The 72089-nt window shown below is 41.1% G+C and overlaps 1 protein-coding gene across 1 annotated transcript; it reads right to left on the bottom strand.

The window, feature by feature from the left end:
• Positions 1 to 15304: 15304 nt before the first annotated feature.
• RASGEF1B (RasGEF domain family member 1B) lies at positions 15305 to 47534 on the bottom strand. The gene is made up of 14 exons (XM_027652897.1): positions 47405 to 47534; positions 33839 to 34021; positions 31890 to 32012; positions 28762 to 28899; positions 25883 to 26095; positions 25709 to 25783; positions 24322 to 24417; positions 23652 to 23754; positions 22846 to 22925; positions 21478 to 21573; positions 19569 to 19664; positions 18215 to 18338; positions 17498 to 17570; positions 15305 to 16321 (listed from the first exon to the last, which is right to left on the bottom strand). Exons 2-14 carry the CDS (start codon positions 34013 to 34015, stop codon positions 16297 to 16299), a joined length of 1419 nt encoding a protein of 472 aa, XP_027508698.1. The 5' UTR covers positions 34016 to 34021; positions 47405 to 47534; the 3' UTR covers positions 15305 to 16296.
• Positions 47535 to 72089: the final 24555 nt, after the last annotated feature.

The raw sequence follows: 72089 nt of genomic DNA, 5'->3' as shown, positions 1-72089 counted from the left end.
GGCTTGGATACCCCCTCGTGTGTACTGGCAGAGATCCAGCTACAGCGGCTGCATGAGAGAAGAGAACCTGCTGCCTTAGAGACACTGCTGCTCTGAGAGTGGAAAGGATCTCTTCCTTCTTCCCTCCTGGACTTTTATTTGGAAGGGAGAAGAGATTTGATCCATTGTAAATACTGTTTTGTCATGGTAGAGATAGTTGAGATTGTGTGTGTAATGTATTGTAATATTTATTTGGTGCAGTCATTGTAATATATATTACCTTCTCCCCATTTTGAGTCTTGTGTGGTGTCTGGAAAACCCGTCTCACACTGGGTTGAGATGGGGGTTGGGGGGGCTTGGACTAGGGAATTGGATTTTAGGGCTCTCAAACTATGACACAAGGAAAAAAAAAGGTGTTTTTTTTGCTAAAATGTATAAATAATTAAAGGTTTTGATAGTTGTCATGATGGCTTTGTGGATTTGCCAGCCAGCACCCCTTTCTGTGCAGAACTGTAAGTAAATCAAATACCTTGACTCTGTGTGTGGATTTTTCTCTTGCACACTGGGTGGGAGAACCTGTTTAGGAACAACATCCTTGGCGAGAGGTGGTGTTGCAGTCCTGGCTTGAGGCTGGGATCACGACAGTGATTGTTCAGAAGACAGCAGATAATAAGAGAGATCCTGCTTTTCTTTCTGTCACCAGTTGCCAGAAAAATCCTCTTCCTTAGCCTTGTAGGAAAGACAGCTTCTCATCCTGCTAAAATGATCACTGGGCAGAGTTCACCACATTTTGCTGCTTCTCTTAATCACTGGTCAACAGATTGAATGATGCTAGAATGTCTTGAGCAGTCTCTTTAGACAGCTACAATAAAGATTATGGCATACAAAAGAGGGACTGTATGAGGGAAATGGCATTGCTTCTTAATTCTCAAACAGAAACCAGTCATTTGATTACATGAAATAATGGGTATTTATTTGCCATCTGTGCCCCAAATAATAAAGAAACCTTTGAACATTGCCTTAGGCAGTGCCAGTTCACTCACCAGGCTAGCTTCTACTTGGCCATAGCTTCCTCCAGCCAAGAATACTCTAACCCCTGGAAAGGAAAGCACAGCAAGGGCACATCTTGCAACAGATTAATAGGACTTCTGCACAGAAAAATTCTTGCCCCAACCCCTCAGTTCCTCCACTCTCACTCACTTAGACAAAAGCAGGATGAATACTGCAAGCTGGAGCAGTGCAAAATCCTGGAAAGAAAAGAACTGCATCAGAACTTCAACTGGTACAAATAATTTTGCCACCTTTGCTGGCTCTTCTGCTTTTTTTTTACTGTATTGAGAGCAAGCTACTTCTTGCTCATCTTCACAAGATATTGAGCATCAGCCCAAAGTCATCTGCTACCCCTCAAGTATGGACTGTGAACATGAGAAATAAGGGGCACCTAAAGGGCCTGTGCTGGTATGTTAAAGAGCTTCCGGGCCATATAAATCATTCTGGCTGAAAATAGTGCTATTACCTGTCAGAAACAGTCCTGAGCAATTAATTTGGACCATTTCTAGGTATAAATATAGAGTATGTGCAGAGTCCTTTATGCTGGCCTTCTACATACTGGGTCTAGGTCAGTTCCCATCTGCTGTCCTCTGCCACCACAGATGAAGAACATCTCAAAAGCAAAAAGGAATACAGGTTGTGTGTACTCATTACAGCAAGAATCAAAAGGCTTTAAATGGAAAGAGGTACAGTAGCTATGGGCTGGCCTATGGTATACTGTCCTGCACTGTTTAGCTTACCAGGCAAGTTTTAGATTCCTGTTATAACATCTATAATCAATGGGAACTCTGAACTACAACTTCTCCTGTGGTGATATGGAGATATGGCGTTTTCTATGTTCTTAATGTTCTTCAAGAGATAAAATTTACTAATTTCTATCCCTGGTCAGCCTTTCAAAATTGAAATTCCAATATTGAAAATATTTTAATATGAGTTTTATAATACTTCAAAACTACATTTATTTGACACTGGAAGTAAAAACGAACTGGTAATTCAAACAGAAGGTTAATATCATGGGAGAAATTTTGTCTTGATTTGACCCAACACTTACAGTATAAATCAAAGCTTCCCATGAGGGTTGTATCTTGCTAATGTTTTTCAGGAGTAGACATATTATAAGTTGTAAACAAACTACTACATTCTTTAATAGGAACCCAGTTACAACTGCCTGTGCCATTTCTCCTGTAGCAACCTGGAAGATACATCTTTTATAACAATACAACTGTATTCTTATAGCGTGTATAAATGCACTGTGTGATCTTAACAACTACAATCTAACTAAAATGCCGCAAGAACATTTTCGAGGTAACTATTTAGTTTTGTAACACGGGACATCACTACTCATGACCATTTGCAGTGGCAGAGAGCACATCTTGATTCTACTGAACTCTCTAAGCAAAACCATATTGACATCATACAGCAAAGTCACACTGAGGTGGATATAGAGATAACTGGTTACTCTGTTTCTGAATTCCATGACCATCATTTTAAAGTTTCTTGGGGTCTGAATCAGTGACATACTTTAGGCTGTACATTTTAAGCACAAGAACTGTCTCATTGAGGCTCCAAACAGAAGCAGAGTCAGGAACCACATCACACATTGCCATAGAAGCTCTTTGCTTCACACCACTTTCGTGTTAATATAAAGATCTTGGGAACAATTGTGTAAAAGGAGAAGATGCAAAAAATGAGCTCGAGAGTCAAAGACACATCCTCATAGAGGTGCAGACAATGTTCTGACTTTATTCCAAAAATACACACATTATCAAGGGTCCTACAGGGTTCACACGCTCTATTCTAACTTTCTATTGGTTACATTCACTTTCACACACTATATCTATAACCTTATTGGCTCTACTAGCCAAGGCACATTTTCAGGCCCCCCCATCTTCTGGTTTCTCACACTCTGGATAGCATCCTCCTTCCTTGTTTTCCTCTATGCAGCTTTCTGATATCTGCTGCTCAAGGACACAGATCTGCTGCTGGAGAACACAGGTCCCTGCCGTCCAGCACGCAGGCCTGAAGCAGTATATGTCCTGCATCATCTAAGATTCTTTCAACAATTGTGGGTTTTTTTCTCTCCAGTAGGTGCACAATGACTATCGCTTCTCTATGTCAAAAATCTTTTACAGTACTCTTTCCTGTTCAAATCCTTTGTTCAGTTTTCCCACACTCCCTTGAGTGGCTCATAGACTGTTATGTGTTAATTTTTCTAAGAAAATTAGATCAGGGCACTCCAGGATGGCACCTTGTAGAAAAGAAAAAAATCCCAAGACTAATAAAACAGAATAGAAAGATAGAATTTAATTCTAGGGACCAAAAACCAGGGGAGCAGGAATTGGAGGTAGATCTTGCACATTACAAGGGAATCATGTGCAAGTTCATGACATGTCTGTGAATGAGACAGAGGCATAGAAAAGCCAGAAGCTCTGGCTCATAAGGAATACTGTACTAAATTTAAAGAAAAAAGTTTAGGGAGTTTCCTCAGACTATAAGATCACAAATCTAAGCGTGACGTGCAGGTACACATTTTCCTGTCTTTAATTACAGGTGTGGTTCCTTCTATGGCTTCTTCATATGATTGTGGTACTCACAATGTAAGCTTCCTTTTGCTGCTGCCCAACTCATTTCCCTTGATTTAGCAAAATTGACTCTTGCTTAAGACCATGCATGCTTTTTTTCCCTCTGTGAGGTGACAGCTTTTTTCAGCCTAAAAGAAAAATCCAGGTAAAAATGAGAGAAATATAAGCTAAAAGTGTCTTGTTTGACCCAGGATGATACACAGCCAGATATCTGTGTACTTCAGGAGTTCATATAAGCAGAGACAGCACAAACAGAAAAAACCCTGCATTGTAACCAGAAATTTCTAAGTGAAAAAGTGTGAGGGAATTGTCTTCTGCTTTAATTCATCAGATTTGATAGCATTTCTTGTAACACTGTAAATGGAAGAGTATTTAAGATTGCAATTAAATTGCTTTTTCTCTCTTCAGGCGGTTTATTTAGAAGATTGGTTAAACACATATGCATGTGTCTACACACATGCACAAAAGCTCCGAGGTGAAGGTTAACTCCAGAACTAGAAGACCAGGGAAGCACAGTGCAAAGACACCTGCATCAGCTACACCCCAGCCTGGACACCTCACTGCTGGAACTGCACAGGCCACAGTTGCTACGTGGACCTGTCAAGGTTGTGTCCAGGTCCTAAGTGGTGTCCTGTCCCACCACAGAACTTGAGCGTCTTCAGGACACCTCTTTCCTCTGAGTTCTGCCGGTCTAATCAGACAAGACAGATGAAATAATCATAGCAGTGCTCCCTAACATTCATGCCAAATGAGTACTATCATCATATCCCACACCAACTGAAACTGGAAGAATCTCCCATGTCCCACCCACTTTCCGAAGACATCATCTCAGTTCAACATCTCTGATGGTGGGAATATAGTCCTGGACTATGAAACAGAAGTTCAACAGTAGAAGCCTAAGGGTCATCCCTGACTCGAAGATATTCAGACCTGACAATAAAACTTTACATTTTGCATTTTCCCTCCCTGCCCCTTTGTCCTCTTTCCTTTTTTCCCAGCTGCTCTTCTCAGGGTTACATTTCAGTTTTCTGTTCAGTACAGACATCTGGTGGTCGAGCTCGGGATGGCAGCTGAACAAGAGAAGCCGAACAAGGGAGGGATGCAGAGTCTTTTTTTCCTACACTGTGACCTAGTGGTAGAAAAACCGAATTCTGCTATGCAGCAAGCATTGATTTTCACTTTTATTCCCTCTCTGCCTTGCTGCTCATTTTCTCCCCTCATCAAGCCTCAGAAACCTGCTGCTCCTGTGTGTTTAGAAGAAAGGCCAGACTGTGCAACCAACAGACTGCAAGTTATTTGCCCTTCCTGCAGTGTTACCATGTCTATCACATCCTGTGGCTGCTGGGTCCAGGCACACTGAGGCACATGCAGCAAATGACCCAACAAGGAGGAAGAATGGCTCTGCTCTACAGGCCAAACGTGGACATACACTTCGCCTGTTAAAAAGGAGGCACTCAGGGGGAACGCAGATAAGAAAACCCAGAGACAATTATAATATGCCTAATCCTAAAAAAAACTCTCCAATGGAGAGAAGTTCTTGAGTGCTCCAAGAAAAACCCATTAAATCACCAATCAAGATGCCAGTTGCTGAATGCTTCTGCAGGAGGGCTGCTCCCAGGCTTTTTCTGTGACACTTACATGACCAACCTCCTTAAGAAATATTTTTAGAGCTGTTTTATTGGAGGACAACTGCCCTTAGCACTGTGGCAAAAAAATCAGGATGAATCACATCTGAAGGGGGTATCATTGTCCCATACCTTACTTAATGGAGTCTGAGGACCTCATGGAAAGCACTATAGAAAATGCCCTGCATGACTGTATATAAAACCATTTTAGCAAAACCACTCTTGTCCCTGCTAAAGAAATCATTAGTTTCAGTTCCAGCCTTTGTAATCAAACCAGATTCTTGTGGGAATTCTCAAGAGAGGCAAGCTGAAATGCATGTTCGTGGTGTTGCTTCTTATAACACTGACAGAAGGGGACATCTGGAAAACTCTCCTTTTCCTTAGAAAGAGCACAACAGAGCCACTATCATGCAGATATATCCGAGGTGAGGTGAGATGCTTCCCACAGCTGAGGATAAATTGGCTTTCCTAGTCAGCTTGCTCCACCATCCCCATGTCATAGTGGAAGCAATCACTCATAGTGCAGCTGTGCAGTAAAACCCACAAGCAATGGGCAAACAGTAAATTGGCAATGGCAGAACTGGTTTAGAAGTGACAGCAAACTTGTATGTCACTTGTATGAAAGCATAAGAAAACACACTGTAGTTTGAAAAAAATACAGAAGTAGATTTTTACCAAAGTTCGCATGAACTATCTGCTTTTCTTGGTTTTGCTTTATTTGATGGCCACAATCAGTTTGGCAAATGCAGAATAGTTGAATGGAGCCCTTAGCTTCACCCTATTTGAAAAACAGCACAGATGTCTCATAGATGCATTTTGCAAACATCTCTTCATTCTGCACTTGGCCCAGATCTGTGCACTGAAATGGGTCTGACTGGTTGTAAAACTACTTTTTTTTTGCCCCTCTCCTTATATATAGCATCAGTGCTAAAATGCCTGAATATATGAAGATATATACACACAGACAGAGACACACAGACACACACATACATATATATGTAAAAGAAGGGGGAAGGGACTGGATTCTGGATTAACACCTAATTTTTTAAAATAATTTTTTATGTATCAACTCCAATCTTTTTCTAGATGTAACTCCTCTTTTTCATTAAACTTACTGTGTCATCATCACAACATTATCATCCTGTGAAACTGAATTTCAAACCCAAACTGATTTCAGCCAGTGTTACCTAGATTACCTGCCATGGTGAACAAAAATTCTGAGAAACAATCCTTGGCTGATCAAACCAGGAGACAAGGAGTAGGAAAAGTGGGTATACAGCATGTATAGAATACTCCCCAAAATGATGAGTCCCATAGGAACGAAGTATAAAAATATATTTTTAACTTAAATATGAATTTTGTGACAATGCAGTTTCTAACTGCTCAGCAGAGAGCAATTAACCCATTTCTGAGGCAACAGCAGTGTTACACATTTTATAACCCTATCAAGATTTCAGCTATATATTATATACATACTGAATAAACTGAACATGCACCACCACAATCCTCAGTACAAAAATGGACCGACTCATACCAAGTACATGCTCCTACTGAAAACAAGAACACGTTTATGTGCTAAGGAAATCTCCCCCTTTGGAATTAGAGGCTAAGATCTCATTTTCTCCTAAGGGATTTTGACAGATGCAGGGTGAAAAACAAACTCACTTCCCAATCCAAGGATTCAGACACCTTACTAGCACTTTTTTGCCTGTAAATACAAAGTTTTCTGTAGGGTAAAAAATGATGTCACTCAGGATGACAGTTTCCTGGCCTTGTGCTGATTAGTCACATAACTGCCTGGAGGGAAGGTTCCCACCCCTGGAGATTCTCTTTCTCCAGGGTACGTAGGCATGTCTTTAAGTAAGCCATTGTACAACTCTATCTTTCCACCTGACCAAGGGTGACAGGGAATACGGTGTACCCTGTCTACTTATTCCATGACCTGCAGCCCATTCCTGGATGGCTTTGTTTTTGAAAGAGCTTTCATTATCTGACTCTAGCTCAAGTGGCACTCTATGGTAACATATATGCTTGTTTATTCCTCCTAGGATGCTCCTCCTGTTTGCTTTCCCAGCAAAAAGCTTCTAGTCCCCATGGTGATAGCTGTACCACTGTGAGACTGCAGCACCTGCCAGTCTTGATGGAACCAAAGGGGCCACATTAACCTGGTGGCCAGTCTTCATCTAGCAGGCTTTTCTCCCATCACATGTGCTGTTTCATCACTCACACTTTGCAAGCACGTTGTAAACATTCCACAGATCTCACACTGCCTATCTTATAGCTTCCCAGGAGAAGCCTGATCTCTGTTCTCTTTCCCTGTGTAAGAAATTCAATCCCTTGCACCATGTCCAGCAGTTTTTGTGGGCCCCCACCTGGCTGCAAATGGTTCTCCATTATGACCTGATTCCAAATCTATGTGTTGAGGTCAGGCCAGGTGGTCAGCCTGCTCATCATGTTTGTCCTTCTGAATTGCCTTTGAGACAGGTAAAATAATGGCAGGAAATGAGATATTCTGAAGATGACCACAGAAGAACAGTAAAAGCTATTTCTCTTTGTTGGTATTTTCTGGTTTTAGTTCAGTGAATGCAATAATTATAGTACAAATGAGAATGGGGGGAAATATTGTCTTCACAATAGCCACTAGAAATTTGTAGCATTTGCAGCTCTGCCAGTCTCTGCTTTGGCTGTGCAGTGCAATGGGGGAAAAGAGTTACACATCACTTTGTTTTAGTATGTGCTGAAGAACTGCTTTATGTGAAACACAGATCCTCCAGTGTATGATATATTTGGACGAGTCTTCAGGCTCTCCCACAGAGATACCGTGCAGGTAGAACACATACAGATAGTAGAAATACAGAAATATGTAGGGTAAAGGATTACTCCATACTCCATCTGCTAAAGGTAGGATCAACCCTATTTTTAACTTTTCCAGGAAGTGCAGCAAAGAAGGAGATCACTTCACCTGAGATGAGATAAATCAAGTTCTGGGGGTGCCTGGTTCTCCCCAACGTCTTAAACTACATGTGCAACACCCTGGCTTGTAAGTGTGACATCAGATCAAACTCTCAGTATAGAAAGCTCTTTTGCCTGAAGAGCCAAACACAAATGTAATTTGATACAAAAGACTAATCTCAAGAATGAGCAGATAATCCCAGTTTCTGGCTGTGGTCTCTCTCTATCTCTGTTCAGTATTTCTTTGAGACTTAGTGTGTTTCCAAGACGAGTAATTTTCTCAACTTCAGACAATTATTTTAATGCCATTTTGTTTTCAGATGTTTGTAGCTGGAAAAGCCGGAGCCAGCCTGCTGACATGAGCTCACTTACATTTTATAATTTATTCTACAACCATGTAAATTCAAAATTGTAAATTAGATTACTTGTCTGATTACAGGAGATTGTGGAAGCAAAGTAATACCAAACTGATACATGAATGGACTGACAAAAGCTGCAAGAATGTGATTGAAAACAACATGGAGAGGGACAGTAATTACAACCAGCATTTTTGCATTTGACCATTGATGGGGCAGGGGGAAGGGGAGAGAGGGAGAATGAATTTATCTAAAAATATTTTTGTATACTCATTGCGTTAATTCCCCAAGTACTTGAGTATATATGTGTGTGACAGCAGGCTTGTTGCTTTTTTCTCCACACAAAGATAAATTTCTTTTTTTTGGGTTCTTTTGGGGTTTCCACCTCTCCTTCTGTAGTTAGAGGAAAAAGGAATTACAAGAGAAAATGTATGTTGAATCATATGCCCCACGTGGTCAATCTCAAGAGAGACATTTCAGTGAGTTCAATTTTGACTCAGTAGGTTGTAAAATTACAGGAAGAAATCTCTGACCATGATCTTGATGCTTTTGTTTCTTTCATTTTGCATTTTACTTTGTCTCCAACTCAGAATACCTGAACACTTTTCAGTAGGGCATTAAGCGAGATAACATCTGTCATGTGCTGAGGGGACTTTCCCTGGGACAACCATTACATGATGGCCAAGTTGTTCCAGCTCTCACTCTGTCCATACGTAGCTGGAGACTTCTCTGTCCCACGGAAGAAACTCAGAAACTCCTTCTGTGGTGTGCCAGTCCCCTGCCCATTCAGTGAAATCAGCTGCAATATGGGCTAAGTCAAAACATATTGGTAGAAGTTGAAGCGTATGCAAATAGAGCAGTTGCTGGCTGCTGGGTATGGTCACAATCTGAACACATTTCTTCTTGTGGACCTTCATTCTTATTTCCTCAAGTCCTCCCAGATTTGTTTCATTTCTATCACAAGAGGGCACCCTGCCTCAGACTACAGTTTGCCATCCACATCTTGAAAACAGGAAAGTCCTTGGAATGACCTGGGCTTACAGGGAGAGGGGCACTGAAGAAGGAGCCACAAGGCAACAGCCAGTTGCACCTGCAATGCCAGTGCCCTCTCCTTGGGCGAGAGGGATGAACATTCACTCTCCTTTTTCTTCGGTAGGAAGAAGACTCCTGCAATTTTTAAAACTGAACTCAAAGGTAGTAGACTAAAAATAAGCCATGTAAACAAAACAACTGTATAACACTCTTCACTGAAAACTCAGTTATGCTGGAGCTAGTCGAAATGCAATTCTTCCTTTCTTTCCTTCACTGTTAACTATTCAGACCTCCAAGCAAACCAACAGCCGAAGCAATTTTAAAACGATTTTGACAGGTTATGGAAACAGCACCATTTTGGCTGTCAGCTGCTTAGCATTCTCCACTGCCAACAAGGTCCCAGGCTCCCAGTGAGAATCGTGCCTGAAATATTCCGTGTGCTGCCAGTAGGTGCCTGTAATTGCCCATGACCAGACTTTGCCCTCTAGGCCCCTTTTGCCTCTTCAAGACATATAGAGGGTTTCTCCCTGTAGCTCCTCTGGAAGGATCTGGGTCTTCTGTAGCTCCTGGGCCAAGCCTGCCCATCACAAGTGAAAAATACCTAACACCCCAAGACACCTGAACTCCTGCTCTACCTGCAGGCAACTGAAGTACACCCCTGGGATACCAACCTCAGACATCACTGAAACAGCTCTTTAAAATAAACCAGGCCTCTGATACATTAAGTACTGAAACTCTGATACATAATTACTGAAAACCAGCTAAATATAAAACTTCACAATATCTTCACAAGATATTATGCAACTATTATTTTGAGAGGCAGTTAATAAAAAGGAAAGAGTTTTGTTCTTTGTGAAGAAAAGCAGCACTTAAATAATCCAATTAAGTATGCTTCTATTAGGTACATGGAAATTTGTATAAACAGGAGTAAATATGGATTTAAATAAATGCACACTTTGCTTCTAAGGGTGGTGACTGATTGTTTCTTAAGTATAACAAGTATCTAACAGCATACCAAAAAAAGTGTACTGTGTCCTAAAACTCTGTATTATGAAAGCAACCTTCTGTGATGAATCTGCATTTGATTTTGCATGAATTGTAAGGAAAATTTTGTCTGTTAGAAAACTAACACTGTGATGCTCTGTTCTCATACACTTACCTTTCTTTTTTCTTGAAACTTAATCTGGTAATAACATACCCTGTGAACATTCCTCCAGAATATATTTTCACTACTCTTTTGTGTAAATAGCTCAACATGTATTGCAGTTTAAAGTTTTTACTGTAGACCTGTTGAAACATTGATTCACAGATCAGGTCTCCTTAATGCTCAGCCCTCAGAATTCAAGTTGGATCTTCAAGTGAGATCTGTTCTCTGTCATGTTCCTTGAGAATATGTAATGCTGTAAAGCACTTCTTTTTGGGGAGGAAAACTGCCTGTGAATACTAGTTCTGCTGATTATCAAACTGGCTCACACAGAGATCAAGGAACACCATCTGCTACTTCCTCTAGGTCTGATTCTGAACTGCAAAACAGAAGTAAGTACCAAAAAAATAACGTTTGCTCAAATAGAAGTTAAGGAAAATCAGTAATGTTCTGCACTGTTAGCATCAGAGTAGATTGTTACCCTCTCAGCAGCAGTAGGAAGAAACATCATGTTGTATGCAGTCCAAAAAAATACCCTTTACTTGTTTTATCTCATATTTCACATGCTGTTTCTCTAAACTATCACCTAACCACATGGGTAAGTATATTTCTTACTAATTGTTCTGATTTTATACAAACTTCTACTGTCATACTATTAGGATACTCTTGTTGGTATTTGACGTTATTTCCTTTTAAGCCTGGTAGCAGATATAGCACATCTCTGGCTTCCTTTACTAGAGAGTCACTATGGTATTTCTAAGAATCAGTGGAACTTCTTTGGCAGCAAACCTGAAGTTTAATATGTGCATGTCAAACTAACTATTGTAAGCCAAACTTCTACTGCTTGCACTTCTTCCTATTCAATACTGCTGGTCACAATGTGATATGCCTCAGGAAAGGGATGCCAATTAATTTCTTAACAGATTCTCTTTTCTGTTACTCCATAGATCCTCTTCTAATGCCTTTTATGGAAAAGCAGAACTGCAACTCTTTGAACTATCCACAGAAGAAGAGGTATAAGGAAAGTGTAATTCCTTCTGAAATAACTGACTTTCTCCCAGCTCTAATTATTTCTGATTTTCTACCAATCTCTAGTGGAAAGAGTCCTCCTGTATATGTTAAAATGAGCAAGAAGCATAGTTTTTCACATGCATTCTGTCTTGTTTTCGTATTTCTAATTTTCAGCAGGTTGTCAGGATTGGAAATGTGGAAGATGGCTTAGTTCTGAAAGACGCAGCAAAGAAAACATGTTTCTCTATTACTGAAGAAATAGTAAACCTTCAATCCTACTATCACAGTTGTACACATAAATAGAAATAAAAAAGTTCTGGCACAGGAATGTTGGCTGTCCCAATGTGTCAATACCTTTATGGTTAAGCAGAAATCAAAGTATCATGGTGGTAGCTTTAATGCCTCCCACAGTAGCTTCAAAACATAGTTCTGTCATTAAAGGCAGCATTATCAATAGAGGGATCATCATAAAAATGGGGTCGATCTGTTTGACTGACATGATGAGCTGCTTTGAACTTCTTTACCCCCATCATTCACACTGCTCTGAATCACTATTAGCCTTGAACTTTCAAACACACAGCGCTTTGTGATGGTCTTCTATATACAACATTCTCCCAAGAAAAACACATTTAAAAATCAGTGAGGCATTCTACACATCAATGCTACTGAGTCATCAGACAATAAGGACTGGTTAATGGCTTACTGGTTCTTTCTAAGGAAAGTTATTTAATCTTTTGACCACTTGACCAAACTTTGAGGCCTGCAGAGGATCCTGCTGTAACACCATTTTCTTTGGTTTATTGCTCTCTGGAGCACCTAAAGACCACTTCCCCTTCCAATTTCTGGACTTCACAAGGCAGGGGAAAAAAATACTACCAGAAAGCAAAAAATCCTGCCCCAGAGCATGACAGGCACCCAGACCGCTTTGGCTATATAAATAACCGATGAAAAACAGCTGCTTTACTCACATTATCTTTTACATTTTTCTTCCTGAAAAGAAATCTCCATGAAAGAAGGACAGTGTATTTGGCTTATAATGAGACATCTTTTGGGGTCACACTATAGCTAAAACTTTCTAATAAAGGAGAAAGAAAAAAACATATTCCACAAGAGCTTAATGCGGCATAATGACAAAGTGTCAGTTGGTGTCACCCTTTCTGGTGCTAAACTCTCACTTCTAAGCTCACTGATCAATTTTTGAGTGTGAAGTGTCAGCTTAGCACACGACTAACCACAGTAAAGTTGCAAATATCCTTGCCAGCCATGTTCTCAAGATAAAAAAACAGCTGATGACACAGGACCCCACGAGCATAAAGCACAGGATACAGCTGCTTGGTAGAAGCAGCCTATCTGGATCTGACTGACAGCAGCAGAACAGAGGCAGCTGTGAGGGAATGCATCTCTAAGGGATTAACTTTCCCCTTTATGTGGGAAAAATCTGCTCAGCATGACCAAGATGAGACAGAGGAGCTGAGAGAAAAAACAGACACTAGTGCACTACAAAAGGTCTGTTCTCCTTTTCTAGCAGAAATACTGCAAGAAGCCCACAAGGGAGCCTGCTACATACAACTAGTACAAGGAAAGACTACCAGAATGACAGGGAATATTCCCTAGAATAACAGAAATCTTGTAGTGAATCACATTTTGTCTATTAGCCAAAAAAAGTTCTTTTTAGTGCTCGATCAAGTGCCAGTTTCAGCTCTGTCAAGAAGAGTCTGTCTGGGAAGGTTCACAAAAACCACCAACCCAAACACAAAATACCCTCGTTGAGGCATAGGTTCTTGCTTGCTCTTTTAGAGATGACAGTTGTAAATAGGCTTTTGCACATTTTTGCATGCAACTGATTATTCTTTCCCTGATAATGCCACGAAGATTTTTCCAAATAGGAGAAAAGGGAAAGAGCTGGATAATGACAGGTACTATTCTTGCAGGCTCAGCCAGACATCTAGACACTTTGGAACACATTGGTTCACAAGGGTCCATAAGACAGAGTTTTTGTCTCTGCACCAAAAAAGAAAAAAAGTGCACCACAAAGAAATAAGTAATGTTTGAGCCATTTATACAGGAGACATTGATGTTGCTTCAGTCCCCATGAAGCACTGAGCATCTGTCAGCATTGAGCTGGGATTTTCAGTTGTGTCTGAACACTCAGCTTGTAGAATTAATGAGTTCTTGGAACTCCTCATTTCAGACAGTTTGTGATGTTTCTTTTAGGAGCTGGTTGACCACAGAAGAATCAGTCATTTTCTCTCTTATTTGCTATAGACAGATGGGAATGGCTGTTTCCAAGCCAGTGGTTCAACAGTCTGACAGTAGCTTAGGATGTTCAAAATATAAACTCAGCACAGTGGCTGCATCCAGTGATGTAGCAGAGGGCACAGTGATTCTAACATCAAACACAGAGTTCAATAATGGCTACAGGAGCAGCCCCTGGCTTGCCTGAGGCATTCCCCGTTCAAGTACCAGTCACAGGCTCCTGCACCTGCTGCTGATCTTCTGTGCCATGGCAGCAGCCACCTCTCCATACCTTGAGCTCTCTCTATACCAAAGCTCCTCTTCGTGCTCCCTTTTCTGGCCCACAAAACACACAGAACCCACTCTATGGATGGAGGCTGAGTAGTGCTATTTCTCCTTTTATTTACAAAGGCTTCAATCCAACTGCATAAATAAGGTCAAGTATGGAAAATTAGAGTAACAAAACCATACAGTAAAAACAAGAACGTCTGTAACATGTAGTGGTTAGTTGCAAAGAAGTGAACAAAAGTAAAAACCTCCCTAGAAGTTGTAGAGCTACACAGGTCCTATATTTTTATAGCAGGTGTATTTTCTACCACAGCCTTGATTTTCCCCACATTTGTACATAAACTAAGCCTTGTCTATAAGCCTCAACAAGAGGGGAAGAATGTAGAGGGGAAGATGGGAAAGACCTCACCTGATGAAAGCTGGGAGGCCAGTCTGTGAACTGCAGAAGCAGTCTTCTCCTTTCAAAGAGTTAGATTCTTCTTTCTCTTTCACCCTAACTCCATAAATGGGAGAGAAGGAAAGGAATCCTTCTCCACTGGCAGGGCTCGAGGCCCTGGTGATGGTCCTTATGGAATATGTAACTTCCAGCACCTTGTACCAGCAAACAGGCTGTAGTTAAGGACAGTATCCTTGTTGATGAAGACTGCTTCAGCAGTTCTTACAGAACTCAAAATTAAAATACTTGCCTGAAGAGTCACGGACAGAACATAAAAACCAGCTTATCTGAAAACTCAAGAGATGCAGTGCAACAAATATATGTATTTATTCTTTTTTTTTTTTTAAATAACTGTGGCAGAATAATTGCAAATATCTTTTTTTTTTTTCCCCAAGTATGTACTTTTGCTTATTGATTTGGCATCCAGGGTTTTTTTTCCCATCAGTTCCTCCTAGGATAGATAGAGTGATCAAGTATTCAGAGCTACTAAACCTTATTAGGTGTGTAACACAGTGGACTAATTCAGTCATAAACATAACCCCTAAAGCAAATACACAGGAATACTTTTTTGTTCATAGCTGTATTTGAGAAAAAGCCTCTTTTTTTCTTTTTGGCATCTTGCTCTTTCAGTCAAAGTGGATTGTGTTTTCCATTGTTAGCCTTTCCGAAAAAAAGCAGTTACAAAAATTACTTAATAAAAACATACTTTCATATTTCAATGCAGTTTGTACATCAGTTTCTCAAAGACTATTCTAGAAAAGTCAGCTTGTTCAACCTAATACAAGAAGAAGGTCAAGTATGGAAAATTAGAGTAACAAAACCATACAGTAAAAATAAGAATGTCTGTAACACGTAGTGGTTAGTTGTAAAGAAGTGAACAAAAGTAAAAACCTCCCTAGAAGTTGTAGAGCTACACAGGTCCTATATTTTTATAGCAGGCATATTTTCTACCACAGCCTTGATTTTTATTACTATATATTTTTTAAATAACTTACAATAATAATGAGTTTGCCTACCAGCAGCCAACTCAAAAACATATTGGAAAAAGAAAAAAACCACAGCCACTATTATAGTGGTGGAGAGAAACTCTCCTCAGCAGCCAATTTGTTGTGTCCAGTCCTTTCCCTTCTCAGCAATCCCAATCAGGCAAACTTCTGGGCTATAATCAGCTTATTAGCAATGGGAGCTCTTCAATGCAGGCTTGGGTTTCACTGAAAGGAATGGTGACTATTTCCCCTTTGCAATCTGCTGCAAACTCTGCAGTCCTCATAGCATCAAGCTGCAGCAAAAAAGGAAGAATATTTCATCCAGGTGTGAAATGATTCATAGGCGGCATCTGAGATCTTCAAAGGGTTCTGTCAGCACTGTTCTCAATCAATACTTAAGCCTGAATCACAGCTGAGGGGGCTGTGATTTTATCTCATCTGTCAGATGTGAGAAGCTGCCTGTTTGTTCTTGAGTAAACTTCTTTCACCGTTGCTGACACAATATCGCAACTGACTGCACATTGTTCATCACTTTGAAAGCCACTCAGTGTACAGAAGAATAAACCAAGCCATGCCCCTTGGTAATCCACATAATGTAGCAACACCAGACATTTTGTGCACTAGACTCTGCCCAGAAGCGCTGACCTGAAAGGAAAAGGGAAATGTAAATAGGTAAAGACAATCATTAGAATGATGTAAATCTTCTCAGACAGCTTCGGAGTGCCTACGAAAAGGATCCTGTGAAGCTGAGATTTGTGTTACCACAGATTTTCATCTTGCCACCTTGTGTAACGTGGAGTTGTCTGTGCCCTGATGTAACTTTCTGTCTCCTCCTCGAAATAAGTGGAATTAATCAAATGCAATCGTTTCGTCCCCTCGTGATATTCCAGGAAAACCCAACATGGCCTAAGGAGAATCCTTAGGGTTGTGGTGTTCGATGTCTCTTTGCAGTGCTGCAGAGTGTAAGAGTTGGGATGTTGTATCCATGGGTACCTCTAGATGTTCACACACCAGCCGCCTGCAACGGTGACAAGGACACCTGACTAATGGCCAGTTCCTTGGCATATCATCAGTTTTAAGAGTAAAGTGGAGGTATGGCTTAGGGGGGAAAACACAGACTTCCTACATCTGCTTAATTCTGCATCTATTTGTGCACCTGATTAGTTTTCTCTGCTGCCATGAATTCAACTTAAAGAAAAAAGGAGAAATTAAAATTCAAATGGCAAAGCATGGTCTAAAACGATGTCATAATGGTTCATGTATCCTTCCATAGCTAGTAAAAATGAAAGACTTGATGAGGCTATATTCAACCAGCAGTAGAAGAAAAGCCAAAAATATGATTTTGATGATATTTGTTTTCCCAGCCTGGACTCTAAATTGTTAACTGGTTTCATGAATGCATTTGGCCCAGAGTGATCTTTGTGCAAACCTCAGCCCTGTCTGAAAGGCTGGTGCATAAAGGGACACAGCTGCTGTGAAAACATCTGCTTGGAAACCAGAGTGCTCTGTACTTGTAAGGGGATAGAGGTTTCTTGGAGTTTAGAAAATATTTTTTTCCTACACTGAGTAACACAAGAAATTAAGATACAAAATTACTTATTCTAATTTCCATTTCCTGAGGGAATGAAGGACTGAAAGGGCTTAAGATAAAGACCGATTGTTCTATATTTTTCCAAGAGTCCCAGACTGGAGAGAGGATTTACAATGATACTGTGCTCCATCTGTTGAAACACATAGTGTGCCATTTGGTTTTAACTGTTTGATGCTTGCTCTGTATCCCATTCTGTTTGTTTATTGATCCGGGTAACCTCTGACACAAACCTCAGCGTCTTCCATCTGTCCTTTTCAATGTGATTCTCGGGACTTTCGCTTTCATAGGAAGCCAAGTAAAGTGCTGCAATCAGAAGAAAATACATTATGTTAGGCCTATTGGCATTTTAAAATTTGCTCTCCCTGAAAAGTGGACTGAGTTAAATGAAGCAGGCATGTATTATCCGTCTCCCAGATTAGGGCTCCAGAATCCCATTAGGAAGTATAGCATTGCCTATAATTGTGCCCAGACGATACTAACAAACTGTGTATGAGAACAAAGACTACCCTGAGGGGGCAAAAAACCAACTAGTGGAAACTCAAATGCATGAGTAGAAGAAAGCACTCAAAAGGAAAAAAAATTGAGCCCAGGGACACGTTGTTTTGTAAGTAACCAGTGAAGTCCCTCTTTTCTTTCTCAAGCAGCTCCCTTTAGTGCAAAGTATCCTGAAAATTCATATAAATACATTTCATATGACATTTAGAGGGACCACATCAATTTTTTTCATTCCATTTCAGAGAAAAGGACAATGTTGACTATCACAGACCACATGCATATAAAAAAAAATCTTATCTTCTCTGCCATTTGTAAGGGAGAAGGGTTGTTTACTTGCCAGACAGAGATGTCTCAGGACAAACTGTTTACTGTGAGGAAGCCACAATTTAACGTGGAAAAGATTAATCAGTGGCCAGTGACATCAGACCTGCAGGAAGTCCAGAGCTCCTTACCATCATCACTGAAGACTGGGACAGTAAGCAAATACTGCAGAATCTTCCAATCCCTTTCAAAAGGACACTCCACTTGCTTCCATGTCATAAATTCACTGACTTGTTTTGCCAATTCCCAAAATTTCTGTCAGAATAGAAAACAGAAGAGGTGTTATATGTTGAACTGCACTACTTGCTTTGAACACTTTTTCAAAAAGAGAGAGAGATCTTGGTTTTGAGTCTAAGCCTTGGACTGTCCCCAGGTTTTAAGATAGAATTGAAAATTAGCTGACTCAACAACTCAGTTTCTAACTTTTGCGTTCATGTTTCAAACTGCTCTAACTTCCCACTCTTTCACCTTGGTAAAATTGCTGTTATTTATGAATACAAATATAGCAGATCATGAACTGCACTTAGTTTCTTTTCAAGGAGCTGGTAACACTTCTTATGCCAACCTTTAACTTTGATGATGCTCCTGCTTTATGTTTTGCAATGAAATACTTGGTGGTTTTCACATCAGAAGTCTCTAGATGCTTAATACTGACATTTCAAAATTCAGATGTTTTTTCTTAGTTAGTTAATCTGAAATGCTCTATTTTCTTGCTGGAAATGTATGCCAAAAATAAACCCTCTCCAGGTAGTGTGTTGATGTCATTCATTGATAAACTCTTTCAATTAAAGTTTAACATGCCTCAAGTGCACATGGATTCCTTGGGCAAAAGCACATTCCAGATTATCTCACAGCCGAGTTTTAGAATCAGGATAATTCAGGTCAATGACTACAAGTCAAATGCACTGTAATTTTGTGTGAATGATCCAGGCTTCTTAAAACTGAAAGTACCAGAAAACAAAGCACTGGGTAATCCACACTGTTGGGTAACAAGCATGAAATCAGAGGCACAACTACTGGAAGACAAGAGACTCAGAACTCCTTCACTGCTGCTCTATCATATGTTTCTTCAGAGACAATCTCTGATTTACATGTATGAAAATACTGCCTACATATCCTGTCAAAGAAGGAACTCACCTTTTATATGAGCATTTAAAAAATAAGCTCTAAAATACTACTTTAAATGATTTTGTCATTAAGTATAATAAACTTGTGAATTGAAACATTGAGATGAATTTGAGCACTCGGAAAAAGTTCTGACTCTTTTCTCCACTAAAAATTTATGAATATTGAAAGTTTCAATAGACACTCAATCTTCAAAAAAACTGCTTCTTCCTGACTATGTCCCAGCTCCTCTGAGAAGTAACAGATATACTCAAATTCCAGTCTAATTTTGCTCTTCCCAGAATCCAGCGGAAGTTGGACTGTGGTTTTCTTTTAAAGGGGCTGGCCCTCTATCAATACCCCACCCAGTGCTCTACTTACTTCAAAGTTGACATGACCATTTGGAAGACGATTGGCACAACCCTCATTGAGGAAGTAAATATCTTTGATCAAGAGGCTGAAGAAAGGTATCACGATCTAAGGAAAGAACAACGTTATTCTCAGTCTGGTCCTGAAACAAGACATAATGCTCGACAGAGAAAAATAAAAGGAAGCTGGGTGGTACAAAAGATAAACAAAATACCAAAGGACTAAGATCTCTGTGATATATCTCTCTCTCACCACATAAAAATTTTGCATTCACTACATTTTAAAATACATGATGTCTCTTCACAAAGTCCTCCCTTAAATGGCAAGCTAATCCCTATAATTTTACTTTCATCTCTGTGCCAAACTGCTTCCATTAACTTGAACTCCTCTTGGCGACGTAGCTCCCTCAAGATCACAACCAAAGCACCCGTTAGCACTTCACTGTTTCTCAGCTGTGGCTATGAGACGTGTTTAGAACAACAATATGCCTAACATTTTGTTTCTATGTCATGTCCCTCTCGTTTTCATTTTTTCATTCTTCCTTGCAGATTCCAGAAGATAAATGCTCAGAGGTGCCTACTTCTTACATGTAATCCCTGCAGGTATCTCATAGTGTAGCTTTCCCTCTTGACAGGATGTGCTTGGTAAATGAGGGGAGATGCATTAAAGCACAGCAGGGAAAATTTGGGGCTAGCAGCACAAATGGTTTTTGAACTACAACTCCCTGAGCTCATGCAAGAAATTGAACTTTGGTACTTATTGGCTTGAAATGAAGCATTTCTTGCCAACTGAGCAAATCAGAGTGTTTTTCTTTGGAGAACGCTGGAACATTCTCACATTCTTAAAGTGGTTCTATTTTAATTTTCATCCTACTAAAATTTTCACAGCTACACATCCTTCTTACAACTGAGGATAAAACAAATACCCCTTATCACTATTTTCATGGAAGACTTCACTGCAGTTTTTCAATAGTTGTATAAAACTCATTTTTCTCTGAAAAGAAGTAAACATCTTAAACTTCTGGTACTTTGAATGATATCTGAACAGATCCTTTGGACTCAGAAAAAAATTCCCTGTATAACAACAGTATAGACCAGCTGAGAGCACATGGATTTGCTTCATCTCCCTGGCAGTTCACTCTATGAACAATAAGATCAGATTTATTAAACACAGTCCTAATATGATATGCAGTTGATGAGCAACTGCTTCTAAGTGGAGAGCAGCTAGGAAGCTATTTGGTTCTTTTCCACAAGAACTACAACTGAGATTCTGCATTAATGTATGACAAAATAGAGTTTATTTCTCAAAAGCTAATTCATTTTAAGACTAAAAAAAAAATATCATCTCTATTAATGCATAGTTCACAGTCACCCTTGAATCTGGAAGGTGGATTTTAACCCAGTGCATTGCACAAACACCAGATTAATGTCACCATTCTCACTAAAAAACTCCAGAGTATATTTAAAGTTCATCTGAAGACTATAACACAGGAAGGGAATTCCACAGCTCTGTCTAGATTCGAGTTTTAGAAAACCTTTTCTGAGCAAGTTTTAAAGTATTTTCACCCTAAGCCATAAATCACTTAAAATGTAGCACAAGTAGCAGCTATAAGAACACATTGCTAGCAACCTCATTTCAGCCCTTAGCCTTTCCATCTGTTTTACTGGTTTGTGAGATACAGTTCTCTGTCAAAAAAAAAAAAAGAGCTGAGGCACTATACTTACTTTATTTAAACAATCAAAGCAACCATTTAATGTCTGCAGCTCTGTCAGGACCAAACTGGACTGGCAGCCCTAAGAGGCTTTTTACAACCCCACCAGAGGTAGAGTCGTTTAGAGTCAGAATTCCAGGATAAAAGTTTACCATGCAATGGAACAAGCACATTTCATTTTCCCTCCTGCCAAGTCCTTTGTAAACATACCTTCTCTCTGTTGCTATGAGCTGTCAGGGATCTTTGAGTGGCTCCACGCAGAGCAGTTCGGTAATTATAAAAATTGCTGGAAGGGTCCATCTGATGCTACAAGGCATGAAGGAATTAAAATAATGAGATAGTGGTATCACCACACACAATCCTTTTTTAATTGAGCAGCTATTTTAAAAAAGGGAAAGGTCTTCTGAACAGCACCCCCAGTACAGCTTTTTGGAGGACTGTGGTATCTCTTTATCTGTTCATTTGATCAGAAGAGAACTTTATTTTAAAAAATATTTACTCAGCACAACAAGGGATCCAATACAAGTCAGGGGCAGGAAAGAAAAGGCAGGCTTCATGGACCTCCTTTCTCTCTCAAAAAAGAAGGTAGCTCAAATCTAATTCAAAAGTCAAAACCATGAAACAAAGAAAACAATGGGTTGGCACTAATATTCTGCTCTTCCTAATATGCAGGTTTCTCAGAGCTGATCCATTTGCAATGGCAAAACAAGATCAGACACCTAAAGCTGGTAGTGCCCCCACCTCACTGCTCCACTGCTCACCTTGATGACTGGGATGACTGCATGGCTCACAAAGCATGACCTTAACCAGCAAAGTCCAGCCTACATAAGCGGGTCAAAGGAAATAGGACTGTAATCCTGAGCTGTGCAGCCACCCTTAACGCAAGGAAGGTTATTTTCCACCCAAGGGTGGGGGAAGGGAGCGTGAGGTGGCTACAGTGACCCAGTTTTAATCTGTTGCCAGAACACAAGTCCAATCTCCTGATGATATTAATAAATATTTCATGCTTGTGTCAAGTACAAAACATTACGTTACCTTACTAAAAAATAACCTGAATTAACTAATTGTCATTTACAGCAGGATAATTAGGTAGCTGGCAAATAATCTCTTGGGTAAATCACAAACACGTACAGTGCTGCACCCACATGATCTTTGACCAAGTTCTCTACCATCTGAAGGTAACTGTCAATCAATTAATTCAAGACAAATCCCTCTGAAAGCACAAGGCACCTGCCTTACAGCTCAACTTGATTTTCAAAGGCAGAACTGCATAAGGTCAGTCTACACAATCCCTCTCAAATATATCTCCCTTTAAAGGGCTTACCTACTTTTTTTTCATAATTCTTACGAGGTGGTTTTGGAAATTAAAAAACCTAAACAAACAAACTTCAATTTCTTTCTTCCAAATCAAAAGAGCAGAAGTCAGCTGGACAATTCTTATTATGCCTTCTAGAACTTCCATTAACAGCACAAATATACAAAATTAAACACGCCATAATGAAGCCAAACTTGTATTTTAGAGCAGTTAAAAGTAAAATACTATTAATAGTCCCCTGTCCAAATATTAGCCAAATTTACCTCAAGAATATCAAATTTGGCAGTCTTCACTTTAGCCCAGGTTTTCTTTAATCGAGACACAGGACTCATGTTCATCCCAGCTTGATGTAAGAGAAAAAGATTGTTGGAGTGTTACTGGAAAAAAATCTTTGAAGTGGCTAGGACTAGCAGGTATTTCTAAAGCAAAAGACCTATGAACAATAACAAATATTTAACAGAGCTACTCAAGAAATTGAACTCATTGTTTTCTTTAAATTCCAAAACAACATTGGAAACAAAATCTACACCTCTTACAGAATGAAAGCTCTGAAAAAACGTTATGATATTATTTAAAATGGATTTGATAAAACATGAATATACAGTAGGTAAATTCAAATGAGTGTTTGAAACACTATCTCTTACATGCTTCATTGAAAATGACACATAACTATGACGTTTTTGCATTTCAAATTAAAACAAATATTCCCAATATCTTCCTATTAGATGTAAACAGCTGTGAAATTTTTAAACCACTAGGATATTTATGGTACGAAAGAAATTATGGAAGACATCGATTTTCCATATTACAGGAAAAGTTACCATTTCAATTTAGCCCTGAAGTTGATTTTAAAAAGTGGGGATTTAGATCTCTCAACAGTTGCAATGAAAACTTTGGTTTTGAGTAATTTATACTACATGGCATTAAAACAGTGTTGAGCAATTCTCCACCACTTTCCTTCCCAAGTTCACACTGCTGACCAAGCCAAGCAGTAGACTTTTGTATAAAGCACTATGCTTCCTTTATCCTGATTTAAACGGGGACACAATATCTCAGTACACATACTTACAAATAATAGCCATTAAGGAGTTAAAGTTGCCGATGTTAAAACATTCCCGTGCCACATCGATGAAATATTCTATCACTCTTGCTCTGTGCTTCTTCTTCACATGCTGCAAGAGATGCCATTACAGTGTTATGCTCAGCCAGAAACAGAGCACTCTGACACAACCCCAAAAGAAACAACAGCCCTGTTAAAAGTCTTTTCCACATGTACCACAGCCTCTCACTATTCTTTACATGTAGAGGAACTCACACTATTGTGTTCAAAAACATTCTGGATAGCAAAGACAATCCAGATGCCAGCCAGGTAGAGAGGAAGAAAAAGAGGCAAAGAGGCTCTGCCAAGAAGAAGGATATGAAGAACAGAAGAACAGGGAAGAGGGTCCATTCACAAGGGGTTTTCACAGGAGAGAACTGCAGGCCAGATGCACTCCTGTACCAAGAAGGGCTAACCCAGCATAATATCACCACTCTGCCATGGGAACAAGGCTGAGACACCAGTACAGTACTGAAAACACTGAACTTATTTCCTCTTCAGATGTGTGCTGACTTCATCTAAATATGAAAAAGTACAGAGCTGAGAGAATGAAAAGTCCAAAAGGTACCAATCCTGAAAAGGCTTCATGGTTTTAGATAACTAGACTAAACAAAATCTTTCAGCACAAGTCCTTGCTCACCATACAGATTTCTGTTGCAACCAAGTAACTGAGCCTGTTAAACCATTCCACATAGGCTTCGAGATTCCGAGTCTTCTTTTGATCTCCATAGCAGCTCTACAGACAGAAGAAAAATAGCAACTTTCAGTGCAGTTTTTGTCTTTTCCCTGACAGACCTTTTGGCTTTCTGCCTTGCCATTCCCAAACATTGTCAAACAACCAGGAATAAGTCATTTACCCAAAGTGACAAAAACCTTGGAGGGAAAGCAGCAGTGATAGTATGTTAGCATGTATAAATTCTTTCTGAGCTGTTGGCCCAGTAAAGCACTTGAGCAGGCGCGTGGAATCCATCATGTGCTTTAAGTCCTACCAGGATGCTTTAAGGACTTAGAATAGACTTATGCAAACAATCAAAACCAAGTATCTGCTTAAAGTTTCCTTGAATATGAACACTGTTTCAGTCCTTACTCCTGTTCCACACAGGAATATACAGAAACATAACATTATGCTCTCTGCAAGTGCAGAAAGAAAGCAGAGGCCAGTCCAGTCCATGGGCACATTATGTTCAGCTGTTGATGACAACTTGACATACTGCATCCTAACTTTGGGAGATTAGCTCTACCATTTTGATTGGATTTTCCCTTTCCTGACCAGTGCTATTCTGTAGCATCTTGGAATGATTCCCATACCATAACTCAGGGTTGCCTAAAAAGGGGTAGACAGCAGTTTTAATGACCTCTATCTACAAAATCATTGTCAGAGACCATCTGACTGAACATCAAATTGTAAACTTGTGTCACTCTATTCTGTTTGACAGTTTTAAGGAGGACAGTTAATTCAAGTTTTAACAGACTGACTTTGGCACAGTTCACTTACAGAGCATATGCCAACTTGAAAAACATAAAAATAAAGTCATCTTGCAAATAGCACTCAAGGAGATGACAACTTTATCACGGCCAGTTAAAAACCACTGCATCTTTGCCCTTCATCTCACATAGATCTAGAGCTCACTGTCCCCTTTTTGTGATGCATGCCCTACCTGCAAAGTGCCCCACTTGCCAATTTGCTGCAAAGAGTTCAGTTTACTAAAAGAAAGAACAGATGTTGAAACTGAGTAATGCCAAAGCCAAAGTTAAACTCAGCCTCTCCCGGCTGTAGACCGCAGCAAATGTGGTTTTGTGGGTTTTTTTTTCAAAAAATCAATTTGTTGGCTGAGTTCTGGAGCTCCAGAAAGAAAAAAGCGTTAACATAATGTTTAAGAGGAATACTAAAGCCTTTTCATTATAAAGCTTGATTCTACTGGTCCTCATTTATTGTTGGACCTCACTTCCAGCTCATGGTGCACCTGAGTGAGCTCCATGATGTTAAATGCTGCATTTCAGAGTTGCTCCAGATCTGCTCAAATTACCTTGTCATTATTCAAAGGATCCTTCTGCACAAACGCCTGGATAAATTCTTCTGGTCCAATATAATTGAGTCTCTCCTAAATAAAACACAGAAGCAGCCAAGTCATATCCCATGTTAACCTGCACTTCAAACAGAGGGGAAGGATGAAATCATGCTTGGAAGCATAACAACTCACAAGCTCTATGTGTGTCAGCTGCTGAGCTAACACGTAGGGATCATTGCAGACTGTGATTATGTCCCTCTGGATGGACTGGGGCTTGGTCTTCAGAACCGTGAGGCGATCTGTGGATGTGGCATCAATTTTTGCAAGCACTTCCTCATACTGGCTGACAGCAGCAAGCTTCCGGATCAGGTTCTGGAGGAGCTGCTGTACATTCTTCCGATACATCTGTTATGACATTGAACAATCAGGAGACATTTTCACACTGTGAGAAGACAGTATTAAAGTCTGCATGACACCAAAACAGATGGATGCCGATGCCTGTATTTGTTGTCAACTTATGATAAGCTCTACTATGTGAATTTGTAATTATTAGCATTTCATCAGACCAAAACGAAATCCAGGTGAGGATTTAAACAGTGATTGTCTCACAGATTCAATACTGAATCAGTTAGCTCAAGGAACAGCAGAAAAGATGTGCACAATCCACTTCCTGAAAAGTGTCACCAACCAGTGGAGGAAAAAAACACAAGAAATGAAAACGGTCCATCTTCTCCTGCTTAAGACCACAGGAAAAAACAAGTATGTGGCCATTCAGTGATTAATAAAGGGCCTGCCTCTCTCTGGAGCAAGTCAAGACCAGTTTCACCAAAGTCAGAGCTAAAACTTGCAGTGAATCTGAGAAAAAGGAGAAGATAAAACCATCTCTCTGTTCTCTCACCTTTGCAGGCCTTTTCATGTAGCAGTTTAAGTTAACAGGAGTGACAAAGGAGAGGCAGGACTCAACTCTTAAGCAGACAGATCTGTGTAATCAAGGTGGTTACTCTCCCACATTCCACATACCATCCTAAAGCCATTAAAGCAACACCTTAGTGGCTGCAAAAAGGATCATCCAAAATCTATTGGCAGCACACTACAGTGTGATCAGCTCAAGGCAACAACGTTTCCTTTATTCTGATGAACTTGCCATTTCCCTCCCAAGCTTTTTCCAAAAATGTTTTTTTCAAGGAGCAATATGTTAGAATGGTGAGCCATTTTAGGCAAACTCTTACTGACAGCTCTTAATAGTACCAGAGTTCAATTCAGGAAGTGGAATAAGAAGCAACAAGTAGAAGAGCAATAGAGAACAGGAACAGGAAACATTGATTCTTTTGGATCCTTTAAGGTTATGACTCACACAAATCCAAGCAATCTGTAGAAAAGCAAGGTCAAGGAAATTGTCATTTACTGTTCCAAGCAGTTCACAATAAAACAAGCCAATTTACTGCAGCACTTGCTTTCTCTTTGTCTTTCTGAAGGAAACTTCAAAGTCAAAACCCCCTCAAAGCTAGACTAGAAAAGATTTATAGCTCTCTGTCAGAGTAAGATTGCTCCCTAGCGCTCATTTTGTAGCAGTTTTGTACATCCGTCTTTCCCCTCAGTAGATGATTTCACTGTTTAAACTGTCTGTATAGCCAGAAACTTCACTGTAGGCAGCCCTTCACTCATCTCATTTCACTCTTGCGTCCACCAACTCAACTTCCTCCAGGCTAGACAGCTCTTTCTTTTCGTGCCAATGGGTATTTTTCAAGTGGGTGTGAGTCCTCAATCTTACCACTTTTTCTTGAAGTGAACTTCAGTTTCCTACCTTCCTATTAAGAGTACCTATAAAAAAAGCAACAGTACAGGAGCACTGTACAGGGAAAGAGGCCTCCTGGCACACCCACAGTGAAGGCAAACCTATTGCCTCTTCACTGTCCAAAGCTCCCTGTAGCTATCTTGCAGCAACTCTCAGCTTGCCCATCAAATTCAGTCTCTTCTTCATTTGTATTTCATACTGTATCTCACTCTCTTGTCTCATCCTCTTTCATCCCTCCCCACTTTCACATCAAAATGTATTTCAGCTTTCAAATTCCCTTTAGGTTTGTTCTCTTCCATCCTCGTTTACAGCCTCTCAAGATCTTCCTAGGCCTTTGGCAGCACTCAACTCCTCCCAGCTCTTACCTATGTGCTTGTTAATGTGCTGTTTGCTGCCTCATCCATATCTTTATTCAAAAGCTTACATAAGGAACACCAGCCCCTGAGGAACACTGGAGACACGATGCCATTTAGCAATCGCTCTTTGTGTTTATAGTTCTTCCAAATGCCACTCCAGTGTCCTTTGTAATCCTACTATTATGCCAGCTACACAGGATCTGCTTTATTGAAACCTTGCTAATTGCCTTTCCACTAAGTAAATATAAGCCTTGGCTTTTGGCTGAGTTTGTTTCAGTAGTTAAAAGACAATCATCAGTTAAGCATCAAAATATTTCATAATACCTCCATGGAACTTTCATCTGAAAAGTGGGACTTAGAAATCAAGTGATTTCCTCGTGTGCTTGACCTAGGGGAAGGGATGTGACAGCTCTCCTCTGAGCCCATAGCTGATGTTGTAAGCTCAAGACAATTCTTCCTGGTCTAGTCTTCTTTTAGAAACTTTTCCCCTAACCTGTTATTAACTTTTCCATTGACCTACAGGTCAAAGGCCCAATTCCAACAAAACTAATTCCAACTAAATAGAAGAAATTATCACCATGGATAGGTATTTCTCAGATAAGCAAGCCTTCCAGGCAGAATCACTAAAATGACAAATGCTAACATCCACCAAATTGTGCTGGTCTACACAATATGGAATTATGTTATGGGCTTAGGGATGAGGAGAACCTTGCCCATGCTTTGAAAGAGATCTGTTTATGCTGTGTGGTTTCTTCCTAGGCCTAGGTGCCAGACAGAACTTTTTGCCTACCAACACCTTCACAGTAAGTTAGCTTAACCACCCAGGGCCATACCATGTTACTAACAGCAACAAACCTGCAATATCAAAGCAGTAAAAGGAACACCTTTTTATCCAATAACTTTGTGTACAGAAAACTTACCTCATCCCCACTGGCTATTCTTTGTGCCAACTCCTTTAAGTTCCTCATCATTCTTTCATCTCGGAAATCGTAAGGAAAAGTCTCCGTCCATTCAGTCAATAACTGTAGGATTTTTGGTGCGATTTTTTGCATCCAGTTCTATTTGAAAACAGTAGTGAGGAATGTTACATGTAACAGCAGTGGAGCAAATAGCTAACTCAAAGGAAACAGAATTCCATTCTGTAGGATACTGTGGAGCATAAAGTTATGAACGTCAGTTAAATTTTTAGGCTTAATTTAATTCAGCATTGGATCACAGGCCAGAGACAATAGCCATGGAAGCCAATGAAGAGAGTCTCATTGGATTAACTGACCTGGAAATTAGGCCTCGGGTAGGTGGAAACCTTAGGATGACTCCCGTCATTATCAGAAGTGTCTCAGTGCAAGACATTTATTAGTCTTTCAATAACATATGACTAACTGTCAACAATGAAAAGTGATCTGTTCCACTTCTACCAAGACTTATGCACACACTGCACCACACACTGAGGAAGCTGTTTACAAACAGGGAAGGGCTGGTGGGAGATGTGGTGGTTGGGGGCTGTCTTAGGCATAGTGACCACAAAATGATTTTTGATTCTCAGTGAAGTAAGGAGAAACAAAACCTGTACCTTGGACTTGAGAGGATGGCCTTTGGCTTGTTCAGGACACTGCTTCAGAGAGTGCCTGGGAAACAGTCCTTAAAAACAAAGGGGTCCAGGAAGGCGGGACATACTTTAAGAAGGAAATCTTAAAGGCACAGGAGCAGTCCCTATGGGCTGAAAGATGAGCCGGCGAGGAAGAAGACCAACCTGGCTAAACAGGGAGCTTTTGCTGGAACTCAGGGGAAAAAAAAAAAAGCGTGTACGATGTTTGGAAGAAAGTGCAGGTAACTCAGGAAGAGTACAAGGATGTCGTCAAGTCATGTAGAAAAAAAATTAGAAAGGTGAAAGCTCAGCTAGAACTCAATCTGGCCATTGCTGTGAAAGATAATAAAAAGTGTTTTTATGAATACATTAACAACAAAAGGAGGGCCAAGGAAAATCTCCATCCTTTATTGGATGCAGACGGGAATATTGTCACCAAGGATGGGGAAAAGGCTGAGGTACTGGATGCCTTCTTTGCCTCAGTCTTCAACAGAAATACTGGTTATCCCCACGGCAGCTGCCCCCTGAGCTGGTAGGGAGAGATAGGGAGCAGAATAGACCCCCTGCAATCCAGGAGGAAGGAGTGACCTGCTGTGCCACTTAGACACAAGTCTATGGGACTGGATGGGATTCATCCAAGGGTACTGAGGGAGCTGGTGGAAGAGCTCACTCACCAAGCCACTCTCCATCATTTATTATCAGTCCTGATTCACCAGGGAGGTCCCAGATGACTGGAAGCTGGCCAGTGTGATGCCCATCTGCAAGAAGGGTCAGAAGGAGGATCTGAGGAACTACAGGTTTGTCAGCTTGGCCTTGGAGCTGGGGAAGGTTATGGAACAGATTATCCTGAGTGCGATCACATGGCACATACAAGACAACCTGGGAAACAGGCCCAGCCAGCATGGGTTTAGGAAAAGCAAGTCCTGTCTGACCAACCTGATTTTCTTTTACAACCAGGTGACTCGCTTGGTGGATGAGGGGAAGGCTGTGGTTGTAGCTGATCTGGACTTCAGTAAGCCCTTTATACTGTCCCACAGTATTCTCCTGGAAAAGCTGGCAGTCCATGGCTTAAACAGATGTGCTTTTTGCTGGGTTAAAAACTAGCTGGATGGCTGGGCTCAGAGAGTGGTGGTGAATGTGCCGCATCCAGTTGGTGTCTGGTCACCAGTGGTGTTCTCCAGGGCTCAGTTCTGTGCCCAGTCCTGTTTAGTATCTTTATTGATAATCTGGATGAGGAGATTGAGTGCACTCACAGCCCAGTGGAAAAGGACCTGAGGGTGCTGGTCGACAGCAGCTGAACACGAGCCAGCGTGTGCCCAGGTGGCCAAGGGCAATGGCATCCTGACCTGTATCAAAACCAGTTTGACCAGCAGGACCAGGGCAGTGATTGTCCCCCTGTCCTCAGCACTGGTGAGGCCACACCTCGAGTGCTGTGTCCAGTTCTGGGACCTCACTACAAGAAAGACATTGAGGTGCTGGAGCGAGTCCACAGAAGGGTAATGGAGCTGGTGAAGGGTCTAGAGGATATGTCCTATGAGGAGCAACTGAGGGAGCTGGGGTTGTTTAGTTTGGAGAAAAGGAGGCTCAGGTGAGACCTTATCATTCTCTACAACTACCTGAGAGGAGGTTGTAGCAATGTGGAGGGTGGCCTCTTCTCCCAGGCAATGAGTGACAGGATGAGAGCAAATGGCCTCAAGATGTGCCAGGGGAGGTTCAGGTTGGATGTCAGGAAGAATTTCTTCACAGGGTAGCTAAGCGTTGGAAGGGGCTGCCAACGGAAGTAGTGACTCCAACATCCCTGGATGTGTTCAAGAAATTACTTGATGCAGCACTTAGTGCTCTGGTTTAGTAGACAAGGTGGTGTTTAGTCAAAGGTTGGACTTGCTGATCTTCGAGGTCTTTTCCACACCTAATGATTCTACGATTCTATGAATTATTTAAGTATCTTCTTTTCATTTGTGAAATTTTCTGCTGGGGTGGAGGTGACACACAAACCCCCATGCATTCCCCTGCAAAGGGGTCAGCGATCTAAGCCACTCTGCAAAAAGTGTAGCAAGAAGTGTAGCTTAAGCATGGCAAGACATGTCAGTGTAATTCCCATTGATGTGCTAAACTCATCTTTCCAACATTTTGGCATTATATGTCAAGACATTCAGAACCCTGACAGAAAAGCAACCACTGCAGGGCCAGTACAGGATACTTCATAAACTGGAAGCACTTTTGTTTCTAGCCCATGTATTGGTAAAACGAACAGTGCAGTAGAAGCAACAGTCTTCATGGAGGACAGGCTGAGGAGCGTGGAAATTTCACATGAATGTCAGTGAATAAAGGGACAAATTCTAGTTGCTTGTGTCATATTTTCAATCTGTTTAAACCTGCCAAGGACTCTCTTGAGAAGAACATTTTGCTTTGGGCAGGGTAGAGACATTTGACTGTCACTGACAGGAGTCCCTGAGATCTTACCTTGTCCAGGCCAGGCTCACTTAGTCTCTGCTGCTCAATGCACAGGTGGCAGACTTTGGCCATGAGCTCATATGGATGCATGAACAGACGTGAACTGAGAAGGAAGGTGAAGATGTACGTCCTCTACAAACAAGAGGAAGACAGAGAAAGGGATAAATTACCAGCATTTTGATACTTTCTCAAAATGTGTTCCTAACAAATCTTTTCCTGATGCTTTATTACCTGCAGAAGAAAGCTCTGCATGTGGCTGTGCCAAAAGCGATTACTACAGAAGTAAACACTTAGCACTGCTCCAGAACCAGTGTTATAAGCTTGTGCTGGAGCCAAGTTACGCAAGATTTAACCAAAACAAGGCAGGGCAGAGGTAATTTAGCTCTCCTATTGCACACAGCCTTATTGCAAGCTCATTAGGTGAAATTACTCAGAATAAAATTTCAACTCATCTTCTCTTGCTCTACAGTAAACCTTTGTGAAAGCCATTACCAGATTACATAACTCTTTCTAGCCTGATGATGGAATAACATTCATGCTGCAAGTCCAAGCTACTTAGAACATCAACAGAGAAATCTTGTCTGCTTCCACACTGCAAGTGAAAGTAAATACTCTTCAAAAAAGAACAAAAAAAGGTGCCAGTTGACCAGATTGTTCAGCTGACTCAATTTTGACACACACACCATCTTTACTATGCTGTGTTTGCCTGTCTAACCTCAGTAAACTGCACACCATGAGCTCGTACTTCCTTCAAGAATCCCCAAATACTGCTCATTTCTCATGGTATTGCTTGTCTCCTTGGTGAAAGTGGAGAGAACCACATAGCTTAATTTTACAGAATAAAAGCTAGTAACTCTTTTGAAGTTACAAGAAAAGGCTCTTTTTGTTTTTCTTCAGTTTCCATATGTCATACATCTAACTCATTGTGAGACAGATATTCAAAATATCCATTCCACTCTCCAGATTGCCAGTAGTTAAATATCTATGGCACTCACAAGAAAGATTCTACAATGTTCTGGACTTAGGAACTTGGAATAAATGATAATATTTGACCAACTAATGTCTAAATTGCTAAATGTTTAAAGTTTACATTAAGCATTATTGCACAAGCACTAGCTTAAGCACAGTCCTGTACTGCTGTTTATTCTGACCCAAGTTAAAAAAGACACTGTCTTGGAAACATGAACAGATCTATGATAGAGGCTGAATATAAGCAGGGTTATGTCTTCAGAAGGAGCCTTTCAACGAGCAAAGGTGCAGTTTCATCATCCCTTGGACATAACTAACTACCCCCCTGTCACCTTTTGATATAATTGTTTTTTATCTTCATTTCTAATACTTATATAAAACACCTCAATGCACAGATGTGCCTAGACAGGCCAAAAATTCTCATATGACAAACATCCTACTCTCACATCCAGCCTCTGCTGATTCCAAACAGTGTGGTACTAGTTCAACGTCTCCATTTCAAGATACATGTGGATCTCAGATGAGCAATGGGAAATATGCATTAAAAACTGTTTGGTTTTGAAATAAATACTTTCATCCTGTCATGTTGGTGGTCACGCCTTTCTCCTCACCTTACCTGACAGATTTTTAAGGGTCAGTGGTACATTCAATACATTAAACAGTAAGCCAGTCTAGGCTTATAGTATATAAATTATTATAATAATAAATATTATATTTTTATATACACATATAAATACAATAAATCATAGTAATAAAAATTATAAGTGGCTCGCCAGAGTTGTGCACCTTATAACAAGAGTAATAAAGAATTAGACTTGCTAGATGAGGTGAGTTATTGCATGCTGCACTCACATAAAGCACACGTTTATCCTATTGTTGCTGATCAGTCACTTGATGTGACACATTCTGCTTTTGTTGCACATGTGACAGTTCCCCTTTAGGAGACTCATCAGGCCAAGACATATAGTTAGCTGGGTGTATGGACTTACATCAGGATAGTAATCGACATTGGGTACTAAGTGCTGGATCAGAGCTTCCAGAGACCCGGACAGGAGATTGTTGTCATGATAACAGAGCCCTCCACAGTTGTCCTCTTTTGACTGATACAGGTTCCTGTTGTAGCCACTGCTGTCAAACATAGCTGCAAAGGGAGGTGTCTGTGGCATCTTTCCCTGAGGAGACACACAAGATGAGATAAAGGATAATTCAGAGAAGGTACAACGTAAGAGGCTTTCTGCTCTCCCAGAGGTAGTACTGTGAGAGGAAGGAAACACAGAGTCACACCGTGGGTTCCTTGCACACAGTAGTAAAGATTGTACTGTTTTCAAGCCTGTGCACATTTCTCAGGAAAGGGCCTATCACAATTGCCAGGTGCTTCTTTTATAACTTGTTGTTTATTCATTAAATGACAGGTAAGGCAGCAGGGTTAAGAGTTAGAAGGAGCATACAAGAATCCTGACAGGTTGTGGGAACTCAGACTTTCTACGACGCTTTTGGCATAATGTTCACCAACAACTCTGGGCCAATCATGGAAATAGCTACTCCCTGAGAGCACTCGTCTGATGGGGAAGCATGTCACAGGGTGACACACCCCCAGCCAGTGCAGAGGGAGAAGGACTGAAGTGAAGCCCCAAAGAGGTTATGTGAGAGGAGAGCCTCCTTATGCAATACGACAGCCTCGTAATTGCAATCAAAAACTCCCATTTCCCAACTCCACCCTGGTAAATCACTGCTGGGTTTTTCCAATTACACTGTGACAAGTGTGACCCAGGCTAAGCCTGACGCTTCAGCACATCTACTCCACCTACTCTCTGAGTGGATCTACAGACATCTGGAAAAATATGCCTGTGTATAGTTTGCTTACCAATGTTGTCCACGTTTACCAATGATATAAAAGCCAAGAGCAGACTCAGAGATCTGCTAAATCTTCTCCCCAAATTCTGTGAAAATGTGAAAAATCCAGCCCTATGTTTTCCAGCTTAAGGAAAAATAAAGCAATTACTCATCAGTCTGCATCTCAGTGCCTGTGGAACAAAAATGTCTTACCAAGGAAAAGATCAGTCAGTGCTACAGGCTGTTCAGTCATCCGGAGTATCGGGTGGGCAACAATGGGACTTATGACCACCCAAGATCTCTTTTGGTGATGCAATATGTTAAAAGACCAAAAGATAAAATCTCTCTGATTGCTTGAGTGTTGAGTTACAAACTCCTTCCTTCTCCTTCCCTCTCCCCTGCCTTCTGGGAGTAGCAGTTCTTGTCAGTTTAAGGAACGTATGTTTTATAGCCTCTACAGCGAGCTAAGTTCATGCCCGGTTTTAACCCCAAATATATGCTGTTTTTAACTCTACGACAGCAGTTCCTGGGCTGTGGGTGCTAATGGGCATTCAGGGAGCGGACAGATAAACTGCAAAAAAGTATTGCACATTGCCTCCCATCCTCCCCACAACCACAGGACAAAGGAGGTCAAACTGAGAAGACAATATCCACAGGCTGCTGTGCTCTGTGTTGACAGAGCATGTGCATGTGCATGAGAAAAGCATTAATGCCCCTGAGCCATCATTGTAAGTGCAGATGCTGTTCCTTTTCTCTCCATTGTATCAAATCCTATTCGGCAAAAGGTTCTTTTAAAGCCCCAGACCTCAGCAGACACCAGCCTGTGAAGGCACTCCATTTTGAGAACAACTAGTGATGTGACAGCCTGGAGATAAATAGTGTGCTGCCATCTGTGTGCTCCACCGTTCACAATAAAGCACTTTTCATAGTGAGCCCACTGGAGATGAGAAGCTAATAAGTTATTAGCTAGATTCCTTAGCAAGGACCTGAAGCACCACACAGAGAGCCACAGACTTGCTGCTGCTGGCAGCACGTCTGGACAATGGAGACATTCAAACTAGCATAAGACTGAGTGGTTCAGTAAGTAAACAGTAACAGAAAGCCAAAAATGGTTGCAAAAACAGAGAAAGACAGTGAAGAGAGCCTCCTGGTCTACACGACCTGTGCTGGTCCCACCTTCCGAGGCGCCAAAAGATATCTGCATCAAAATGGAAAGAGTAAGGAGTCTACATGTCTGAAAAGTGACATTAGACACAGTGCAGTTGTTCAACCAGTGATTCAATTCCATTCAGACCAATGAATTGGGAGAAGAGAAGAATAAAGTAAATACACGTGCCACAGGATGCGAGCAGGAAGTACAGGACTGACCCAAACAGGGTTCCTGTAAAAGAGAGTTCAAATTACTAGGCAGGTGAGGTGCAACCCAACCACTATCATATTCTGCAACAATAAAGCATTCTGATGCATAAAGACTCCTGGACTTTCAGGTTCTTTGCAAGGCTAACACAGTTTAGGAAACGAAAATTACTGAGGAGCTGACAGGAACTTTCTGTAGCATTTCCTAGGTTTTCATACTGTGTATGTAAGGCCTTGAACAAACTGCTTTTCAGCCCACAAGCACTGAAAGATGTCCTGTTTTGCACCAAAAATCATGATTATTTTCAGCTACTGTAGTGAAGTTTATTCAGTCAAAATGCAAGTGGTAGGGAACAGAGTGTTAACACTGCCACCCACCAAACATTTGTAGCACTATGACTCCAAAGTAATACTCCACAGGGAAAGTGAGAAAGGCTGGTTTGCATCTGCAAAACATCTTGACATCAATATTGTCACTATAAAAATCCCAAGGACACTAGTTTCAATTCAGATCTCATAATAACCAAAACAGCCTAATTCAGGGTGAGACTAGAATCTGCAGGGGATTTAGCCAGCCGAGCCAGCAATTAGTTGTGATTTCATACAACCCTCACCACCCACACCAGACAGGGAGTGTCTTAATCCATTGGAAAAACCCCCAGTTCTACCACATCACTAACTTCTCCTATGAGAAGAACTGAAGCAGCTGTGAATCCCCAAAGGGCTTTTCTCTGACATATTTTACATATGCGCACTATATATTACTGCCCAATAAAATATAAGGCTTTTTTGAAGGTCATCAAGTGGTGCTTAAATTCTAATAACTAACTCCCAAACCAAATGAGACCTTTCTGAAGTTTGCAGCCCCTAACTCTCTGCGTAACAATTAGTCCCAGGACCACATGGATCCTTCTTCAGACAAAAATAAATTGGAGACACAGCCTCCTAGTGCCTCACCAAGAGGAAAGAAAAAATCATCAGGTCATTTACAGATGTACTGATTCATAACAATAAAATAAAATTGCCAAAAGGTACATATTAGCTCATTTGTTTGCTATCTATTTCTGCAAGCTGCTTGACAGAGAGGGGGCTCAGTTCTGCTTCAGTGAGGCACCAAGTTGTAGTAGCAAAGAGATGTTGTGTGTGCTCTGCTTTCAGACACTGGATTTCACTTCTAAGTGAACAGGACAGGACACGTTTTCCACGCGATGAAAAGGGATGATATCAAAGTGTGACAGAGATAAATATAGCATAGCCAACAGGATGATTCATACAACACATGTGCTTTTCCAGCATGACTCCTCTATTACCTTGACCTTGACCTTGACTCTTCTGCTGTATTTTATATGGAGGTAGAGACACAAAGTAGCATGCTTAGTTCTAATTAGAAGCTTCTTTAGCTAAAGCTTCACCCAAACCCTGCCTTCAGACTAACTTGAGTGGAACTGAAATTTGGTAACAGAGCAGAGAATGGTCCACAAAAATGTGGCATATAGAGCAGAAGTATCTTTGGACCTAAAAATATTGTTGAAAACCAGCAATACAACATGTGTCAAACAGGAATTAGACAAAAAGACAGGAAATATGACTCTAGTGAACAACATCCCAAGAGATAAGAACTAAAACTTTTTAACTGGGTTTTGGAAACATTTGGTTAGTAATCACATGGAAACCCATTTATTTCTCCTTTCCGTTTTTTTTTTTTTTTCTGTGTGCAAAGACCTGACTTGAAGGAAAGAACAATGAAATAATTTCCTGGCTTTACCAGTGATGTACTCCTGTGACAGAGAAAAGTTGGTAATTCTCTGCACTGGAAAGAGGAATACATTTTTTCTGCAGTTAGTATCATTATGGAGAATGTGAGATCTTGGCATTAAGGTCCAAATTCTGACTCTGAGCAGCCTTTGACAAGAAAGAAGTCTCAACCTTCCCAGTAACAACAGTGTAAATCAAAAGTCAGAGCCAAAGATGATGTGCTCAAAACCCTCCCATTTCCTGCAGGAGCCGAGTTCCAGTTTGGCAAAACTAAAGGAATCAGACTTAGCTTCCAGGCTGCCAAGTGGTTGTCTAAACCTCCATGTTTAGTAACAGAAAAAAAAAAAAATCTGTTTTCTACTATAAACAGTGGAAGGTTGCATTGGTTTGTCTTCATTTGTATTAAAGAGCTCAGGCTGCACATCAGGTGTATAAAACAAAACCAACAATGCGAACAGCTTGTATCCTTTATAGACATACCCACTGAGGAGTTCAGTAGTAGACACAAAAGGTGCTTTTAAAGCCACTGCCAAACATTTTCAGCTCCTTTGTTATGTACAGTCATCTCCCACACTATATCCTCAACCAGAAGAATGGCGCCTGAATTTTTTATAAGTCCCAAGGCACACCTCCCCATAGAAGATGAAAACTTCAGAAATGCAATTAAATCCCCTCAGAGTTGCTTCCCTATACAATAAGAAACCCCTACCCACATTTAGCAGATGATTACCATTCACCATTGTTTTTATAGGTGGCTTCATAAAATCGACGTATGGAAAAAAAATTCTGGTGGGGAAAGGACTACCAATACTACCAGCTTGCGCCAACCTGGGAGAGTCTGAGCAAGTCAGAATAAACCTCAGCTATAATATATTGAAAGGAAGTAAGGAAAAGGTGCTTGCCAGCAACATCCAGCTTTCTCTTAAGTGTTTCTGAAGAGTGTGGAGAATTTTTGACAATCACAGAATCACAGAATGGTTTGGGTTGGAAGGGACCTTTAAGTTCATTTATTTCCAACCCCACTGCCACGGGCAGGGAGACCTTCCACTAGACCAGTTTGCTCAATGCCCCATCCAATGCGGACAGGAACACTGTCCAGGATGAGGTATCCACAACTTCTCTGGGAAACCTGTTCCAGTGCCTCCCCATCCTCACAATAAAGAATTTATCCCATTTATCTAAGCTAAATTTCCCTTCTTTCAGTTTGAACCCATTACTTCTTGTCCTATCACTATAGTTCCTGATGAAGAGTCTCTCTCCAGTTTCCTTGTAGGCCCCTTCAGATGCTGAAATGTTGCTGAGAGGTCTCCACGCAACCTTCTCTTCTTCAGGCTGAACAGCCCCACTTTTCTCAGCCTGTCTTTGTAGGGGAGGTGCTTTAGTCCTCTTATCAACTTCATGGCCTCCTCTGGACTTGCTCCAACAGTTCCATGCCCTTCTTATGCTGGGGACACCAGAACTGTACACAGTAATCCAGGTGGAGTCTCACAAGAGCAGAGTAGTCTTTCTCTGCAGGGATCCTGTCAATCACTTCTCCACCCAAACTGTAGGTGTGCCTGGGACTGCCCTGTGCCTGGGATTGCCCTGACCCAGGTACAGGATCTTACACTCTGATGCCATAGTTCCATCATAGAAAGCCACCAAATTTGCCAGGCATGACATTGTCACCAGTCACCTCTTTGTTTTCTGTGTGCCTTAGCATAGTTCCCAGGAGAATGTGCTCCATGATCTTGCCTGGCACAGAGGCGAGACTGACTGCTGTGCAGTTCCCTGGGTCTTCCACTTTCCCCTTTTTAAAAATCGGGGTTATATTTCCCTTTTTGCAGACCCTGGGAAGGCTGCCTTGGAGCATCACATCCCCCACCAGATCCTCCCTTTCAGTGAGCACAAAACCCAGCATTGCATCTCCCCTTGTTGCCTCCTCTACCACTTGTATGAGGAAGTTGTCATCGACACATTCCAGAAACCTCTGGGATAGCTTGTGCCCTGCTGTGTTGTCCCTCCAACAGATACCGGGGAGGTTGAAGACCCCCATTAAGACCAGGATTTGTGACTGTGAGGCCTATAGAGGGCTTAATCCACATCCTCCTCCTGATTGGGTGGACAGTAGCAGACACACACACACTATAACATCCCCTGTCTCTGCCTTCCCTTTAATTTTAACTAAAAAGCTTTCAGTTGGCTCTTCATCCATTCCCAGGCAGATTTCCATACACTCTGGCCAGTCGCTGATATAGAGGGCTACACCCCCTCCTTGCCTCCCTATCCTCTTTCCTAAAAAGCCTATAACCTTCCATTCCAATATTCCAGCCATAGCAGCCATTCCACCACATCTCTGTGACACCAGTGATATCACATCCATACAGGCACGTGTACGTCTCTAATTCCTCTTCTTTGTTCCCCATACTACCTGTGTTTGTGTAGAGGCATATGAACCAGGCCCTTGATAAAGCTGACTCGCTGCCTGGAGCAGCTGGAATACCTTTGCACTGCTCTGGACATCCACCCAGGCTACCCAAAACAAAAGCACACCAGACACAGAAGCCACTGGTCCCATTCCATGCAGCTCTGTGTGTGTGTGTGTTTTACTTACAAAGCTTTTGTTTTTCCCACTGAAAGGTAAAGCGAAATTCTACAGTCCAAGCTATTAAGAAGGCAAGAAACCTGAAAAACTCCCAGATAGGTGTTTCATGTGCCAGCTCAAGTCTTCCTGTTTCCATTCTTCATGAAGCACTCCCCATACAATTCTCTGAGTGTGACTTCAGCACCAACTTTGATTTACAGTTCCTTCCTAGAAATACTTCTTCTTAACTGTATCTTGTAAGAGGTAGAGTAAAAAATATTATTTCATACTCACATAGGAGATGAAAAGAGGAGTGACATTGGTTTTTTCCTGTCTGAAATCGAGAGTAAGATTAAGGACAACTCAGAAGGAATCCACCCCAGAGCAACAAGAGGACCAAACTATCCATAGGGGATACTGCTGGACAGTGACATAACAGTAGAAATACATCTTGCACAGTTGCTGGTAGGGCAAGGGAAGACCTGAAGTATACACAAGAAACCCGACTGAGCCTTAAAGTACTTTTTCATTTCCACTAAAACAGCAGAGGATGAACAATTTTCTACAGTTTTAAAAAAATTACCATGGCAACAATAGGTTCCAAACAAAAAATAAAAACCCCAGTAGGCAAAGAATAAACCAGGAACTGAATTTCAATTAGAAGTATTTTCCTCCTGAATGTGCATCTTTCTTGGATCTATAAATAGATCCATCTGACGATGTGGGAAGGTCAGATGCAACACTGCTGACTGATCACTCACATATGAGAACTTTAGCACTATAATTAAGTGAATCCCGAATGACCTGAAATTAAAGTCCTTGGATACTGAACTGCAAAAGTGTGATGGGTATGAATATATTCCTGTGTGTGCTTGGGAGCGTTAGGAAAAGTGAGTGGGGATTTAAGAACGTCTTGAATTTCTCAAACTCTGCAAGGGTAGAAAAAGGGAAGGAAACCTAAACAAGTTCCTCATTGTTGCTGATGTCCTGTAAATCCATGTTCCCTGCTGAAGCACCAAGAACCAACACCCCTTCTACCCTTTCCCCATGCTCTTCTTCCGTGGGGCAGGAAGAGCCATGTGAGTGTAATGATGTTGAGGGTGGATGTGCTACAGCACTGCTGCAGTGCCAGACAAGCACTTGCAGGCAAACTGCATCATGGCAAAAATCCCAAACGCAGGAAAATTACCCAGTCCAGGGAGAGGACAGGACATATATTCCTCCCAGCCAAAACACATGAAGCAATTTGTCTGTATTACTGGACACACAAAAGCAGCAGCCTTGAAACACAGAGCACAAAATGAAGACCACACATATAAATACTGCCTTTTGCAATGCACTTGTCTCTTACCACAATCTCAACACAGCTGAGATTTCTATCTGTAGGTTAAAACTGAGGAGGCCACAATTATTTTAAAAGACACTACATGAAGTGTGCTTCATCACTGACTGATTAATCTTTTTATTAAGTTCATTTGTAAGTTATTTTTAATTTTATGGATAATTTCTTCATCTGGATGGCATGCTTTTAGCATTTGAATTCAAATTCTCCTGTTCTCCTATAAGTGTGGGCTTTTTTTCAGCCTTGTACATCTTTTTGATAATCCCATATCTTTTTTACCCCTGGTTTCAGAAGAGAAGATCAAAATACGAACCATATAGGATAAGTATCTATTTTAAGTGACATGATGGAGTAGCACAGCAGTAATTACATGTCAGAGAGCAGAAGAGAATCTAGAAAAGTTCAGTCCATTGCATGCTCCATAGTGACTCCTTCAAAACATGAGAGATTTACAGAACGAATGAAATGGAAAAAGATGCACAAAAGTCTCAGGCCAGACAAAGGATGCAATGAAGTATCATCTAACTTAAACAACAGATAACACATAGAGTTACTAATTTCTACCAAAACTTTTGAGCAAACAGCTGGACTGAAAGCAAGGAAATTTTGATAGACAATCAATAGTGAGATTGTATTAAGAAACAATTTCTTCTCCTCATCCCAAGATCTATTTTCTTTAGAAAAATTCATAAATGTCCTCCAGGCACTTTGTTTAAAATCAAACTAATGCACAAGCTGAGTATGATCTCCTCAGTCTGTGTGTTAAATTTTGTTCAAAATCAAATACCATCAGGAAAGGCAGAAAATCTACTGGCTGGCCAGCACAAAGTGTTAAGGAACTGGCCACAACTGCTGATGGCAAAATGGAGAGCTTTAACATAAGAGTACAAGTATATTAAATGCAAAGAAAACACAAGAGTGCTACTAAAGCCTTACACTTCTTTAACTTACTGAGGCAGTGTGGGGATTTCAGAAGCACACAGCATTTCCCTCATTGCTCCCAATGCAGTAGAGAGCAGTTTTGCCATTTGCTCTTTTGGGAACAGAGGGTTCTTAAATATTACAGTCATAAAAGACTAAAATCCCACCTCTCTACTCAGCCAGACTCAGGTGCAGACTGATTTGTCAGGGCTTCCATCCAGCAGCAAGGTGCAGAGCTCTACAGACTCAAGGAGGTCACCATCCCAGCCTCCCACGCTACTGAGATCCTGCTCATCCATCAGCTGATGAATTGCTGCAGTTCTGAGGTCAGGAGTTACAAGGCAAGTGAACATCAGTGAAGATTTACTTCAAAACATCACACTGTAAATCGAGTGATTCAGCAGCTGACCCAGGGTGGCTTAGATGTCCAGGAATGGGGCGGGAGGTGGACAGATGAGACCTGTGATGACACCCATGCTATGCTAACACCACTAGTGAATCAGAACTCTGACATGAGCTCTGTAGCTCTGTATCTACAGAGTTCTGTACTCTGCATCATTTCTGTAGCATGCTTTGAGCTTCCTGCATACTTCAAACCAAAGAAACAGAAATTTGATGTTGTCGACAGAAATGGGAGCAGTTTCCTCAACACCATCATCAGAAGACCATCACTGAATTCATTATGGTATTAGACTTTCACTAACCTTGGGGAATATGATCCATATTCTGTGACAGGGATGTGTGAATCTCTGTAATCCTAACCCACCTCAGGAGATCAAGGCCAAAAGATACACCTTCTGTATCTGCATGGTCGGTAGCTAAGTGTGGGTCTGAACTATCTCAGAGTGATAACCAGCTTCATCGAGAACTCCTCACATATCCATTCACAGTCAGCAGAGAAAGCATTATTTCAGTGCTTAGACCTGGCAGCTGGTAGTTTGGATCTGCTTCTGACTCTGCTACAAGCTCCTCAAGTGGCTTTAGTCAAGTCACTCAGTTTCTCATTACCACATTCCTCTGTTTGACAGTACAAAGAGGGATAAGTGTGGGGTTGTTTCCTTTCATTAAGCACCAGGATCTTTTTTCAAGCGGGGTACAGAATGTGTATCACATTATATTAATGCCAGAAGCACAGTAATAGCCTTAAGCATGAAGCTTTCTTGATACAGTTCCTTCTTCAACCCCATCAAAGCCAGACACCTTCTGAATCCCAAAACTGTTGCTCTTTGCAGACACCCATGCTTGGCCTTTTGGTGAAACCTATGTTTCAGAAGAAAACACCATTCCCTTTTAAAATCATAACAGGTAGCCAAGTTATAATTTACAACAGCAAGCTGCAGTAGTGTTAACTAACAGTACTTAATTTATTTTAATTGGTTCTACCTAAAACCTCATTGCCAAATGTCTCTTTTCTACTTAGATGATGCAGAAAAAATACTGGTTTTAAGGGCAAAAAATTCACATAATCACATAAGTCTATTTGCCGAGACTTTATGTTTACATAAACAGTACAGAATTTTTACTGACATTTAGACATACAGTGGTTTGAAAGCAGTATATTTACATTTTCTGCAGCAGACTTACTTCACTTAAAAATGCACTACAACAAAAAAACCCACTTTCCGCTGTTTAGGTTGAAGATAAAACTGGATGGTCCCACTCTGGCAGTTAAGAAAGGAAATGCAACTCTGTATCTGCATCAGTTATACTTGGTTCACAGCCATTTATATCTAGGCTGAGTATTAATCAGTGAGTATCCATCAGGTTTCTAGACCAGAGCTGGGTCTGAGGTACAGAGGACTCATAAAACAGTTGTCTCCGATCAGCTTGACTGACTCCTTGGGAAATCAAAGAAACTCATTTTAGCCAAAATGACTGAAAGGAGCTTTTTCCCTAGTCTAGGCAGGCCACAGCAGAAGTCTCCTCCAGTCACACACTGCATCTCCTGTTTTGTGTCAAGCTTTAATACCCGGCAATTCCCATGTTCGACTGAGGGTGGACCCTTGGGCTCTGCAATCCACGGTCAAAGGTTCCTTGTCCCGAAACAATTACACCTATTAAGTCAACACACAGTAGGTATGCTATTGAGCAAATGTACACCAGTTTGGGTTGTGAAAAGATCATTACAAACATGGCATAATAGTGTCCGAATCCCTGCAGGATGTTTAAGGGAGGATCAACTCGCAGTCCTGACGGACAAGTACTGTCAGTTCAGCACACTACACTCATGCAGAAAGCACCTGGCCTTTGTATCAATGAGAGCAATTATCTCAGAGAACATCCCACTCCCCAGTCTGACTCAAGCATATTTATCCTCTGTCTTATTCCTTATGAATCTGAACGTTTCATTGTGCTGGCTGATGCAGACTCTCAGCTCCCAGGCTCATCTCCCTACTGGCATGTTTACTGGTATTTCTGGCCCATTTTCCAGATGTGACAAGACACAAGCAGAGTACCTGGCCCATGGGAGGAGCAGGTGACCTGGGGAACATTTTACTCTGGGAAGAATATGCATTTTAACAAATCGAAACCGAAACAGTCAGAATGCATGGATCTGAGTCATGCAGTGCTATTCTAGAACTGCCTAGGAAGAGTGAGCTGGACTGTTGCAATGATCCTGCACATTTTCCAGTTAAAAATACAGTCATACTAAATACCATCTATTCATGTTCCTCATTGTAGTGATTTAGTTTTTTTAATAGTACTTCTTACAGCAGCTAGAATAGAGGAGAAATTAGCAACAGCTTTCAGCTAGTCTTTGCCTCCTGTTTGTATATTTTGTATTGTCCTTGCTGCAGTTGCAAAATGCTCTCTGGAACTTTTGTTTACAAGCTCATTTTCTAGCAAAGTGTTTGTTGAATAACGTGGCTCAGTCCCTCATACTCATGCCAAGCAAAGAGCACTTGTCAGTGCTTGCATATACCCCTGAATGTATACTAACATTTTGGAAAAAATGCTTAAGTATGTGCAATCACAAATTCTGTATCCTCCATTGAAATGCAGGCATCCTGTTCCACCCAGCTCTAGTACGTGTCATAACACCAGACCCTTACAGTGATGTAGCACAAACTGGCAATATGATCCACACATAGCTCCTTCCTGTCTTCACCCCAAGAAAAACTCACTTTTTAACGATGCTGAGTTACAAAAATAAAATCCCATGTTGTCAGCTTTTTCAGTTCTTATTCCTTCACTGATAATGCTCCAGTGCTGAACTGTGCCTGTCATTTCTGACACGGTGTGACAACAGCTTACCCTGCAGACCATGAACAGGTACAGTGACTCTGCATTCCCTAAGGACTGTTTAGATAACTCATACAACTGGAGCACAGGTATCAACACAGTATGCTGTCCCCAAAAATCTCTGCAGAAAGAAACCATGAAGAATGTAAACCAGCGGGGATTCACTGTACCATACAAAAAAAGCAGTTTGCTCCATGTGTGGCACCACTGTGAGCTAAAGCCTCGCTAAACCAGTACTTCCTTTCCTCTTTTACAAAGATTTAACAAAATCTACAGTGCCCTGTTTCAGTCCTGCCTGTTTAAAGGAGTGATATTCCTGTTGCGTTATCCAAAATCAGTGCTGGGTCTTACCTATTAGTTGTCTCCAGCACAGCTCATCAGTTAGCTACTTGTCTTGAGTACATTCAGCTTTGATTTTCAGCTGATTACCAGCTTCTCTCAAAGGCATCTCATTTGGAAGCTATAAGATAAGCGGGGGGAATCTATACCTCAAAAAACTATTGTCAGCTTTCAAAATACAGAGACAACCTAGAGACCCAGTCCTGCCTGCCCTAGTCCCAACTTCCCACAGATGGCACGTTATCTCAGCCCACCATGGCTGTAATCTCACTGAAAGCAACCCCCTCAACATTCCTCGCTTAGACGGATAGCCGCCTGAGGTACAGAGTGCTTCTTTGTTCCTGGCTCTTTTGATTTTTCAGGCCATTCTTGCCCTTTGAGAGGAGGCAGCCCTCCTCCGCTCTATTCAGGGGAATTCCACTGAAAGAGTTCCTCATCCCTCAGCGCTATATTTGGCTTAACGCACAGGCAGACAGGGAGGCACTGGTTGTTAGGGCTGCCTTAGTTTACAGTCTGCACTAAGCACAACATAGATGTAGCTGACAAGCAACACATTGGTCTTGGGTCATTTAACATCCGCGACTCTCCTTCTACCCCTGAACTGCTGCCACCTCACACAGCACAGGAACCTGAAGTTTTACCACAGTCACACAGAGCAGATACCCAGCAAAAGACAAGCCCATTAACATCCTTAGGTGACACCGCACACACACATAAACACACACCCACACACCCACACACACCCACGCATCCTGCCCGCACACCGATTTAACGCATCCCCTACAACACAATCTGGTAAATTAGTGCTTTTTCATCCTTCGCATCCAGGAAAACCAGCCATCAATTGAACTGACGAGCTTAAGGAAAAACCGGGAAAGCTTCTCCAAGGATTATAGCCACAGAAAGATTACATCGCGTAGTTTTAGGACCCTGTTCCATCTTATTACAGGGAAGAGGACAGGGAGAAGGATCCAATCACTGCACTGCCGACTGCTTTTTCCGCTGGGTAAAGTCTCTCTCCCCTCCCCAGTATGCTGATCTCTCAGAAAAGAGCAGCCAGGGTGTACAGAACTGGGTAGGCAGGAAGGATATTAAACCTCAGGAGAAAAGAGACCATCCTACCGGGGCTGGCAAGAGGACAGACGGATGGAGGGATGGACGGACAAGACTCACGTTCGGGTACCGCAGACTCACGGACTGTACCTGGAAGCGGCCGCAGGCGCTCCCGTTCCCAGACGCTGCGGTATCGCTCTCACGCACTCATGGTCCACAGCACAGCACGGCACAGCACGGCTCGGCTCCCCACGGGAATCTCCAGGCGGCAGGCGGAGCGCCGGGAAGCGCCGCTCCCCCGCCCCGCCCGCGCCGCAGCGCCGGTGCCGCCGGAGGAGGCGGAGCGCGGTCCCGGCCCGCCTGGAGCCGGCCCTCGGGAAGGCAGGGGATGGGTGCCACCGGAGAGCAGGTGTCGGAGGTCCTAGTGGCAGGCTCGACCTGAACTGGTGTGTGACTGACCGCTGCTCGGCCGGCCCTGCACCATTCTGCTGGTAGCGGTCGGAAGAGGATGCTTAGAGATGGGCAGGAGCGGGACACACACGCACAGTGCCTCCTCTGAGCAGTCTCCCAGACTGTATTTCCAGCACAGCCGAAAACTTTGGATTTCCTTGGATTTCCTCAGCTCGGTGCTGTTTCTTCAGGAGGCCTCTCTTTCCGGTACTCCTCTAGTTCCCCCGGCAGCTCATCCACAATAATCTTTGGAAAGGATTCTTACAGATCCACTACAACTCCTCACCCACTATCGATCCTTGTGGGTCCCTCCCAACTCAGAATATTCTGTGATTCCTTGTTTTCGCTGCAACTCAGTTTACTAGCTTGGATCTGGTATCCCATTGCTCATGCACAGAGTGACAAACACTTTGCTCCTGTGTGCTCTCTCCAGAGCACTCTGAGTTTTCTCCACTTCATGCATAGCATTCTCAGTCACTGCTCACTTTTCCAGGCTGAAAGTCCAGGTTTACCCAGTAACTCTATGAACAGGGTCCAAATCTCTGACGATCCTTGTTATCCTTCACCAACTTTTATGCAATACTTCTAAACCTTCTGAGGTGAGGGAAATGAGCTGCACATGCACAGTTCAAGGTGCAATTGAAACTCAGATTTAGGGAGCAGCGCTCCAACTTTCTCTGCTTTCCAATCCCTCCTCTTCTTTCCTGATCTATGCTCAATTTTCTTTTTTGGACTGCACCTGGGCACCAAGCTGGAGTTACTCCTCAGAACAGCCAGTCAAGACATTCCAAGCAAGTGGCAGCAGCCAGGTCAGAGCCCCTCCTTTACATGTGAAGCTTAGCTACATATGTCATATCTTTCACTAACTGTAGAAAAAACTGCCCCTGGTAGTTTAAGCTTGAAAGACAAGTGCCTCTAGCTACTATTTCTACATTCAAGCATAGAAGGAGCACATAAACCTGACATCCTTTGGCCGGAGGATTTTGTGGGCCACCACACAACCCTGCCTACCTACATTTCCATTTCTTTAAATACAGTATCTAGAAAGAAATACTTGTAAAAACTACTTTTAAAGTAATTGTGCTGGCAAGATAAGTAATAGCAAAGGGAATCCCAACACAAAGGACCTTTGTACACACAAATCTCTTTCTAAAATTGGGTCTTAGAGGTGCATGTGGTCTCACTGTGGTTCCTTGAAATTACTTGCAAGTCTTCAAGTTCTGGATTCACATAAACACCTGCTGTTTCCCTTTGGACATTGGCACATATGATGTGAAGCATAACGAAAGGACATTGCAATGTTATTTCTGAAGGAAGATTACATAACGCCAAGTCAGAGGTCACAACACTTTCTCACATATCCCGGTACTTTTCCCATTTTGATGAATATGTCAGAGGACGGTGCTACATATTTTCTTTGAGTTCTGCTCTGTGGTGTTTCTACCTCCGATTCCTCCCTGTGATGGGTTTCTCATGGCAATAAACTACTTAGCTTTCTAATTGCTGTTTACCCCCACAGTTTTCTTCATCAGATAACCCTTCTTATCACACATACAAGAAATCCACTGGAAAAAAGATTTAGACTTCATCCAGATAAAGTGCTTCCTCCTTTTTTTTTTTTTTTTTGCCCCTCTTAGTTTCAAGGAAAAAGGTTGTTTTTCCCTCTCCTTGTATCCTGTGTTCTCACACAAGATCTTGGACTAAAGTGGAAATATTTTACCAGAGTAATTGCCTGTACAGACGCATTTATCCTGGTTTGTTTTGGTACAAGCTGACAAGAGCCAAGGCAGCCTGCGGGCTCCCTGGCAGAGAGGACTCCCCCAGGGGGAGCGACGGGTGGTGCACTGAACGACACCGTGTGTGAATCAGCACCCCTGAGCTGTTGTGAGACTGGCAAATGCTACAGCTCAGCGTGGGCTGTAGTCAGGCACCGTGTTAAGCGAGTGAGGAGGTATTTTGTCTGCTGTGCTTGGTGTTGCTCAGGCCACATTTGCAGTAATGCAAGTGGTTATGAATAATTTGGCATGAGTTGAGAGGGGTTTTAAAAAATTCTAAGGAGTTAAGAAGTGCAGTCTTCAAGCACGGAACATGCCTGATCTTCATTGCTCAGATGTTTTGCTCATTTATTCTTCCCATTTTGATATGGTGCTCCTCACAACAGCAATGCAGATTAAGGGAATTAAGCACAAAAAACCCCAAAAAAACTAGATGGGGGATGATCTAAACAATTAAATCAATGCCCACTAAAAAAGTTCTATGCAGGCAATGTTCTCCTAAAATCCAGGCCTGTGTCTCATGGCTGGATCCGATGGCATGAAACCCATCTAGGCTGGGCTTTAACATGAGACCCTCCACCGTGCCAGAAATACAGGCTATGGGCTTGGACTGCAGATCAGGCCTCTGCTTTGCTTGGGCATTTGAGCTGTGGAAAATTTCATCCACAGCCCCATCTTATCTCCATTATTACTATAAAAACATATTATTGATCTGCACGTAAAAATGGAATGTGTTACTTCAAAACAAACTGGATTTTAGGAGATAAATGATTTTTCTATCTGTTAGATTTATGAAATCTCTGGGCAAACAAACTAAAGTTCTGGCTAATTGTTATCGGGCTCCTGGGCTTTCAGACCCTCTCCAGAAAAGGCAAGTTGAAGCAGCAATGCCAGTTATCAACTGCTGAAAAAGGAGGGGTTTTAAAAATTCAATACTTACATAGAATGAAAATGCATTTTTTTTCAACACGTTTCTGTTTACTTTTCTGGTGATTAATAGCTGAGCTAATAATCTTAAAATCAACATATTTATCTATCCAATGTCTCTCTAAGACACAAGAATTTGAAGTTATAAAGAAGGTGGAGGGGAGGAAGCAGATTTAATGGCATCAGATAACTTGAGGAAATGAAGCTTTAGAAAAATCACCAAGCCTGGGAATACTGAAAATAGAGTTGTTAACTCCATGCAACCTCTGCTGTGGGCTAACTTCTGTTATGCATTTGAAAACCTGTGTACTGATAAAAGAACCTACACCCTCCCCATCTCTTGGTTTATCCTGATCCCGTGCTATGTGCCCCAGCCTAATACTCATAATTTCCAAGTGATAAATCAGAAACCATTTCCCTCAGTTTACTCAGTAATCTTTCACTGGTCATGGAAGCACAGTCTGTAAAACAGTTAAATGATGGTCAATTTTAAACATAAAGAGAGAACATTCTCTCTTGTTCCAGCACGTTACTATCTGGACAGTTCTCTGTCAGAGCAATGTGAAAAAATTGGCTAAACTAGCTGCTTTCTGATTCCTGTAACTCCAAAAGGTTACTGAAGAATAACAATTAAAACAGTCAATGCCCATCTTTTTTTCATTGTAATACTTGTTGCTTTACAAATATATCAGCCCTTATCCTGTGGTTTGTAGCAGTTTCCCAAATAAAGCAGAAAGACAGCAGGTTTCAGTTAAGCCCTATGTTTATTCAGTTTGAACTTGAACTAGGATCATATTAAAAACAGATTACAAATCATTTAAGAGCTCTTAACGCTTGCCAAAACTAGCTTGTGGTTTTAAATGAGACGAAAGTCAAAGTAAATGAAAAGTAGTATTTAAGTCACTGTAGAGAAGTCATGTTACATAAAAAGTGCACAACATATTTTGCCTTTCAAAAAGTACTCAGCAGAATCCTATACACAAAGAGTACTCTTGGTGCAAATGGGTGGAAGGAAAGGATTTAGAGTCTGAAGACAATTGTCTGAAATTCAAAGGCAAGCATTAGTCTGGCAATAGTAGCACATGTTTAAACCTGTGCACAGAACTGCTACTGAAATCATTAAGTCACCAGCAGAATCTGAGACATCTGTAAAATTATTTGCAGATCCAGGTACCAGAAATCTTGACCACTTTGAATTTTCAAAAAACTGCTTCAAATTTAATTCACATTGTAAAAATGTAGATCAGAGGAATTCAGTCCACCAGATCACTTAATTTCAAACTTGAAGCTGAGGCAAGGTTTAAGTGCATACTTCAGTGGTTTGACAGCGGGATCCAAGCCCAGTCTTCAATGTTTAGATGGAGTAGTGTGACAGTGCAAGTGTTGTGTGTGAACATTAAGATATGTAGAAGCGCTTGGGGCACTTGATGGTAGGCATACAGTAGTTCCTGTAACAGATTTTTTGTAAGGAGACACTGATTTGAGCTGTGAACAACTTTGTCAGAATTTAAGCAATCAGCTAGAATTGTTGATGGCAGGTGCCTGCTTCAGGCCAGGGCAAAATTCAGATGAAATTATTTATGCTCTCCTCAAAAGGTAGTGGACAAAAAAAAATTAGTGTTATTGCTCATGTTCCTGTGTTAACTACAGCTTTCTGATTTCTTACTGTTACCTATTGAAGGAAAACACTCTGTGACAAAACTTTGGACAGGTCTTGAAAATTAAAAGAATATGCTCCCTGTAACTTGTCTTTAATGTTTTGCCTTCAATGCAAGAACTGCCCAATTCAGACAAGCTCCTAATTTCTGAAAACTCTCTGCCTGCCCTACAAACACAGGTGAGAATTGGTCAGCCTAACTCTCACAGACCTTCTCACAACCGACAACATCAGTCCCAAGCTTCAGGGACTGAGCTGGACCTGCACTGAAGTGATTCTCTTCTATGCAATGAGCATCAGAGCTGAGAAGACAGAGATTCTCCATGCCCTCCATGTTAGCACCAAGATACTGTGTAAAGGAAAATGGCTCTATTTACTTTGGAGTGAACATAACTTTGCCAGTACTATTGGGACTCTTTACAAGACCAAAAACACCAAAAGAAGTGCAGTTTGATGCGTGATCAAGCAAGTGGGTCACTATCCCTGAAGGTATCTAAAAGATGTCTAGATGCTGGCACTTGGGAACATGGTTTAGTGGTGGACTTGGCATTTCAAGGTTAACCTGGCAGGTTAACAGTTGGACTCTAAGATCTTAAAGATCTTTTCCAATCAAAACGATTCTCTAATGTTTCACTAGTCCCTGGTGTTTCCTACAGGTTAGGAGATACAGAAAGTGGGCGAAGCTGATCCTGACTCAGTATGGATTAATCCCAGTTTTTATTTCTAAAAGACACTGTTTTTTCATTGCAATCATTTGCATTATCAATTACCTCTATTTAATTCACCCAAAGGAATAAACTGTCCAGAGTGAAATAACAGTTTCCTTTTTACTTATATAAAACCTCCCTAAAGCATCTTAAGTAATAAATGTTTACAGCCACATGCAATTTGAAAAATATTCCACCTTGTCTTAAAGACAAAGAAACTGAGGTGTTTTCAAAGTCAGATGATGAGCATATGAACACCTAACACCAAGAACAGAAGTAAATCCTGATCCCTAAGTCCTCTGTGGCTTGGGGGGTCAGAACCTCATGGACTGGGAAGTACCCCTGACTGTAAAGCAGATTATCTAGAAGAAATAACATACCTTGCAAAATTACTGTCTTTAACTATGGGTAAAGTCTCTCATTTAGGGCCTTGTCTCCTTTTATACACATGATGTACAAACACAGGAGAAACGGGAGTACTGATAAACATAGTCTGGCTCCTGTTCCTGGTGGAGAACTGTAAATGCTTCTGAATGTGTCAATGCCATCTGCCTCAAGCTTTAAAAGACCTCTCCCCTAGTGGCATTATTCCAAAGCTTGATATTGGGATCTTTATTTCTTTTTAGTTACTGATTTATGTTTGCTATTGCCGAAGGCCTCTCCCTCCCTTCCTCAAGACAAGGAAACATTTGCAACTTCTCCTGCCTCCCCATCCTTTCCTCTTTCAGTCTGACATCCTCTCATATGCTATCTGACAGACTGCAGCAATCACACTGTAAATGGTAAGCCATTTTCCTACTGACAGCCTCGCATTTACTCTGACATCTGCCAGCAGTCTCTGACCCTTGCATAAGCATTAAGACATTAACGATCTGACAAAGGTTTAAGGGTTTGAATAATAATGTCATGCAGACTCAATACACTCCCACAGGCAGCCAAAAAGAACCCCCTTGTGCACTAAATTTTGCCATCCAAGGGGCTGGGAAAGGCTGCTGGAGGGGTGACTTCAACTACAGATTCATCCTGCACGGATGAACAGCCACATTTTGCTATTCCGGGCAGCGAGACCTGATCTCTGGTCAGTGAAGATTTGAACATCTTTCCCTGTACTGCAACATAATTGGGATCTGGGCTGTAAGGAACAGACTCACTGGTTTAGGAAAATAACAGGAAAGAGCAAAGAGGAAAGAAAGGAAATCTTCAGGGAAAAAAGCACAAACAAATCAAAACAAATCAAATAAAAACAAACCCCCCACCCCACCCCGCCCCCCAAATCCAAACTCTGGATCAAAACAAATAAACCACCTTCTCCCAAAGCCAAAACCAATCCTTCCTCTGAATTTTGGAATGTTCATAAACACTTTCTGGGCTGCTGAAGAGCATTTGGAGAGCTCTGAAGTGCTTTTGGAGGGCAGAGTCTTGTACTGCAAGTATCACAAGGACAAAATAGCCTCTGTTTTAAGAGATTATCAAACTGAGAAATCCTACTATATTTGCTTCAAGTTTTTACTGGTACTGTTTATTTCTCTTGTGTGTGTGCCTGGCATGTGTGGGCCTCTAATATAATGGATGATCTATTAGCTTGAAAGACATTCTCTTCTGTCACTCCCAACCATACCAACCATGTCAGAGCATGTCATAGAGGAAATTAATCCTTTCGACCTGCAGCAGTGAGGGCTCTTAGTAACTGTAACTGCAAACCTCAAAGCACTGGTAATAGTAAGAAGCTTCTGTGCCAAATGAGTTGCAGGAAACCTGGTATGCCTCCCAGATGTTTAATAAACTTAACAGTGCCCTCTTAAAATCTTTGGCTAGAGTTCAATCATCTCTACCCACAACCAGTGCACAAAGGATTCAAAGACTTCATAAACCATGGCTTTTGTTTTGAAGTATAGTTAGAGTATGCACACACATTTCTCTGTGCATACTATTTTGTGAAGGGAACTGGGATGTTTTCTACCCTTACGTGCTGCAAAATAGGGTTTTATACTTCAACAGAAAGGATGTCCTGAAATCTAAGAAAATTAGGACTTCATTACGTTTGAGGTGTTAGTTCAGTTGCTGGTCAGTGAAGAAAAATGAAGATGTATTACTGTGAAAGAAGTTTGACAGCCTTAGTGAAAGGAATTTGGTGGATAACCTCTGTCAAGTTAAGGGAATGGATCCACATTTTCCGAACTCTCACCACAGCATCCAGCAGCTGCATGGGGAATGGCTTTTGTATTCCACAAGTATTTGTAAGGTGTTGAAAATCCCTCCCAAATCAGAACATAAATTTGAAATCACCCCCAAATTGCATATTCATGAACCCACAATTCCAAACATATTTCAACCTGAAATTCTTATTTATATAGTTTTTAAAAGTATAAATTTCAAATCCAAAATTTTACTTTATTTAAGAGTTTATTTAACCAATTAACCTAAGTGTGGGAAAAAAAGGTTGGCTTTGGAAAAAAGCCCCAATTTCTAATATTCAGAAATTACTACGTAGAAAAATCTCAAGTCCTTTTCAATTCACTCCATGGGAGAAGATTATCAGCTTGTTTTTGCAAGAACTACCTCTTTTTTTCTTTTCCTACCAGTTTTCAGTTTTTCAAATTTGTCAGTTCGAGAAGGGATAAAGCTGTCAGTAGAAAATTTCCTTGTCTTTCCACTTAATTGAAAGGTTGCCTGCTATGTCCCCAGCTGTCTGTTTCCAGCTTCCAGTGAAGAGGAGGATTACAAAGCTCTGCAGAACAAAACTTCCTAGAACTTCCCCCATCTCCCGCCCCCAGCAGAGGGGGTGCACTCCAGGACTCAGCAGTGCCACAATTTCCAGGTTTCTGGGATTTTGGAGTAACACTGTAATCATCTTTCCTGTTGCAACAAAAGCTGGAATTGTCCTGTCATTTTTCAGCAATTCAGTTCAATTTGCCAGCTCCAAAGATTTTATCAGAAAGGTTATAGCATGAAAATATTTGCTCCCTTGCATTGAAACAAAGTTTATAAGGCAAACAATCTAATATTTCCTTCATTTTGTTTTACTTAAGTTTCATGGTTATTGAAAGAAGCATGTATACATGACCAAAATATATATTTAAGGCTCAAAAAGGCACACAAAAATAGCCCTATTTTTACATCAAGGTATTTCAGCTCAACTGTCATTTGTCTGGGAGAAAGAATCGGTGGGGGGGGGGAGAGTGTGGTATTTGGTGTTATCCACTTCACCTTCATACCTCTCACAGCCTGTGTAGTGGGCCTTGGTTTAGGCATAGGAAAGTGAAGTTTGCAAAACACATCTACTCTGGTTTGTTTAGGATCATGTAGGAAAAATATTTCGTGATTTTTTATAATGATTTCTATTTCATTATTTCAAAATAAATAAAATATTTGCGCAAAACAATTTCCATTTGATTCCAGCTAGAGAGGTTCAAAACAACATTGATTTTTACCCATTAGTTAAAGAGTCAACTATATATTAGCATAGCTCTCTATTTATGAAAAATAAGCATTAATTATTGCATTGATCAAGAGATGGGCCTATACCTTCCTTTTTCCAGCATAGGGGAAAAATAAGAAGTTAAGAATTATGTACAGATTGCTGAGAATAATCCGTGTAAGAGAGCACTTCCTCCTGCAAAATTAATAGCCATACTTCGAGGACAGGATTAATTTAAGAGTAGGCTTAGATGCAATTCATAATGCTAAATGAGCAGGTGGCATTCTAAATAGTCATGCAGAAGTTTCTGCCTCTCTTGGCAAACACAAATGTTTGATGTGAACAAAGCCAAAAGGGTTTTGTTATTTGCTGAACAGTCAATGCTGGTTCCCATTTCCAAGCTCTCCTTCCCTTGGGACATATGGGCCTTGTTTCAGTTACTCACTCATACAGATCAGAGATTATCCTTAAAAGTATCCTGACTAAGGCAGCACAAAGCTCCAGGAAGGTTTCCACTCCTTAAGAAATGCCTTCAAATACTATGCCTCCGAAAAGGGAAGGAGTGGGGGCATTTGGACAAACAGGGAGAACTGGCTAAAAGAGAAGTCCAAGCATAAAGTAATAACGAAACTCCAGGATACAGAAAATAATTAAGTAGGATTGTAGTTCCTAAGAGGAAATCAGAGATCATTATGTACAGTTTTCACTGAAACCATTTTATTGCAGTTTAAGTTCTGTATAGTTGTGCTGTAATCAAACAGGAAGAACACCAGCAAGGAACAGTGTGAAATTCATGTGCCTGACAGTCTGCTAAAACTCTTTGGGTCACCCACATAGAAAAACCACAAGCCTGTACTGAGCAGCTTCAAAAGCAAAGGCAGGTAGGTGACTACATATTGTTCTCCTAGAGTATATAACAAATTAGTGGACTTCAGCTTTATAGACATCACAAGCTTGGTCCACCCTGCAGAAAACCACAACCAAATGGTGTATGTCCATCAGGAAACATGGTCAAAGGAAAAGAAGCTTCATGAAACCTTGAAAGATAATGTTGCCAATGGGTACTGATGACCTAGAGAACCAGGTGCGAAGTTCTTTTCCTGGTTCTGTCACCAATGCTTGCTGTAGCTGCGTGTGCATCGTTTCCCTTCTATGCCCTTGTTTCCCTTTTTCAGTTTCATACAGAATAAGCCTTTAAGTGCAAACCCAGCTTATTTCTACGTAGCTATCAGACAATCCACAATTCCAAAGTAAGGAGCATCATCATGCACCCTGAGTTCAGGGTGCTTTCAAATAGAACCAGAAATTAAAACCACCACCTGAACCAGGTTTTAACAGTTAGCAGAACATTTATGAGCATCCTTTACAACTGCAACCACAACACTTCACAGCATTAAGACGAGCTGCAGAACACTGATGGGACACGGCCTCTTGAAATAAAAACAGTGCTGGCAAAGTGGGGTGGTGGTTATATCTTCAGTGAATAATCACTACAATAGTTTTAATTCTATAACTAGAAGAAGAATCTTACTCTGGATTCTGGTATTTTTCAATGCCATGGAGTTGGAAGTGAAAATCAAAGAATTCATATTTCAGTAAACATGGAGAAGAATGACTGTAATAAAATGAACCTACTGGCTTGCTTCCTGCGGCATGTCTTTCCAGAAGCATTTACCAAGAAGTGTCTCCTGCACTCTACAGAATAGATTCTGTTTTCATCTACCTGCACACAACCTTTGCTACAACACTTAAGACTTTCCCATCCTGAGTCTTGAAAGCTTGTAGGTGATGTTTATGAAGGGAAACAGAACTTTTTCTTCTAGTATTGCTGAATGACACAATATGGGCTAATTTGGACTGAGATATCAGTGACTGAAGGGTGAACTCTTGATGACTGTCATTTTTAGAGGCCATTTCAAAGAAGCCACAGGTGTGAAGAATTCCAATAGCTTAGAAGGTAAAACCAGTAGTAAGATGGAAAGTTCAACTGGTATTAATACCGATATTCCAACTGAGTCTTGGGAGGCATGAAATAATATTCTCTCCTCCTCTCCCTTCCACAATTCTTCTATGTACTACCATCACCCAGAGTGGAAGAGAAACTGCAAACTTGAAAACATGGACAAGCAGAAGGGTCTTTTGTTGTAGGAGCTCATAACTTCGAATATCAGCCAGCGCTGCAACAAATCCCCCATCTGCAGTGCTGTTGATATAAAAATTACTTCAGAGAGCCGATATGTCAGCTAAAGGCATTATTTAATGTGGTTGCCAGAAATCTCTTCATAAAAATTCATGGCTCCAGCAGCTGGTTGTAGTTGCCATGAGACTTCTTGTGTGTTCTTCTTTGCAAGGCAGAAAAACCAAAACCATACTCAACGTCTCATCAAAGAGCTGTGCCTATTTTTAACTAAATTGAACAAGGAAAGGCTCCCAATACCACCCATTACGGAAGAGGTTTTTCCATCACCTACAGCTCACAAGTATCATTCCAGTCTGCTGGACTCTCCATAGGATTAGGCAGCAATGAGCTTTAAACACAATGATCAGACGCAGCAGAAGTAACCTGGAAAGCTTCAGGAGTTTTGCTGCATTCATCCAAAGGAAGAAAAGGCTCAAAAGGGGCACTGCAACTCACATTCATGTTTTAAAAATTGTTCAAAATTTGTACACAAAGGTAAGCACAATCTCTGCCGGGGAATATTAAAACAATGTCCTATAATGGTATGCAAATACTTCCCTTCTGGTCAAGGCCTTACAAACATTTCTTTTTATACCCCTCTCATTTCTTTTTATACCACTCTGAAGTTGTCAAATTGATCTGTTTTAAAGGGGAGCTAAAAATACCCAGGTGGGTATGACCCAGAGGGATATAGTTCCCAAATTGCCCTACTCAAATAACGAGAATTAGGGGATAAATTTTAATTAAAGTTTAATGCAGCACATTAATCAGCTGACCTCTCCAAACACTCTTTGGAGATTACAATTCACTATTAACACAGTAAGAAACAAATAATCGTTAGGGGAACAAAGCCCATGGCTCCCACATCCTTCTCCTTCAAGGGTGGCATCCTTCTCCTTCAGGTCCTGGCAGCAGCACTAACTAAGGGTGCTCAGTTGCTTCATCAGAAACACACCACTCAAGACATCATTTCTCAGTTAAGACACTCTTCTATCTGGAGCTCTCAGAACTAGGTATTTGTGTCGGAAAAACACCTACCCATGAATCATTTAAGCACTTTTAAGCTCTAGTCTTCTGATGCCGAGGCTGACTTGCTAATGACATCTTCCCTTCCAAAGGCCAAGAGGGTCACAGACCACAAAGTGCTGAACTCGATAGCTTAGCTCAAGACAAGACCCATGAGGTTCTACCCCACTGCCTGATGATGGGTAACTTATTGCTCACAGAAACTCCTGGAACTTTTCCTTCTGCCTCTTGTGCATTTCCAAATCTGGTTTGTGTCCAGTATGAGAGTTTAACACACTGCCTTGGGTAACAGGATTCCTTGCATACCCTTCCCTGTCCCTCCTTCCTTCACCACCATGTATTATTACCACATATCTATGGAATAATTACTGCTCAGCTACTGTTTCAGAAATAGGAAAAATCTTATTATTCTGCAAAAAATATACAGAACTATAATGTGATAGAGTTTCTATGGAATTATTAATTGAAACACAATCGCTTATTCAAAAGCAGTTTAAAAAAATTATTGAAAAAATAATCTGGCTTAGACTTTTTAAGGGTTTCTTTAATTGAGTGTACTTATAAACACTTTCATTTGCAGCATTTTTTCTTGGTGAGAATGGTATTAAGGATAATGAAATTTCAAGTTATGTAGATGCTTCTGAGTTCAAAAGTCATGCAGCACATGAACAAATGAAACTATTCCAGAGTAATAGACGCTACTTCAAAAACTGCAGTCTGTTCCTTTGTTGTACTTCTCAGTAGCTCTAAATGGAGCTAACTGGTTTTCTGTGGCATATGCAACCAGGCAAAGAGGTGCATAGAGGCTTGTAAAACACGGTGTTGTCTGGGATGTATTTTCTATTAATATAAACTAACAACATAAAATTTTTCCACTGATTCACCAAGTATCAGCAGAGTGAGTTAGGTAGCGTTTTTCTCAGAAAGCTCCACAGGGGAAATAAAGTTTCAACCGTTCTCTGCCTCCTGCCTTGCAGGGTCATTACTGCTGCTGTGAAGCACACAGACAAACCATTCCTCAAGCACAAAAAATCGGGGATGAGTGTTCTGAAACTAACTCAGAAAGTTACAAAAAATGCTAAACTAAAACTATAAGGTACTCCAGAACAGAACATCTTCATGTGCAATTATTTACAGTGTGCAAGAAGAAAACTCTGGAATTCCTGGCTAAAATCAAATCACGGAAGAGAAAAGGTGACTTCCCTGCTTCTAACAGGATCATGCTCTCCAGCCATTTCCTAAGACCATGTGTGGCCCTGTAGATGTAATAAGAGAAAAAGTAAGGAAAAACAACAACAGGAAGTAGTTGAATCCTGACTAGAAGTGAGGTGCTTACATTCTGTGACCATCAGTTATCTTTCCCCAACTAAAATGGCCTGTACTGCAGAACACACTGGTGAAGGCTTCTGGCTAAGGGATTACATTAAGGCCTCAGAGCACTTAGAGGGAGGTCTTAGAGAGAAGGAGCTGAATTCTTGCTTCTGGGGGTTCAGGATCTGTCTGAGAGACATGCCAAGTCTCCCTATCTGCCCACATTTAAGCATATTTCTTTCTCTTACCCTTTGTTGTGACATGTGGATCCAATAACTGTCTTCATCCCTTCTGGATATCACATACTTGCTTTGCTCGAGTTTTACCACCCCACCACACACTTCCTTTGAAAGCCTGCCTCCCTCTCCGTTGCTCACTTCCTTCAGCTTAATAGCTCCCAAACTTTGTCTGCATTCTGGGCACAAAGGGAAAGTTTTATTCCTGCAACACAGGTCTGGATTGAACAGCGCACTCTCCTTGCCACAGGGATGCTGCAACATTGGTTGGCTCTGAAGATATGAGACAGGGTGAGGCTTACTGGGTCTAAGTCGATTAATGCTTTATAGACTTTACCCTCAACCTTAGTCCTTTAGATTAAGCTGTTTTCTTCAGTAATGCCAAAGGTCCAATCTGGACATGAGGAAATGGAACAACACCTGGGAGAAGAACCAGCTTTTGTAGTAGTCATGCCCGCAGCTGTGATCTCTGAGGGGTTCTGTTTTGTTCTGTCTCTTACCCCTTCCAGCCCTGTTTGGGGGTGGACATGGCAAGCTGCTTTGTTAGTGACAGTGCACATATGACAGCACTAAGATGAACTGTACTTTCCCCTGAGGTACTAATTCAGTTTCTCTGCTTTTCTCTTCCATCAGCTTTTGCCTCCCAATAACCCCTGTAAATCCCACGCGAGCTGCCTTCACCACAAGTAACTGCTACCGCTACGCACTGCAGAAAGAGGAACCGAGGAAACAGTACCCTGATTACAAAATACACTTACCCCATGGAAAGCGATGGAAAAATTTGCTAGACAGAACAAAGGTAACTTTCAAAATTTTACTGGGCAAACAAACTCCTCCATCCCAACAACCTCATTTGTGCCCATAAGCTTAAAGCTACACCTTTCAACACATGAGCTGGATACAGATTGCCATGAGTAGGCTTAAGGTGCTTTAGTAAGTTCTCCAGCTAGGAACAGGTGGTTCTTTCTAATGCCTCTTCAAGTAATGTTGAACTTCAAAGAAAATTCTTACTCTTCTATCTTTGTCCAATAGGACATAATTGGGAAACCCGCCGGTGCCAACTCTCAAGTGCCCTTTGTTTTGTACTGCAGCTACTGTTGTGACAGTAAGTATTACAGTGCAGACTAGAGCTCCTATTTTGAAGTTGATGTAGGCTCATTGATCCCTAGGACTCTTGAGGTGTAATAAGGCTTCCAGAAATATAAATAGTAAATTCAGGAGTTACCCGCTTTGCATACATCCTAAACTTTCCAATGCTGTTTAGGACTGAGGTACGAAAACAACTTCTCATACCCTTTACTCTTCAACTTATTTTTCAGAGTTCAACTCTGACAGCTAGTGGGATTTAGCAAAAGTGCACATAAGCGTCTGGGGAGGTGTCATAAATCTTCTGTGAGCTGATGGCAGTTGGATTATGGATTCTCACCTTCCAAGAAAGACTTTCAAACTGGGAGAGCACAATCTGATGAATGAAACTCAGGGCTACAGACTATCTGATCCTGTCAGATCCATCTAGCTTGCAGGCATGTAAATCCACAGATCAAATAAAAAATTTGATTTTTATTTAACCAGAAATATTATACTCTGGTTCTCAGGCTATCTTTCCTAGCCCATCTGCTGGGCAGGTAGTCTTTCATCTGTATGTTATTTCAAAGGCAGGTATCACTTTTCCTGCCTTTGGAAGGAAAAGAGAGGAGAGGTTTATTTTTCTTGCCTCCAAGCAGTGACCACTAAATAGATGGCAAATTATGCAAAGTTTATCAGAAATTTAAACTTAAATTGAGTGGCCTAAACCCCCAAATAAACTAAGTCATGTAACTTTAAAAATTACATCCTGTATCCTCAACCACAGAGATATTTTTTTCTTTTTCCCATCCCCTACATGCTGACATTCTTTCCATTACCACTATCATCAGAGAGCTTCTCTGTATATACAGTCCATTGCTGTCCATATTTTCCTTCTTGAGTAGATTCAGCTCAGTCCAGTGATTGGCAAATTCATCAGAGTGAGTTCACTCCAATAATTTCAGGGGTAAAAGTCCTGGATGAGTCTCCTCACCAGGAAATCATTTGTCATTTTATGTTGTCTGCTGTACCTTGAACAATCACATAAAAGACAGCCCAGAAAGACCCTTATCTCTGTAGCTCATATCACCAATTACAACTTGGAATGAAAACATCTTACTCATAAGGGTAAATGAACTGCAAGTCACAATAAGAACTTCCCAAGAAAAGAACTGCTGGCAAATAGTCACTGTGGGCCTGTGTTCACATGTTTTGGGTGGCAGGTGAAGCTGCTCCTCACAGAGGAGGTCTCAGAGCTGAGCATTTTAAAATCAAGCCACTGGAAATGTTCTGTCAGTTGTTCACATTTCTGACACTTTTAAATGCAAACAGAAGTCACCCAGCTGATTTAATGTTATAGCCTTCACCTTTCAGAACATGACTGTAGCTACAGCGCTTCACATGACTATTGGAATACCTGTTTCTAAATTTCTTTAAGTGATTTTATTAATTATATGCTTTAAGGATAGAATTTGGCAGACTGTTCTGCAGTGGCTGAAATGAAGGAGAACATTCCAAATGTTTCCACGTGATTTTGCCCGCAAGCATCTAAAAACACTGCTGCTAGTTTTTATGGAATGGGGTCATGATATGTTTGGGGGGGTTTTTTTGCATTTCAAAGAGATGTTAAATGTTTACCAGAAAGTTCAAATATGTTTTGCATTTGATAACATCTATAACTGTTGCGCAAGAAATAAAGAAACACTGTCAACCAACCTTCAGATTGCTCAGAGCAACATCCTTGCAGTATACATACCCATGCATGTGGGAGGAACTGTACCAACAAGGAAGACAGTGTGCAGAGTTCTCTGCTTGTTGTTCCACAATAATGCTTGTGGACAAAAGGTAAGAAGCTTTACTACAGCATGAGTGCTTGGGAGATTTTGGAGACCAGAACTTAGAAATAACAGCCAAGTCTAGCTGTATGCAGCGTTAGCTTAAAAAAAAAAAAAAAAAAAAAAAAGCCAAACTAGGTTAGGAAACTCCTTGGAGTATCAAAAACTAAACTGAGCACACAAATTCCGCCCATGAGCAGGTCTTGCTTCTCAAATCCCAAATCTGAGAGGCACTTCTTTTATATTTACACTTATTTCAGAGAGCTCAGGATCAAATTTCTGAAGGGAATCGATTTGCATAGGTATGCTCTGAGCGTATCTTCAGAGCCTGGAAAACAGATACATTTCATAAAAGGAGAATAACATTGCTGTGAAGCCCCTGGGAAATAAAAAAAAGTTTCTCGGAGACAATGAGACCCTTCTACAAAGGAAGGATAGCTATGTGGAGTGCTGAAGAGCTGCAGTAATCCCTGTAATAAAAATTCCAGAATAGGCTTTTGAGAGAGAAAAAAGACTTGATACACTGGGTAACTCCTAAGTTATCTGAACACATTATTGAAACATTGCAACCTCAGTTAGGTGGAACGCAACCTGTCACTGACTTCAAATCCACATAAGATCACAACATAAGTGTGGAGTAGCTATGGTGAAAAAGCTGAATTTTTCCCAATGCAAGTTCCTACTCCTTTTTGTCAAGTTACTGATGACTATGACAGAGACAAGCTGATGTTCAACCAACTCCTCTTTTCTGCAGGGTAGAATAGAGCAGCATTGAGCATCCCACACTGCAAACCAACACTGTACCCAGGCATTTCCTTATCAGTGCAGAGAGCACAGAGCTTGTTCAGGCTGTAGTAACTCTAAGAATTACTGTGGCAGGGAAGTTGTTACACATATAATCATTCATAGACAATTTTCATTGACCCAATGACAGTCTCTTCCATCAGCCCCAGTTATTGACCAGACCTCTCAAAAGCTGGGAAGAAATGTGTCACAGATAAAACCCACATGTTGAAGGATAACATTGGCAGCAAACAAGAGAAAACAAAACCTTATTACAAAGGCAAAGAGTGTGCCTGTTTTCCTTTCAATAGAAGTTCCTCAAACACAGTTTAAACATAAGAAATTTCTTCTTCTCCAAAAGATTATTTGGTTTTTGGAAGCTGGTACTTTGAACAAACTCTGACAACAAATGAAGAGCTTTGTCCAAATACCAGTATCTATTGGGGGAAAAAAAAATCCCTTTCTTTTCATTCTAGCCAAATCATACAAATGGCAGTTCTGAGGCTTGAGGGGCAGATGCATCAATGGAATACATACCTTGCAGTCCTGATGGGCAAAATGTAAAAAATGTCCTCTACAGCACAGCTGGGGAGAATGGTCCTACCCCAAGGCTCTGGCAGAAAGCACCAGAGTAGACTCAAGGTCAACCCCTAGACTTTTGGAGTCTGCTAGAACTTTGATATGAACTAGAGTCAAAGGCAGCCAAGTGTTATGCCACAACTGATATTGCTAATGCATTCTTCTAACCAATCTCATGGAGGTGTGCTGATGGCAGGATGGCTGAAATGTGAACGCGGGGAGGCCTGGCAGCTTGACTATATCACACTCCCACAAACTCACAGGGTTTAAGGAAGATTATACAGTAGCACTGTAGGTTTGCTAACAAACTCTGAATAATTATTTCATACCTATTTTCTTCTGCAAAGAAAACTTGGTAAAATGCTTAGTGAGTAGGTTTTGAGCATGTATTTACATCACCATGAAGAACTTAGCAAGGGCATAGACGACTGGCCCTGACAAAGACTTGGCACTCAGAACCCTGTAACTAGTGATGCAGACAGAGAAACAGGAAGGAGTTAATCTGGTGTTTCAGGAAGAGCACACTAAGTTCTTAAGGCTGAAGATTTGAAAGCTATTCCTTTTACTTCTCAACTGCACATATTTAATCCAGCACTCACAGTAATCTACACAGAACCCCACAACACGACCAATACAACAGCCACCAAATATGCCTGAACTTGACATTTTTAACTAAACTGCAACTTTTTTTGCATCAGAAATGATGGTTTCAAGGTTATGCTCTCCAGTAGAACAGCTGCTAAACTGTACGGTACATTGAGAGCAGACTGTTGCAGATTGTGTTTGCTTCCTTCTTTGTTTTCCAAACAAGATCAAACTTCTCATTAAAAATTATTTAAGTGGCTAAAGGATAAAATGATTCTTTTTTTCCTAGATTTAGATTGGCTATTTTGGGTTAGGTGACTTGGAGAACATGGTATCAAAATACCCACCACCACCATCCACCTTCTGATTATCATTATTGCAGAAGCAAATGTAAGATTTTTTTTTTTAAGCCTGTATGTTTTTAAAGCTTTAATGCAAATAGGAGTTTACTTCATCTTCACATCAAATACCTCCTTCCTTCAATCTACTGCTTGAAAACAAAGGACGTTACTGGGACATCCTTTTTTCCCAACCTTTTCCCTCAGGTAGGTAAGGTAGAGGAAGTAATATTTTTGTGTTATTTATTGAGAATATAATGACTTATAATATGCAAAGGGATAATGATAAACTATTAAAATTATTTACCCCTAAACAGACAAAAATAATTTTCATTGAAGAAATCTGACTTGGCGCCATTCCATTTCTCCAGGTCACTGCCAGGCCCTGCTGTCCAGCCCACTTACATCTCTTTCCTTCTGCCTTTATTAACATACAGACAGGTTATTTCCTAAGCTGTAATTCAGGTACTGGAAAAGTTCTTTCTGGAATTTTTCCTAACTAATGTATTACATCCCTTTAAACACATCTCAAAACTCTTCTTTGTAGTGATGAGTAAAGGAAATTCAGAAGTGAATAGGCCACTGATGTGCCCTGATGTGCACAGATTCTTGTAGCTGATATTGGTTGTACCAGCTCCTGGTGCTTCCTTTTCTGACCATATCAGTTTATTCTTCACCGATTCAGGTTGTAAGTTCCCTTATGATACAAGAACTGTGTTCTTGTTACATGTTCATATGGTGCTGAGCACCATCATGTCACAAACCATGATACAGAGAAATGCAGAAAATAAAGTTCTGATTAATAACAATAACAGCAGCTCTACCTGAAGAAACCTGAAGCAGTATAAGAAACTACAAGAAATGAAGGTGTATGGGCTGTCCTGAATTTAGCCCACCAGCTAAAAGTTTCTAAAGTGGGATACTGGGTTACACTTAGTTATCTCTCATGTCACAGACAATTCTGTTTGTGTAGCAAAGACAAAATCTAATGGTTTCTGACATGTTGCTTCCACCATCAAACTTTTATTTGCTGATTTGTTCTGTATTTTTTACTACAGCAAAGTTCTAAGCACCCAAACAGCACTAATTTTTCATTTTACGAGAGAGTAAAGCAGTGATTTTGCCCTAAGTTAGACAAAATACTAATAAAAGGCTCTTGAGCTACTGCTGAGGTACTCGATGGATCCAAAGTGCTGTGCTCATTCCACTGAAGATCTGCTGCCATGAAATGGAGTAATTGTGCGTCTTCCTAGGGGAAGAAACCTGTGCTTGTCTTATTGATTCCATCATCAAGCACTAAAAAGTCACTCTGATTAGGTCACACTGATAATGACCTTCACAATAGGTTGCTCATAATCTTGAATTTCTGTGGATGCAGAACACTATGAGGCCTTTCCCTGCTAAATAGCTGTCCCAGCTTAAGTAACAGAGGCAAGGCTACACGACACCCAAGTAACATTTTGGTCTCCCTTGCACCATCCTGATGTTACTATGTGAGGCAGAGGAGCAACTCCACCAAAACCAGTGAGGCAGACCACAAATGCCAGACCACAATCTCAGTTTAGCTGTGCCCAGCTACCAGTGCTGGATTACCTTTTATCCAACCGTGCCTTTATGCTGCGCATATCAAGAATATTTACTTGTAACAGAGTCACTGGCTTAAATAAGAGCAGTCTCCAGGTTGTTTTACCTTATGCTCTAAATCCAAATCTTGAGGATTAGAGTGTGTTATCCCTTTTCCCTTAATCCACAAAGCAGAAGCTTCACTGGGGACAGCACATACAAACATGCAAGTCACAGGACACTAAGGATATCTATTATCCTAAGAAAAGTGCAATTACAAAATTTAATGACTGCACTTGAACTGTCAGGACTTTTAACCAAGTAAGATTTCACACACAACTGGATCAGGAAGTTCTTCAGGAACATGCTGTCTATCCCAAAACATGTCTCACTCAACTGTCATAATTTGAGAACTGAACTTTATGTCAGCTATAATGTCAATGAAATATTTTTGAGAAGTCATAATAACATAAAACAAACAAATGAACAACCCTAAACTAACAAACACCAAGACCCAAATAGCTAGTGGAACACATGAACATACAAGAGCTATTTTCAGCAGCTGATCTAGCTAAATAAGATCAATTTTGCTCTCCACTTGTTGAATAATGTCTTCCACTAGTGTGAATTAAGAGAAGTTTGTGGAAGTCAGTGGAAAGGTTCTAATTACTATCCCATGCATGAGATTTACCAAAATGCAAAGTATTTAGAAGGTTATTCCTAAATCAAAACATGACTGCATGCATCCTTGCCCTGCATCTCAACTTCCCAGCTAATGCCTCTGCCACCTTCTCCTATCCACATAAACATGCTTGGATCTCAGAATCTCCTTTCAAAGAGTCATAGTCATTCATAACTCATAATCCTTCGCTCAGCAAAATATTTTGGGGAGGGAAGTCAGTTGATTTCCTAACTATTTCTGCAAGCAAGTGAGACTGTGTTCTGACGAATCCCCAGCAAGTTAAAACAAAACTGAAAAGGAAAGCAGATTCTGAAAAATGAAAAAGCCTCAGGGGTTGAAACTTGTGATAAACTGCCTGTGAAACAGCAATGTCTGAAAGAAAGAGAGCTAAACACAGACTAAATATTCCTCAATACAAGAAAGCTAGAACTAAAACAAGATTTCTATCTTTACCCAGTAAAAAAAATGAGAATTCCCAAGATGCAAAAGGTGGAGCCTGAATGGAAAAAAAAAAAGTCTTAATTTTTTATTTACCGATCAATTTTTAAAAAATGTATCTAGTCATCTTTGTGGGTTTGAGGCTTTCTAGCTAATAGTTTGGAGACTTTAAATGCCTTTCCTTCTTCAGAAAAACAAAACAAACATGTAAACTAAGATTCTCATGTAAGTAGATGGTTCTAGGAGCTAAGATTTCCAGCAAATTGCAAGTTACTAGGACATTCAAATTGAAGTCAAGAGAACCTGCACTGCCTTAACATCAAGGCAAAGAACTGAGGCTAGGAACTGTGTATCTTGTCTTTTTAAGTGGAATCTCAGAGGAGCAGAATCTGTTTATCTCTCTTGTGTCCTCAATTACTTGACACAGAAACTCTTGCCTTCAGCTGGACTGAGTGAAAATATATAGGGTGCTTTATTTTGCTTAGCTTGATAGCCCTGCAAATGAACCTTCTACAGATACAGAGGCAAGGGTAGAACTAAGCTCTGCAGAGTTCTTCTCTGTAAACAGCCCTATCTGACACAGTCCCAGGTTGCCCTGTCCCCATTCCTGTAGCAGAAGCAGCTCTTCTCCTCCCCTCTGACAAGCTTCCTGCTCTTTAGGAGGCTGTTCCCTTGACATGTCCCCCAACCATCCCTTCATCAGACACAGAAGAGAGACATTCCCTCTGTACCTCTGCCCATTACTATGTGTTGATGTTCAAAAGAACACATGGTGAGAAATCAGCATGGATAAAAAGACCAGACAAGGTTCTTATAAAGACTTCTTGCCTGACCTCAGGCTTACAAAAATTAATACACTGCTGCTATCTGACAGGGGTTCCTACCTAATAACTCCACTAGAATTTGGGCAGGAGAGTGTCAGCTAGGCAGGGGTTAACAGAAACACACTGCCCCTTAAACTTTGTGGCCTTAGTTTGAATCAGTCCACACCCTACTAACTTGTCAATTTTCAGTAAACAGGCATGGGTTTTGGGGAAAAATATTGAGCTTTTTTTGCTTTTTCCAGAAAAAATAACATAAACAGGTATGCTTAATAATAGAGTGGGAAAAATGAACATCTCTTCTCCACATCCTTCTCCAGTTATTTTTACCAATAAAAATTATCTTTCTTTTTGGCAGGCATGCTATTTTTATGTTTTGAAGTCTGTCTGTATTTCAATGGGAAATGTTCTTTGACAACATACAAGAGGTGTAAACAAACTGGCAGGGACAGTGACACATGGGTCACTAGAACAATACTGCCTTCAAATAAACTTTGTCTTAGGTTTGTTTATATAAGAAATTTATTTCTATTTTTCAGAATGTGCTTTTGGAGAACTACACAAATCCCATTCCTTCAGTGTAATTGTACTAATTTTAATCAAAAGCAGCTTGTGATTTCAGTAATCACTGAAATACCTTCTGACTAAAACTATTAAAGCATTTGACAGTGATGCATGCAAAACAGCATCCTGTGATTAGGTTGTATCATTAGTGGGAGATGTTTCACTTCATATGATTAAATCTTCTTGACATTTCGTATTACATTTAGGATGGCTGTTTGATCATGCACTCACACACATGACAGTAAATCTGCACTTATTCAGACAAGGTCAGCGGTAGCCAGCACAGAAATGCTGTAAACAATATAACAAGCAGCCTTGTGTTTGTCCACGTGGAGCAGGAATAGAGAGAAAGAACCTATCTTGAAACTCGGAAAAGAGCCAAGTGCCTTGTTGCTGTGGCCATTCCTCTCAGTGCAAGCACCGGCTTAAAGAGTTTTTGCTCCTAACAGCTCATTCCCAGCTCACCCTTGGCCTGCAACTGTACCAGCACAGCTTGTCTGTAAAGCTGCAGCAGGAATGCCGCTTGGACATGGAGCAGATCTGACAGGAAAACTTCTGTGTCAGTCTCCCAGTCCATTTCACCCTTTTGTCTCACTAACTACTGCCACAACTGAAGATGAACAACTAGTCTGATGTTTAGCAAAGCTTCCTTGTCTGACCACTCTGGCAGCCACACTCACATCCCCCCAGGCTGTCACTGCTGGGAACAAAGCCCCTTCGCAGCGGGTGGTTCCAGTGACCTGACTGTGCCCCACTTGACTCCCTGCACACCCCACACTCACGCAGTCAGACAGGTTTTCCTCGCTGGCTGGACCCCAAGTTTCCCATAGTATAGTCCCAGAAGTCTGGATCCCTAAAACAATTTAATCATTTTGCAGTAACAGCTGAACAGAAACAGCTTGAGTTGGTGTCACTGAGAAAGGACCCTGAAAAAAGGAATCCCTGGGTTTTTATACCGTGGCAGTCTAAGAGGGCAGTAGCTGGGGTCTTCCTGCCGAGTCATCGGCTCCTGTTGCACCCAGTGTCAAAAGGACGGTGCCACTTCATGGCCTCTTGACTGGGACTCCAGCCATTCCCCTCCCTCCTCCCCCCCCAGGGCACGACCTGCAGCCCCCACTGCAGCTGCACACCGAGCTGACGGCAGTAGGTGTTTTCCTCAGCGCTGAAGCCACTTAAGCTGGCAGAGCCACTGAGAGGTCCAAAACCCCACGCCTTTTGGTACATCTAAACCAATTTAAGGCAGGCGCAAAAGGACGGGTTTAAAGTGAAAAACTTGGTTTTTGCTTAAAACAATGGCGTGGATGTGGGGACAAATTGTTCTGAGCCTGTTCTCTTTGATAGCCCATAAGCTGCAAGCTGCCATTTACATATCCCTAGTGTCTGGCCAGTATCCTGCTACAGATGGCTGTTCTACACATTTCTGCCAGTGCAGCCGAATTACAAAGGCTGTGTGGTGGTGACACCCTTTATTTAAATACAGTTACACTGGCAGAAGATGAGTTTTAGCAGCACAGACTGCGCTGGCAGAGGATGAAGTGAACAGAATTTTTTCAAAGCACAGATTTGCTTTCCTTGAATGTACCAGTCTTGTCAAAGCACTTTTGTTAAATTCCCACTGCATGCAGAGCACATAATTCCAACAGGAGCAGGATTTTCCTCTCAAAACCATAATCTGTGTCATGAGGAACTGCTAAGTGCATTCCCACTGGGAGACAACTGTGATTTCAGAAACCTTTTGTATCATCGATTTTTTCTGTGGAAGTAATACACAGGCAAAAAGTGTTTACAGGCAACTTCACTGCACATGCTGTCCCAAGACTGAAGAGCTATAATTTTGGAGGATGCAAAGCTGTTATCAACAGGTAGATCAGAGATATATTCTGTTTATTTGCACTC

Source organism: Corapipo altera, unplaced genomic scaffold (assembly GCF_003945725.1).
Source record: "Corapipo altera isolate COAL_440 unplaced genomic scaffold, ASM394572v1 69, whole genome shotgun sequence".
In the NCBI taxonomy this organism is placed as follows: Eukaryota; Metazoa; Chordata; class Aves; order Passeriformes; family Pipridae; genus Corapipo; species Corapipo altera.
Note: the sequence above shows the minus strand (reverse complement) of the source record. Positions and strands in the feature narration are given on the sequence as shown.

Coding starts and splice junctions, on each gene's coding strand:
- RASGEF1B (XM_027652897.1), bottom strand. CDS start 34,015: ATGCCACAGACACCTCCCTTTGCAGCTATGTTTGACAGCAGTGGCTAC. Junction 26,096..28,761: donor GAATAGCCAGTGGGGATGAG/GTAAGTTTTCTG, acceptor ATGTCATAACAG/ATGTATCGGAAGAATGTACA. Junction 24,418..25,708: donor ATCCTTTGAATAATGACAAG/GTAATTTGAGCA, acceptor TTCTGTCTGTAG/AGCTGCTATGGAGATCAAAA.